Genomic DNA, 72,089 nt, shown 5'->3' with positions numbered 1-72,089 from the left:
AGGTTGGGATGGCATGGGCTGCTGAGTATGCAAGTAAATCCCAGAACTTGTTAGAAGAACTAGTGGGCTATCATCACAAACGAAAACCGTCTGGTGGTTATTTCCTTACAGTCATGATTCATCACGTGATTTATCACACTTGAACTACACAGGGGATATTGTGTCTTTCCGAGAGCAACAGGAAGCACATGGTGTTAATTTGTCCTATTGGTGATGCTAACTTTGATGATGTGGGTGAGGTAGTTTCCAGAAATTTCTTTGCCTTGGGATATCTTTAAAAAAAGTAAGCTGTGGGGAGATAATGTTGACAGTATACAAATATTCTGTTCCCTAACAAACTCACTTGGTGGTTTAGCATAAGTTCGTCTCAGTTTTGTTTGTGGTGATGGTGAAATTGCTCATCTAATGTGTTTGGGAGGAAGAGGAGGATGCAAGATGACAGTACATGTGTCTATTGTACATGTGGACACACACATGCATGGAGAAAGCAAAGGTGACAAGATATAAACTAGGTAACAATCTATTGAATTTATTTTAATATATTTGGTATTATCTGTGCAAATTTTCTGTAGGTTTGAATTTTGTCAAAATGAAAGCAGCAAAGGGGACATAATGGCAAGGTGAAGGAGAGGCATGGTAACCCTCGAGGCTCATGCTACATGTCTGCAGACACCTCACCCTGACATGGGGACCCTCTGGCCTTTTTTTAGTTCATATCAGCTGCGCTTTGCTTTCCTTTGTATTCGGGAGAGTGGCAGAAGGAAGGGAAGCTTACCCTCACACTTGGGAGTTGGGGCTCTGTGTAGCGGGACAAGTGAGTGGCTTCTCTCTGGATGGCTCCTCACTGCCCACAGAATGGACTCATTCTTTATGGTCTTACAGGTCCTTCCCAGGAGTTTGGATGACCCTGGAGATAGCCCAGTTGCTGCTGTTCTCAACATTTCTTTCCTTAATGTTGCTAGCGTTCAACTTACAACAACAACAAACCCAGGGGCCTCTTTCCATGGCAACAGTAGCCCCCCGTTTCATCCTCCTAACTAGTCTGTCATTTGTGAGAGGGCTATTCTCCCAACACCTCCCCACAACCCCAAAAAAAGGTAAACCTAAGAAACATGAAATCCCCTTACTTAAAAATCTTTTAAAGATTCCTGTACTTGGGAATGGGAGGCAGGGGGATTGCAAGTTCAAGGCCAGGCAGGGCAAAGTTATTGAGATTCTATCTCAAAAACAAAACACAAACAAAAGGGCTGGGATATGTCTCAAGCGGCAAAGCATTTGCCTAGCAAGTACAAGGCAAATGCAAGGCCGTGGGTTCAATTCCCACCTTAAAAATATCTCCTTTATTGGTTTTATAGCTTTGCAGGGAATTTGAGGAAGGAGGCAGAAGAGGAATTGGTAAGGAAGGAGAGAAATTTCTGCAAGCGTTTTCTAGCCCTAGAAATTTTTCAAAGTCTATGAAGGACAGAAGGGTAATTAATTAGCTACATTTTATTAAATGCTGATTCTGTTTAGTCATATTTTTCATTTGTGTTTATGCTGCTTTGAAGATTTTCATCCCATAAGGACCTTTAAAAAATATGTCTGCTTTATCATTTTGCTCAGATGACCTACTCAGGCAGCTCGATTTCTCTGTCCTTCATTTGTAAATGTGTCTTGTGGTCACTGACCTGCACACTGCTGCTGAATTTCTAAAGGCTGGAACCTGATTCTTTAGACATAGAGGGTAGAATTGGGGAGTTGAGCCCTGGTGTGATGCAAGTTGATACATTTTTGTTTTAGTAGTACTTGGGTTTGAACTCAGGGCCTGGTGCTTGCTAGGCAGGAGCTCTACCACATGAGCCATGTACCCAGCCCTTTTTTGCTTTAGTTATTTTTTGAATAGGGTTTCATTTAAAAAATTTTATTGTTGTGCTGGGTAGGGGTACATTGTGGTAGAGGTCTCATGTCTTTTATCTATGCCTCTCAAATAGCTAGGATTATAGGCATGAGACATGGAGCCTGGCTTCAAGTTGTTTTGAGAGTGAATGATAGCATTGGTGGCCCAGGGATTGTACTTCTCACAGTGTTGTTTTAGAACCTATGCCAGTCCCTTATTCCTACCAATACGCAACAGTAGTAGATACTAGGTGATCATAAATCTTTATAGCCATTTCTAAGAGTAATTTTATTTGTTAAAAATGAGGTTTTACAAGGACAGAGTGGTGGATCACACCTGTAATCCTAGTACTTGGGAGGCAAAGATGGGGAAGATCATGACTCAAGGCTGGCCCAGGCAAAATGTTCATAAGACCCCATTTCAACTGATGGCTGAGTGCAATGGTTCATGCCTGTCATCTCAGCTATACAAGGAAGCATAAAACCAAGCTAAAAAGTGACAAAGCACCTGCCTAGCAAGTACAAATCCCTGAGTTCAACCTCTAGTACCACAGGCAAAAAGGAGACCACATTTGTTTTTCCATTTTGTTTACCAAATTGTATTTTAGTAGAAAAACTAAAAATTTTCTTTTTAATGGTTTTTGATGAGCTAGGATTGGGAGGAACTTGTCTTTCCAGACTGCATAGGCAGTTGGAGTGACACTGTCTTTGGGAACCCAAAACTTGGCCCCTGTTAAATGCTTACAATCTCCTCCTTCTGTCTCTCAACTCCGCCTCTGTCTGGAAATGCCAGCTTCATTCTCCCCTCATACTTCTCATCACAGATTCTTAATTCCCACAGCAGAAAATGCTTCATGGGACCCCACCCTTCAATCACAGCCTCTTGCTAGTTGAATGACCTTGGGGAAGATCCCTGACATCTCTAGCTTGTTTCTTTTTCTCTAGAACACATACATAATTCTAGTATCCATTTCAGAGTATAAGGCTTAAATAGATAATGTGTACTCAATACCTAGCATACAATTTATGCTCAAAACATTAGCGGTTATTCCCATTCAAAGTCTAGATGACTTACAGTTTCCATGGCTGTTATCAATACTTATTTCTGGCAAGGCCATGTACAGTCTCACAGCTTGTATACTTCCCAAGTTTAAAGGTTACTGCTCATACAGGTGAATAGTCAAAGTAGATGTGATACACAGGACCCAGGTCCTCATTTTCTGCCAATCTATTTATAGTAACAACCTTCAAATAAAAGGAAAAATGTAATGGGATCAGAAATATCATTTGTGCTTTGTATACTCACTTTCTTTATCAAAATTTAAAAGATGAACTGATGACTATCAAGTAAATTATTTAAAGCCTTTTATAGTATTTCATGTAGTAGACATGTGTCATTATGATTACTTAACTAGGAAGAACATTTATCCGATTGACATGGCTTAATAGATTCTAGAATCTAATTTTAAGACATTGCAAGTGGAAGGCACTCATTGAAAGTTTTGGATGGTCAGCTGTTGGAAGAACAAGGAAATGCTTCCAAGAACTGTATTTCTCTCTCTTGGATTCCTAGGGTTGAAGAGGAATCCATTGAAGGGGAAAATTCCCAGTGATAAAGCTAGATAAGACAGGAGTAAGTGATAGCATGCTACAGAAAGTGAGCATCTACTTATTTATCAGGTCACAGGGAGCACTGTGTAATCTCCTGGGCATGACCATGAGCAGATCAGAGTGTGGTTGCAAATGAAATCATGTCAATAACAAAATGACAGTTTTATAAATCTCAGCCTGCATCACATTCGTTATGTGTCTTCTGGACATGCCCTAGATGTTTTTCAACCAAATTACTGTTTTAGTCCCACTTCAGGGGTGATGATTAGCATATTTATTGGGTAATGATGAGCTATCAAATTATCAACCACTGGTCAGAGCCGTGTTCCTTGCTGGGTCCACGGTGAATAGCCTACAGCCAAACAGATGGCTCTCAGCTCTGTCATGCCAAAGGCTTTTTGGAAGGCTCCATCTTTACCCCTGACCCAGAGCAGCTGGAAATGAGGATTCAGGGAGGAAAACAATGTTAGAATGGAAAAATCAATTTGCATAAACAAGATGGACTTCTTTTTTGGGAGGACTGGTGAAAAAGCAGAATGACTGAAATGTAGCATCAGGCCACTGAAATAGAAACACTCTTCAGTCTAAGGTGGAGAATTCATTTTCAGTATTTGGTGTGACAGCATATAGTAATTAAAGGCATAGCATCTGGTGTCAGTTAGCCTTCAGTCTCATAACCAGTCTTTTCCCAGTGTGGTGATGAAAGACAAGGAGACATTATCATGGCTACAAGTCACCAGGGTGGTTGCTCTGGTCTAGATGAAACTGGACAAGGTTCAGCTGATCTCTGCTGGTCCATTGGTGAATTGCTGGTGGTTCCTAGTCTTCCATCCAAGTACTAACCAGACCCAACCCCTTAGCTTCTGAGATCAGACAAGATCAGGTATGTTTAGGATGGTATGGCCAGTAGATGGTGGCTCCTAGTCCAGGATGATTTCACCTGGAGGCCCTTCCCCATGTGCTCTGATCAGGCAGTAATCTGGCCTGGGTTTGCTCATGTGACAAGTTCAGGGCACCAAGAGCCAGACTAGAAGTTTGTAAGGCCTCTTGAAGCTGAGATGGGGACTAGGGCACTGTCATTCTATATTAAATTGACCAAGGTAAGTCACAAGGCCAACAAGTTTCAAGCTATGCCTCTTTACTAGAACAGTTGCAATATTACATTGTGAAAGGTATGGCTTTAGGGAAAATTTTGGCCATTTGTGCAAATAACCTACTTTATACTTTCATCAGCTTGTGCGTGTTGGATAACTAATCTTTAGATCTTTTTTGTGTAAAGTAAACAATTATACCATTCTCAAAGGGTTCTAGTGCCCATTAAGTGATATAATAACTGTAAAGAACTTATTAGCTCATAGCCTGGAAACTCAGTTGTTATTAACACTGTATGATTACTTTTACTATTTCTGGAGTACCAACTTATTTAGGAAAGCAGACAGCTCCTTCTGGGGTTATTATTTGTCCTGAGCTTGCTGAAGTTAATACCACTTATTTTAGCAGCAGAATTATCTAGAATCATCTGAATGCCATCTTTCTGCTGCTAGTGCTGTTTCAGCCACATTGGTGTTCTTTCTGTTTCTCAGAACAAGTAAGTGCTCAGTAGACATTGACTGAAATGTCCTTGTTTGAAGGTATATGAATGTTTAATTGGTACTGGCTTATTTTCATGGTGGATGTTGCCTCTATACCTCACTACTAGAGTTGGAACACGTTAAGTGGTCTTGCAATGCAAAACCATATGAATTGGTAAGGGTAAGGGATGTTTACCCTGACTTAGCAAAGACTGAGGAGGTGAGATGTGAGCTCTCCTGCTGAGGTTGGGAGCCATAGAGGAGCTAGAGCAAGGGTTGCCCTGTTCTTCTCTAGGATCACTAGTTAAAATTTCTGGACTTTGAACCGCACTGAGGAATTCCCTCTTCTTTCTCTTGCTTTCACAGTGACATGAAGTACAGTCAGGTAAGGAGATGCTCAGAATGGAGATATTTAAGAAAAGACTGGAAAATAATACTTTGCTCTGAGTTAGAGTTGATGACTTCTGATATTTTAGGACCCCAAGAGACAAGAGGCAGTGCTATGTATCCTCTTGGGACTGTGAAATGCTTATTGTTGACAAACCTTTGGTATTTCCCCAGTTTATTTCATACCCTTGGTAATATTCACATCACTCATTCTGACAATTTCCAAGCAATGCCTTATAATTTATGTAAACCATTAGAATTAAAATCTGCGTGGCTTGTCCTCAGACTTAGTTTGCATATTCTCAGAACAGTTGCCATGAAGTACAGGCTATTAACTTGTAGTGCCAGATAAGAGCAACACTTAGGGCTTGTTAATATGCGATGTAATTATTTATTGCAATAATGTATTTTATTGGGTTCAAATATACCTTTAGACAGAGAACTTTGATTATATGAACCAATTTATCGAGAAGTGATTTTGATCAGGGTCTTAATACCATTGGCCTACAAGGTAAAATATAGGGTGCAGTTAACTAGACAAAGTGATAATCTTCCAAATGAATGCATTTACACCAAACTTATGGCTATATCTACAGATCATTGTGCAAAATATCATATTTTAATGCCAAAGGTCATCTTATTTTAAAGGTTTTAATAGCTGGAGTTTGTATTTGTTTGTTCATTCTCTCAGTGTAGAAGTCTTTGAGGAATCCTTGGTCCTTCTGTTATTTTTGATGAAAAGTATTGTTCTCATTCAGTCACTGGTTATAACTTCTAAACTGAGAACAGGTCACCTGTAATTTACAAGAAACAAACAAAAAGTTAATACAATATAGTGCCAGAAGAAAATGTCTCAGACCTGTAATTGCTGTCAATTGATGGGGCTGGTGGCTGTTTTCTGAAGTGGTACCCTGGACAGCGCCAGACCTGACAGAATCATTGCAGAACTCCAAGCTAGTACAAAGGTCAGAAGGGTGAGTGGGAGGGTAGGGGGCAAACAGAAGGGGCAGGTAGTGGGACTTGCATTTTGGGTCCATTTTTCCTTTTAATTAGAAATGTTAAAACATCATCATGCAGAGAGAGAGAGGGAATCAGTCTAAACCTGCATTTTCAACTTAGGACGTTTTCTAAAGTGCCTAAATTCCTGATTTCTACAATCAGGATATTACCTATAAACAATAATGAATTTGTCAGAATCATGAATTTACTCAGAAAGCTGAAGGTGAAACTCAGGTGACTTTTGGAACCCAGGTGTGATGATTCCAAAGCATGGGAGCTGTTTATTAACTTTTATCTTATCCTGTATTTGGGAAAGAATTATTATTATTTGTAGAGTAATTTTAACAGTACAGAAAAGTCAATAAAAAATAGAATGACTGTTTTGTTAACACTTAGAACTGACTGTTATGAATTTACTATATTGCCTCATCTTTTTCTAGAAGTGAAGAACTATTTCAGATATACCCAAAGTTCCTTTTAACTCCTTCAAAGTTATATTTAAGCTAAACAAACAAGAATATTCAAATTTTGTCATTAATTCCTTAATAATTCCTATTGGACAACTAGTCTTATCAAACTAGAAAAGAAAAAGGCCTGGTGGGAGAACACAGTGTGGGTTCTGATTCTAGAAGGTAACAGGGAGTGAACACTGCTATGCTACCACCGACCCCCTGTGGGTGACTCTGAGAGAGACCAGAGGATGCTATTTATTTTCCGTGGAAAATAGTGGAAGGAAGGCTGAACTTTTGCTCCTGGGATTAGATTGTAGTAGACATTTGTATGTTTGTATTTGTTTTGGGTTTGATTAATTTTCTTCAAATAACTGATTTGTTTCTTTATTTTCTGCCTACCTTCAATCTGCCACTTTTCTAGTTACAGACCAAGTTTTGTTATGGAAAACATCTTTTAGATCAATGCAATTTAATTAGGACTGGTCCCACTCTCAGTTGAGAGAGGACATGTGTCTAGCATTTCTTCTTCTTCTTCTTCTTCTTCTTCTTCTTCTTCTTCTTCTTCTTCTTCTTCTTCTTCTTCTTCTTCTTCTTCTTCTTCTCCTTCTTCATAGGGATTGTTCCACTTTGGGGTACCTCAAATCTGGGACATGTCTTTAACATTGTTAATGAGAGGAACTTTCTTTTCTGCTGTCTTAATTCCCACAATCTATACATCTGGGTCTGTTGATAGCCTAAAATCAAGGCCAACATGGAGAAGCAGAGATGACAGGGTCCAGGTCCCACAGAAATCATTTGATTTACTGGATCAAGTCTTACAGTGAGCCAGTTTTAATTCGTTACTTTTTTTTTTTGCACGCATAAAGAAATTCCCTTTTATCTGAAGCAAATTTGAGATGTGTTTTTGTTCTTAGCCATGGAAAAATTATAAAATGAGAAATGTGCTCCAACTTCATTCTCTAGAGAATCAAGAATCTAGGTGATTACAAGGTAAGATTACAGATTTATAGATGGTTAAGAATTAGCCTAGAGGTCTAATCGAAGTTTACATCAATACTGTAAGTTGCAAAACTGAGGACCAGGCTTATCCTTCTCTAGTACTATAATTCTAGAAGATTTCCATAGAAGGTTTGTCCCATAGTTGTCCTCTGTTTATATAGCTCTCCTCCATGAGGTAATTAGAGCCCTCCTCTCCTGTTGGGCTCAGTATATATGAAGGACAGACTCTGAACAGACCTGAATTCCGTTCCATAAGTTACTGAGAATTTAAACATATGATAAATACGAGTCTTATAATAAGACTCATCGCGATGGAATGGTCATAAAAATGTAAGCTATTTAGTGAAAGATATACTATCAGTAGAATGAGATTTGAAAAGCATTAAACCCTGGATCATTTTTACAAAAACATCCCGTCTCCTTCTCTGTCTCCTTGGAACATTAAGCACAAATGAGTCCAAGCGAAGTATTAAGTCTTTTTGATGATTGATCGTTAATAGTAAATTCAGAGAAAAACACACCAATTTGAGGCATTATTGTTATAAGGGACAAGCCAGTGCCTTTATCTTTTGCAATCAGCATGTTCACTCACATTCCCTCTTTTGCATATTCATAGTCTTGGTCATTTTAGAGGCAATATACATAGCTGGATTTTTTAAAAAATTTCTTTACAGTGCATCTTCTGCCTGGAAAGATTCCATAATTTAATATTTTCCCCAGCAGACCAGTTTTAAGACTTTATTTTACTTTCAAAGAGAAGATATGAGAGGATGGCCGTGCAAATGAGAAACAACCCCAGGATGCTGTTTCATCTAGGAACTCTGGCCCCACAGGACTTTTCTTTTACAATTTCCCCCTGTGCACTCACATTTGTAACTGCAGCTATTTTGTTGTGGGTTCCTTTTGTTCATTGCTTCTCTCATCAGATTGGAAACGTTTTCTTATCTTTTCCCTCCATGTCGCAGCAAAAATGCACTATTTGTACCAAGTCAACAAAACCTTATTTATTTATATACTATGATAGGACTGAAAATACCTGAAAGTGAAATAACCGTTGGTGGTATTCTTTGACAAATTGAACCATCCGAGGGAGACAGAAAACATATCAGATCCCCATTCTAGACAAAGAGCTAAAACCAGCCTGCAGTTCATTCAAACTTGCAGTCTGCTTTGTGCCATGTGGAAGAATGGGAAGAGGCAACTCCAAATGGTCTTCCCTTTGTTCAGAACAACCAAAGAAAAGCAGGTTTTAAAATTGTCTGTTGGACACTCCTAAGACAACCACTTTGAATAACACAAGTGAGAGATGATAGTGACAGAGAGGAGGCACAATTCACTTTCCAAAGGGTGACGGGTCTAGTTCAAATGCCTAATTCCCAATGAGCTTACTAGAACAGACAAATGGTTTATGCCAGAACACACCCTGTGTTTGGAATAGTTTGGGAAACAAAAAATCGTATAAAGTCTTAATATTAAAATCGGAGTGACAGAAAACTTCCTTTCTCTTCAGAGAAGTGATTCTCAGTTTGTGGCACAAAGAGTGTGTTGATTCAGTCAGATTCTCACACACAGCCGACCTTTTATTAAAAGCACTTCAGTGCATTCCTATGAATCCTCCAAAGCAGAGCTGCATAATTATTTGAAATATATCACATAAATATTTGTGAATGTGACTGAATAAAAAGTTGCTATGTCCACACAATAGTGTTTATTATGATGGTCAGGAGAGGAATCTAGAGTAAACAATAAGGTACTGTAAAAAAACACATTTTGGTGCACTCACAATGATGAAATGGTATGAAAGTCACAGAATTAATGTTCACACAGAACTTTTAAGGGCATTGGCAAATGGGCCTGGTAATTAACTAAGAAAGGCAGGACCAAAGCTTGAACAACTTTAAAGTATCATTGTACAAAATTTGTACAATTATCTTTTATAACATCACTTTCCTTTGCTTTTGCTTCAAATAATCATTTTAGAATAATTTTCTCAATGTCCACACTTCTCACACAGGAAGTTAATCCCACGAAGATGTACAGGGCTTAAAAACTTCATGAAACATTTTGCCTCCTCTGTCAGGGTGGTCCTTGAGCATTATCTGACTCCCAAAGTGGCAGATATATCACACGGGCAAACAATTTCTCTAAGACTTTTCTAGGCAATTAACTTCCATGTAAGATATCTCAGAATTCCAACTTGTAAAAAAGGGAATGCTGCTCATATGGATTGTTGAGTAAACAATCCACATGCTCTACTGCTAGGCAAATTTGACATACCTGTAGAATTTATAACCAGGACTAAGTGTAGGGGCAGCTTATAGAGTTATACATTAGGCTAGTGTTTCTCAAACCATATTCCAGAAAACATGAATTTGTAGAAATCTTTATTTGTTGATATAAGGAAGAAGGGTTTCTGCTCAACTGAACTTGGAAATTTCCATACCCTAAATCTCTCACCTTGAAATCCACATTATATTTGCATACTAAAGGTTCAGGAAACCTTCCAACCAATAAAAATTGATAAACATCATTCATAATTAAATAACCAAATTATTGGCACCAAATAATTTTGTTTTCTGGGTATATATAAAAATTAATTATACATACAACCACTCAAAAGCAAATTAATAATAGCACAAAAACTTTTTCTTTTTAAGGGATAAAGCCCTAAGACATTCCTGAATCTTCCAGATTCTTAAATATCATCATAACATATGATTTTGTTCATAAAATTTAATGCGATATAATTTTGCAAGCATGATGCACATGAATTGAGCAGAGAACAGCAAGGTGGTGTTGAGCTAGATCTGATTCACGCGGGCTGGGCTTCCTGGTTTTCCAAGGAGCTAGTCTTCTCTCTATTGTAGTGCCAGAGATAACACAATTCGTGTTAATGGAGGAGCAAAATGTGAAATTACTTTATAATATGGGTGACTCAAAGTCACTCACATTGAAGGGAAGGTTTCATTCTACAACTGTAGTAGCTAAACAAGAGATGGGTTGAGGTAATAGTCTTTCATTTTCTAAATTGCATGTATCACCTAAAACCATCTTGTGTAGGGTATCACACTTATGTTAGCACTGCATATTTTAATAAGTATTAGAAAGAAATTCAACAAGAACACTAAACTTGTGATTTTTTTTGCAGATGTGATGGCTTAGAATGAGGCTAAAGTAGCTCTAAAATTTTAGAAAATGAGTGGATTTCAGGAAAAATGTTTTAAGCATTAAGAACATAAGGGAAATGCAAAAATAATCTCCAGGGAGTTAATGTGAATGATTTAAGTTTGGGAAAATCTGAGTTTACTGTTTCATAAGACTAGTATAAATGACTAGTCTTCTGTACCAAATGAAGTGTTTGTTAGACTGGTGGTGCTGGAATCACTTGGGAAGCTTTTACAAATACAAATGTGATCTCCACCCTAGACCAATTAAATCCAAGTCTCTGGACATGGAGTCTGGGAATCAGTAATTCTTTAAAGTTCCTAATGTGCAGCCAGGGTTGGGACCCACCCTGTACCATCCCAGTGCAGCTGTTGCTTCTGATTCTATTTTTTCCAACTGCTCCTAGATCTTTCTCAAATCTGACTTTACATTTGCATTCCAAACCAATCCATTTAGCCCAGTCATTTCCTTGAAATATTAGTGTCAGAGAATTCTTGATCTTTCTATTAACCTGGATTGAGTTCTAGCCTTTATGCTAATTTTCTGCCTCAATCACAGATTTTATAATTGAATCTGTACTGTTCTTGCTGCTTGTGTCCTATGTGATCCCGTGCAAATCCCATGTAAAAGTTGCAAGTGAGACTTTCCTCTGTTGCAAATGAACTTTGCCACACAATTTTAGAAAATATTTGAGAATGCTTTTGACAACAGGTTTCCTCTCCAAGTATTCTAGATCTCCAGTAGTCAATTTGTTTAGATCTCTTTAGTTTGAGGCTATCAGAAAACTCGTCTGAACTGCGGGGATAATTATCCCAATATTTAAAATCTCAAATTTTGTTCCCTTTTCTTCAATCTGTGTGTGTTCTAGAATCACTTTGGACTCTGTCCAGACTTTACTGTCAAGCTTCTCTCAAATAGAGCATGTGAGGTTTAAGATGATTTACTAGCATGAGAATTCATTTTGTTTATATTTTTATTCTATTAAGAATTGGAACGTGCCTATTTAATGCACAGACATGTGCACTACACCTGAAACACGGATTTTGTCTGATACATCCAGCTTAAATGTCCAAATACTTCAGTTCATCATTTTGGGACTGTAATACAAACTATCAATCCTTCAAAATGTAGAAAGCCAAAGAGGTAGAAAGTTATTTCCCTGCCTCAACATTGGCCTACTTATTTGCTTACACCTGCAACTAATTTTATCTTTTCTAGATGCATGCAGATGTAAAAAGCGATTTGGGTCTCTTGCCTTTTGGTATGCACAAACTTTGAACGAGCATGTTAGTTACAGTTCATTCCCCATGAATCTTTCTCTATCTACCTTTCAGAGCAGTTTTTATTAACTCCTTCCTTTCATGGAAAGGATGAGAATTAGTGAACTTCTGAACTAAAGAGCATCTCTATAGCAGGCATTGGGAAACCTTTCCATGAAGGACAAGATATCAGATAATCTCAGTATTGTGGACCAATGTGCAGTGTTTGTCACAATACTGACCTTTGCCATTGTAGCATTACAGCAGCCATAGACAATCGGTAAGGGAGCAACCCTGGCTGTGTTCCAATAATGCTGTTATTTATAGGTAAGGAGCCAACTTTAATTTTCTAACCTCGCTCTACAGCATTTTCCCTGAAAAGATGAGTAAAGGAAAACTAAGAAATCTTAATGCCTTCCCACCCTATGACTCTATAAAACAAGACTAAAGTCACTTATAAAACTATTAAAGTTAATTCTGCCCTTAAAATGAACTCTGTGCCATTGCACATTATATCAGTATTATTTTAATATTGCCATGAACTTACCTGAATTTGAAATGTCTTATCCCTTCACCACAGTTACTGCACACAGAAAGAAAAGCAGAGAACAATAAAGCAGTGCTAAAATGCAGAAGCCTGATTATCGGCCAGGCAACAGCTCCAGTGATTCACTTCTACTTATCTGTCCTTTGAAAGCACATGCCATCGACCTTCAACATCCCTATGAAAAACAGGAACTAAAACTTTCAACTTTCTTTAGGCTGAGGTTCCTGTGTAGCAGGAATTTAGTACTAAATTGCTTTTATATATATGACCTTAAATCCTTGACTGTTCTCTGTAGGCTGGTTATGTCTACCAAGCCACATTAATACCCAAGACATTAATCCAATCCCTCTTTGTCCACACATGCAGAACACATAGCTGAGGGTCAAACCTACAGTCAATAAATTAACATACTTTGATTACACAACCACCTAGTTAAGATATTGCCCCAGTTCTGGCATTGCTCCTGATTCTAAATACGTTTGTATGTGAATGCATTCTTATTACATGCATGAGTCACATAAGCCAGTTCTAAGTGAACTAAGCCAGTAATGGGGTTTCTGTAGAGCCTCTGCTATACTTTGGATCTTAATTGTCCTCCAAAGGCCCATGTGCTAAAGGCTTGGTCAGACCCCAGTGTGGCACTATTGGGAGGTGGTGAAGCCCAGTGAGAGGGGGAGGTCTTTAAGGCGTTGAGGGCATGCTGTTGAAGGTGATAATGGGACCAAAGTCACTTCTTCCTCTTGTTTTTCTGACTATGGGGAGAGGGGTTTTGCTGCACCACTTACTCTCACCATTCCTTTCCACTGGGCCCAAAGCAACATGGACTGGAATCTCCAAAACTGTGAGCCAAAATAGATCTTTTCTCTTCATAAGCTGATTATCTCAGGTATTTTTTGTAATGATAGAGAGCCAACTAACAAGGTGTGTTTCTCATATATATGATATGGATAGTCATTGGAAATCTTGCCCTGAGGTTTTGTTTTAATTATCATTATTATTTAAAGTGCTCATACTTTGCAGCAGAGGAGAGAGGGATGCCCTCTATCCCTCACTCCCTCCTTGCATTCCTTTCTACCTCTCCTTAAATTAAGAACTAAAGATCTTATGAAGTTATCATGAATAATATGTTGTTTTAAAATATGCACACATTATGTAATGGTTAAATTGAGCCACTTAGCTCATACCTTACCTCACACACTCATTTGTTTTTGTGGTGAGAACACTTCAAACCTACTCTCTTAGCAATTTTCAAATATACAATACATCATTAAGTATGCTCACCATGCTGTGAATCAGTCTCTTGAATTTATTCATCCTAACTGAAATTTTGAATGCTTTGACCAACATCTCCCCAACATACCTCCTGCTTCAGCTTCTGACCACCACCCTTCTACTCTGTTTCTGTATTTTTAATTTGTTTAGATTCCATCCATAAGTGAGATCATGAGATGTTTATCTTTCTTTTCCTTCTTTCCTTCTTCCTTCCCTCCCTCCATCTTTCCTTCCTTCCTTTCTTCCTTCTTTCCTTCCTTCCTCCCTTTCCTCTCCCTCTCTGCCTCCCTCCCTCCTTCCCTTCTCTCTCTCTCTCTCTGGTTCTGGGATTGAACTCAGGTCCTTGTGCTTGCTTGGCAGGTGCTCTACTACTTGAGCCACTTTGCCAGCCTCCCCTCCCCCTCCTTTATTTTGCATTGGTTACTTTTGAGATACGGCTTGCTTTATTTCTGGGCCAGCCCTGTCTGAGATCCTCCTCTTCGTGCTTCCCTATGTAGCTGGGATGATAGCTGCACTACTATGTCAGTCATTGGTTGAGATGGGGTTTCATGAACTTTTTGCCCAGTCTTCCCTTGAACTGTGATCCTCCTGATCTTTGTCTCTCAAGTAGCTAGGATTGTAGGCTTGAGCTACCACGCCTGGCCTGGCTTATTTCTCTTAACATAATGTCCTCTAGTTTTATACATGTTGTCACAAATGACAGGGTTTCCTTAACTAAGGTTGAATCATATTTCATTATGTAGATTCATTTCTCATGTCTTTATTAGTTCATCTATCAGGGAACATTGACTTTATTCTCAAATAGTATCACTAGTCATTGGGCCACTAGGAAGCCCCAATTATTCACTTATTTAATTGTATATGCAGCATTTTTTACTGACTTATTGGTATTCACTATGTACTTTGCTCTATTGCAAGTGTTGAAACAAGGGGGGCAAAGTTTAGTTTCTGCCCTACAGGAGGTCTACATCATAATGGGAAAGGTGGACCCTCCAACAGGAAGTGGAAACTCCTTTATTCCCTAAGAAAAATTAAGAATCAAGGGAGAAGGAGCACCTACCCACCATAGCAGTCCAGCATGCTGTTTGGAGGGATTTATATCTATGCTGAGACCAAGGACAGGCAAGTAGGGGGTGGTTGGGTGATGGTCAAGGCTGAAAGTGAAAGGTAAGGTGTTCCTTGCCCTCCAAGAGTCCAAGATCCCAGCAGCTGTGGAGGAATATGGTCAGTAACTTCCTCTGCCCTAGGATGTGTGGATTTTGTGTGAAGTATCATGAATTTGGTGTAGCCTTGAGGGCAAGTGATCTGGATCATTGTGTTAATGGATTTAACGAGCACCAACAAACCCTGAGAAAACTGGAGCAAACAGATCAGGAGCCATATTCCCAATGAAGCAAATTGGGAGCCAACTGTGTGGGAAATTTGTGACATCTCTTTCCTATGATGCCCAGTTGAACATGATAGATTTGTAATGGACATTGGAACATTTGCAACTACATAATTCTCTCTCTGTCAATAATGAGTGAACTCACTGACCCACAGAAACACATAGAAACCCTCGAAAGTCTGTCTACCCTCCCCTTACACTTCACCTCCTTGTTCATATCACGCATTTTCTGATTAACCCAGTGTCTGAAACTTGAGAGGCAAAGATTGTGAGGATCACAGTTTGAGTCCCAGCCCAGACACCCCAATCTCAAGAACAAGTCAGGTGGGATGGGGAATGTCTAAACCCAGCTATGTGGGAGGCAGAAGTATGAGGACCTCAATCTAAGGCTAGCCCCTGGCAAAGAGCACAAGACCCTATCTGAAAAATAACTAAAGCATAAAGGACTGTGGGTGTGGTTCAAGTCCACCTGCTTTGCAAGGATAAGGTCCCAGCTTTTCTTTTCATTTTCAAAGCTATTGAGCTTTTGCTCAATAATTAGAAAAATGACTTTATCTTTTAGGGCTGTTCCTGGTGTGCAGTAAGAGTCCCATGTCTCTGTTTCTGTATTGCAGTGTTTATTGTGAAGATGTTAAGATATTTTTATTGTGGGCTGCATGCAAAAATAAAGCATGCAGGGTGAACTTGTTGGCAGTGGAGTGTGAAGAGTGGCTCACAGCTTCCACAAGTTATGAGGATTTAGTTGATAGAAAAGGTCATAATTTCACTTACAAGCCTGTTTTAACAAAATTTTAAACCCTAGGCTTTATTTAGATTTTACCATTTTAAAAATTGTGTCATTAATGTCCTTTCTGTGTTCCATGATCCAATCCAGACAGCACCTTTCCTTGTCATGTCCCTTCTCTTCTCTGGCAATTTCCCAGGCTTTGTTGTTCATGACCTTGAGAGTCTCAGCAGACTATGACCTCATATCCTGTAGAATGTCCCCAGATGGATCTGCTCGATGTGTTGCTGCTCTTGATTAGACTGGGGATATGGATGCTGGGGAAGAAAGCCACAGAGATGAAGTGCCCTTCTCACACATCAGATAAGGTGGCACATACCATCTCTGTGATGGACACTCAGCCTCTGCTAAAGGTCATGTCCACTGTACGTTATTCTTTCTACCTTTGGAAGCAAGTGACTCAGTGAGGTCCATCTAAACTGGGGTTAGAGAATTAATTTCTACTTCCTGGAAGTGGAAGTAGCAGTAGAAATTAAATAGAATAATGTTAAGTAAGTTCTGTCTCCATAAGCCTGCTTTTTAAAAAATCAAATTTTGGATGGGGCTATTTTTCCATCTATAAATCAACTCATAATGTAGGTTATGAGTTATATTCCCTCTGGTTTTTGTGATTTGAAGTATTTATATAACAAAGTACTATTGAAATGTATTCCTGATTTTCATCTATAAAACAGAAAGGCTGGTCTCACATATGAGTCTTTCTGTTTTCTTTTGAAAAAAGAAAAATGAAAAAAAATCCCTTTATTAGAATGTTGGAAGACACACAGTCCCACAGGGGTTTTGCAAAAAGAACAAAACATGAATTGCTGGCAAATCTAGAAAGCATTTCTGCCAACATTTAAGGAGCATTTTCATAATGCAAATCTCACTTATCCAGAGCACAGCCATTCCTCTGAGGCTGTGTGCAGGTAAACTTCAGCAGGCAGTGCTTCCTGCTGCTTTAGTTTAAGGGACTACAGGGTTTCCAGAGTCAAACTTACATTGCTTCATACTGTCATTTTTTTAGCTGGTTTAAATCATGCTAAGAACACTGGTCAATCAGAGAAAGGTGTATTGAATACTTACAGTGTTATAGGCCTGGAATACAGTGAAAAGTGTACCTACCATTGTGACTAGATGCTACAAGATCATGGTTCCAAAAATATTTCTTTGGAAATAGGTTAAAAGTACATGCAACTTTTCAGTATGGTTACCAGCTTTTCCCTCTTACTTAACAAGTGTCCAAAGGTTGGTGACTGATTGAATTTGGCACTTCAATGAGACAGGTCAAAGGAATAAACATTGTTCTGAGGGCATCTGTGATAACTGCAGCCTAAAGACAGTGTGCCTCCTCTGGTCAGGGCTACAGAACCATGGGTGTCTGTGGCCTCAATGGCTGATGCAACTTGAAGTCTTGTGCACTACCAGCAGGGTGTAATATGGTCCATTCACTTTGGGAAATGCTTTGGCAGTTTATTAAGAAGTTAAACTTATCCTTACAAAAATTCTTGCATAGTCTCATCTCTAGATATTTATGAAAAATGTATATTCACAACAAAACTTGTGTATGTGAATATTCATGGTAGCTAAATTCATAATAACCAAAAACTAAAACTAAATCTGATACCCATCAACAGGTGAATGGAAGACAGTGATGGCATATCCTTACAATTGATACTGCTCAGCAGTGCCAAGGCATGCACCACAGATCCATGCAACAGTGTGGCTGAATCCAAGGTAATCGTGCTGAATGAAAGAGACCCAGACAGACAAGGCTGCATCTTGTATGATTCCATATTCCATAAGATACACTAATTCATAAGGCACTAAGAGGGTTCTGGGAAGGTGATATAGAGGGAGGGACAGATGATATTGGGGTTTGATGAAATCTTGGGGAGTAATGAAAGTATTTACCTTGATTGTAGTGATGGCTTGACGGATGGATACATATGTCAAAATTGATCAGACTTTATTACATAAATGTAAATAATCTATTTACATCAAGTTGGTGTTTTGTTCAAATGATCTGATATTTGTGGTGTATTCCACTGAATGTTATTATCTTTTTCCAGAGAAGAAAAATGGCATCTTATATGGTATTAGAGATTCACAGTGAGAATAATATGGAGACCCGATAATATCAAAATACTTATTGTCTCCTAAATTAACCTAGATGATTGCACAGTCCTTCATTTGTCATAGTTCCCTTGACTTAGCTTATCATGACATTACTGTTGATTATTGGCCTTTTGTAGCTTTTGCATTCATAATGTCCACAGGTCTAAGACACCTCCAGGCCGTGGGATGGGGAACAGTTGGAATTTTGTGAATCCAGTAGCACTCATTGCACACACTCCAGAAGCAAGGCTTGTGTGCATGTCTCTGTCTCCCAACTGTGTGTGGAATAGCTCTAACAAAGTGATTATGTGTGCCTGGATACACGCATGTGTGTTTGTCTGTAACTGGTATCCCATTAAAAAAAAAGGAAAAGGCTTGTAGTGAGTGGTGGGAAGGTAGACATAAAAAATATGCTGTCTCCACAGAGGTGTGCCTTATTCATTCATTGATTCAAGAAATAGTCATTTAGCTCAGACCAAGTTTAGCATTGAAGTTATGCTAGACTGTTCCTCTTGGGCTGGGAGCCCTACCATAGGAGATAGACACTGATAAAAAGTCACTAAAGCCAGCAATTACAGACATAATGGCTTCAGGGAGGGCCATGAAGGAGCTGGGAGATGGTCTAAACTTGGGACTTGTCTAAGGTGGGAGGTCACAGTAGGCTTCCTGGAGAGAGTGAGTTCTGAGCTGAGATGAGAAAAATGAAACTGAGTCTGAAGGAAGGACAGGACAGGGACCAGTGTGCAACAGCTCATGCTAGGCTAAGTGTGCTTGGGAGAAGGGAAACAGCCAAGACAACCGTTCCAGAAGCTCCACTTATAGAGAGTTGAAGACTATTCATCAGTGTACACGCTATTGTTTCCTGTGAAAGAAACGAAAGGGTCATCTGTCCCCAGAGGCCCACATCACTTTTATCTTTTAACTATGGTAGAGTACTTTGCCAGGGATTTTGTGTCCTGGTGTTTGGGCATTTAGTTTTGGGGCACATACAAATTGAAACATGCACAACATACAGTTTTTCTTGATTTCTCATTGTGATTGGTTTTACAAAGTAGCTTTATTAGGTGGATTTAGATTCTTGGAAGGGAAAGTCAAATCATTTTGGACAAAGATAGTAAGCAATTAAATCGTGCTCAGATTTGATCACCAATTATGAGTGTAAAAGACACTATTGAAGTCTAGTTCTCCCAAAACACACAATAAAATGATCTAACACTGTTTGCTGAGGATACTGTCCCTGGGTAAAGAATCCTAGAGATCCTCTAACTTCCAACTCTTCATTATAAAGGTAATACCGAATTTTCTGGATTCCAATGAATCAGTAATTACACACTATACCTTTAAGTTAGAGTTGTTTGTTTCACAGGGGAAATAAAGGCCCTACCACCTCAAACAGCACATTGATTGTCACATGTAATTTAATTTGGGGAATGTTATGAATCTTAAATATGGAAGAAAAACAGTTTATAAAGGAAATGTCTCCCCAAGAATTAAAGCATTTAAAGAAGCTGACTGTGTACTCTACTTAGTTCTCAGGAGAACCCCAGGTATCCAAGTCCTGTTTCTATACTTGCTGAACAAATGAGCAAGTCCAGGTTTAGTGCAGTTGGACAGCTGAGTCAAGGAGTTTACATAAATTAAGTTGTCTTTACTGGGTCACACAGGAAATTAGCAGGAGGAGATCAGAATCAATGCCCAGTTTCCTTGTCTCAGTGCAGAATTGTGCAACCCAGGTGCCTCCCAGCAAGGAAGTTACTTTGATAGCAAGAAATTTCCCAGAGATGAACCTGAAAGAATGATGAAATCGTGAATTTGAGAGACATCTACTGTCTTTCAGCAAACCTCAGTTCAAACTGAAGCCTCCAGTGTTCTGTTTCCAGTCTGCCAAAGTAAAGGTGTCTGTGATGTGTTAGTCAGGACCATTAATCCCTTTCTATCCTGGGCTTGTTATGAAGCTTCTATATCACTTAATAAGAACACTCCAGTGGGGGGAATAAATGAAGGTGGCTGATTTCTGGAATTCCAGTGTTTTAAAGTGCTGGTAGCTTTATGCAATTGAGGTGGAAGGAAAAATAAAAGCAACTAGTTATTGGAATAAATTATGATAGGGTTTTGTGGAGGAAGGAGAGAAGGAGAAAGAATAAGATGAAGAAGAATGTTTTTGTTTTGTTTTGTTTGTTTATTTTGGTCTTAAATACCTCCTTTAGTAGAAGCCTTTGCCTGCGGCTGGAAAAAGAAATGACTGCACATTCATTTTGAATATGCAAAGGATAAAATTCAAGTAGTGATTGCATTTAAAAATATTCACATCATACAAAATGGGCATGATGAGTCTACTTTGCCTATGGTGAAGTTCAAGGAAAACAGGGTAGGAAAAATCATTTTTTCAACTGTAAAGAACCATTTAGAAGTAGGGGTTTATTATCACATAGTTATCAATTTCTATCCCAGCTGCTGGGACAAGTTTGACATGCATTTTGATGATATTCTGTGCTGTCTGAGTCTGTGTACTCTGGCAGCACAGAAAATAGCCAATGGCATGACTTAGTTTCCATCACTCAGCTCTCGTTTTCTCTAAGTCTTCTTGCTAAGAGCTATTCTTAGCTGTAGACACTGTTCCAAGTCTCCAGTTATCAGAGAAGCATCTAATAAACATGTGAATCAGAAGGAACATTATTAGGATATTTTATTGCCCTTTGCCTTTTTTTGATATATGTAGTTAACATAAGAGATGGTAGGATAATGTTCCAGTGCTTGGTCAAGGAACCGAACATCAGCCCTAACTTACCTATGAAGCCTGGAACACTAGACCCCCAGTGAAAGTTGGTCCACTGAATGATGAAATGTATATTTGGAGAAGCTTACACAATGCAAACCATTCATTATAACAACAGATAAAAGGAGTCAGCTTGGCTCTTGGTTAAGGAAACTTTTGAATGGATTTTAATTCTGACACAGAGCTAGGCTCAGAGTCCAGTGTTCTCACTTCCCCCCTTCTCCACTTCTCTCTCTCTCTGTTTCCCCTTCCTCCTTCTCCCACTCCCTGTCCCCTCTCCTTTCCTCCTCTGTCCATCCTCCCCACTACACACTTCCCCTCATATGTATTTCAGACCTTTGGTGCAGTCATTCCTCAGCTGATAGCCTCTTATCCTTGGTCCTTACGAGGACCCTCCTCTGTCACTCCTTTGTCAACTGTCTCTGTAGTTCCCTCCTCCACCCTCTCAACCCACAGGTACCATTCAAATGCATTTAATTTGAATCTGTTTACATGAGTTCTTGCAAAACCAGTACTTGCAAAATGCATGCATTTTATTGATCACATACATTGTATCATGTGTGTGTAATCGTATAAAAATCATTACACATGTCCCTGTGGACCTGTGTGGGAATTTTTTTGGGTTATACACCTGCAAGCCAAATTGTTGGTACATGAGTGTGCATCTCATTTGACTGTGCCTCAGAATATCCAACTCTATTTTTATGTATCAAAAGGAGATAGTAACACCTACTCTGGTTTGAATGTGTCCCCAGAATTTATGTGTGGAAACCTAGTGTACAGGCAAGAGTTTGGAGTTGGGACCTAGTGAGAGTTGTTTAGATTAGAATGGACTTAAAGTCACAATACTCCTCCTTTATCTTTTGGAGTTCTGGGATTACAGGCATTCATCACTATGCCTGGCTTATTTATTTTAATTTACAGCACCATATTTTATCTTGTGCAAATAACTTAAGGTATAAACTTGATCATTTCCACAATGTATGACCTATTTTGAACCTAATGTGTTTTTAAAATTTACCCTTAGAAATCAAACTTGCATTTCTTTCCTGTCATCAATTGCTATTTTATTCCTGGATACCCATGTTTCACATTAGTTACCTTATCTATCACAAAAATAAAGAAAAGATAAGTGAAAAGACAGGTACATCAGAAAGTTTTTAATCCCTGTACCTTAGTTTATTGATGAGTAAATGGAGAAAATGGTATTTATTTCTTAGTGTTGTGTTGAAAATAATTTAATCAGAGCATTCAAACAATTAACAAGAGTGCCTGGGAGATAAGCACCAATTGGTGGTAGGTATATTTGCCATTGCTTATTAATTAATACCATATGAAAGCCACATAGGAATGCCCCTGAGTGGGGGCAAGGTGATAGAGTGAGAAGGAGGCAGGTGGCTCAGAGTGGGAGCATGTGTGCATGGCTGACCAGGTCTAATCTGAATCTTTCATAAATAATGAAACAATAGTTGGACTAAGAGCTGTTTTGTGTTAGCGAAGGTGGAATTCACCTGTAAGAGAAACTCTCAAAGAGTTTCTTGAACAAGGTGACAGCTTATGTCATTGTCAAGTGCCTGTAGCCCAGAGTTGGAATCCAGGCTTCTTCTACTGCACTTCTGTCCCATGAGTGTCTCTATCTATGTCCTCTCAGAGCTATAGTGGCTCTGTTCCAGTTCTAACTCCAGATGTGGAAAGGAGAAGGTGAGGATAAAGTTCCCTATAAGAAGATCTCACCCAGAGATCCAAGATAGCAACTAGGGTATGGAAGCAGACAGCCTAAGCTCTGTGACTCCAAAACCTCCCTGAGACGTGGGAGCCACACTTGGGTAACTCTAACTGCTTCTAGCTGAAACAGTAACTGCCATCAAACTAAGTGCAGGAAAAAATTCAAAGATTGATCCACAGATCAGCCTTCAATTACACCTAACAGCTCAGCTGAGACCTACTGAACAGCCAGCAAGGCGGGTCCAGCCCTAGGTAAACCCTCCTTCCCCATGGTGAGCTTTTTTTCTTTTTCTTCTTCTCTTTTTTCTTTCCTTCTCTTCTCCCTCCATCAAATGGAAATAAAGCACCAACCAGAATCAAACTTTTGACATCCTGAACCCCTAGCCCATGGAAAGCCTTCCCACACCACATTACATGAGAAAATTTGGTGCCATTTCTCACCACTGCCACCACTACCACTGGCTCCAAGCCTGCCTGTGCATCAATTGGCAGGACAAAAAGTGAACACCACACATCACATGGGACTCCCCTTTCCACTCCAGGGAACATAAACCAGCACAGCCTCTGGGCAGACTGATTACCCCTCAACAAAACTGAATAACAAACAGCAAACTAATATAGCATGGATAACAGAAAGGGGAAATGAAACTCTGAAAGTGCAATGGAGAAAGGAGGAGCAAGGAGCTAATCTCAGAACTGAACTATCAGTAAACAAACACAGGAAAGGCAGTGAAGACTGAAAGCCAATGGGCAATAAGCCACTCCCCAAAGCAGGGCATGTAGTGAATCACAGAGCTGATCTCCTGAGCCAGAGAACAGCATCCAAAACTGAACTGCCCTGCAAAACTGAAAAACAAACAGCAAACTGTAGACAGTAGAGAGGTGGGTGGAATGCTGAACCTACCCTGGAGAAAGGGGGCAGGGCAAAGAACTAAACTCTCAGCACTGAACTTTCAGTGAACAAACACAGCAACAAGCTACCTCCAAGCCAGGGCAGAGAGTGGATCACAGAGCTTATCTCCTCAACCAGAGGTCAGCATTCAAAACTGAACTGCCCCACCTTGCTGGGGGGAAGAGCTGACCAAACAGCTGCAGCTGGAGGATAACATAGCTATCAGCTGGGGAAATCAATAGCACTGACCTCCCTGCATGATCTGGCAAACCTACCTCACCTCCCAATTTCAATTAAACTGGTAGACAGAAGAACAAAGCACTACTCACAAGCCAGTCACCTGGTGAGACCACATCAGAGCTTCTGCTTGTATGCCAATACCAGGACTGGATGCTGGAGGAGCAATTCCAGAACTTAAAACTAAGACTGAAATTCTATTGTTCCTGAACCTGGTGTTTTTGTTTTGTTTTAATTATTTTTTTCCTGTTTTTTTTTGTTTGTCTTATTATTGTGGGCTTTTTTTATTTCTATTTTCTTTCTATACTATCAACTTTACTATCATAATCTTCTCATTCCTATTCTCACCCCCTTCATTCTCCCTTTTTCGCCTGTGCTAAAATCCATCACTCTCCTTCCCAACTACTCTTTCTGCCCCTTCTCATCTACTCTCTCCCCCTTCTCACACCTTCCACTCCCATTCTCCCCTAAACTATCACCAGACTACTCCTCCCTCCTACACAATCAGCACCAGCTGACCAACCTACTATAACAACTTTACACAATCCCAACCCCCTGCAATCCTTGACATAAGACCTTACATTACAACAGAAATGCACCCAAACACACACAAGCACCAGCAGCCCCCACAAAGCTTCCCTCACTCACCCACCCCACTTCCTGCTTCCTCTTCTAGTGCCACCCTATCCAACTCCTCAAATTTCTATAGCTAGCCTAAAAAACGTTAACCCCCTAACTCTCACTGCTTATAGATATACCACCAAGGGGTCTTCGATATAATATATAAACTACTGGTCAGTTAGTGAACCTGTGAATTAGTTATTGCTAAATTATACCTCCAGACCAAGGACAGAAATAGTGCACCAACCTAGCTAACAAATAAGACAGTCACAATACAAAAATTAAAGCAAGGGAAAGAAAACAGGTGACTAACCACCAACTTTTCTATCAAGAACATAGTTTTTCATTACCAAGTGGAGTGATGGGAAGAAGAAGAAGAGATGGAAACCACTCTCCTCAAAAAAAATTTAATACAAGATTCAGAGGAAAATGAAGAAAATGGATAACTAGTTCCTGAACCCAACAAAACAAAGATAAATGACACCAAAGATGCCCACAAAAACATCTTCAAAGAAGAAATCTTGCAAGTAGTCACTGAGAATTTCATGGAGGACATACTAGATGTGGTTAACCAAAAATGTACAAGATGCACTTAAGAAATTTCAAGACATCAAAAATAAAGAATATGAGAAGACACAGAAACAAACAAATGAGCTCAGAGGAGCCCTAAATAAACACCAAAGTGAAACATAGAACAGTATAAATAGAGAGATAAGTGAATTAAAGATGAAGGTTAAAAAATATTAAAGAGAAAGTGATCCATGATATAGAAAACCTCAGAAGAAAATCAAACAGAAACATAAAACACAGTGGAAGGTCACTCCAGCAAACTATAAGAAGTGGAAGAAAGATGATCAGAAATCAAATACAAAATAGAAATTAAAGAAAAAACAGAAGAACTGTTAGTTAAACAATTCAAGACCTGTGAAAGGAATATGCAAGAACTCACCAACTCCATCAAAAGACCAACCCTGAGAATTATGAGCATTGAAGAAGGAGAAGGGCATTGAATAAAAACTAACAGAAAATTTCCCAAATCTCCAGAAAGTTTTTGCCTATTCAAGTACAGGAAGCCTCCAGGACACCAAACAGACTTGACCAAAATAGACACTCCCCAGGGTATATTATCATTAAAACAACAAGAACAGAGAATAGAGAAAGAATATTGAAGGCTGTAAGAGAGAAAAAAACCAAATAACATAAAAGGTAAACACATCAAAATGACAGCAAATTTCTCAACAGAAATCTTAAAAGCAAGAAATGAGGTATTCCGGGCACTGAATGAAAATAACTTCAACCCTAGAATATTCTACCCAGCAAAACTATCATTCAAAATAGATGGAGCAATAAAAGTCTTTCATGATAAGCAGAAACTAAAATAATATATGACCACCAAGCCACCACTACAAAAGATTCTCTAATGAATTCTGCACACAGAAGATGAAAGCAAACAAAACCACAAGAGGACAGGCAGTATCAAACCACAGGAGAAGAAAAGACAAGGAATCAGAGAGTAGCATTGATTCAGCTGCACACAATCTAGCCATTAAACAAACAAACAAACAAAAAAGAACAACTAAATGGCAGGAATCGCCAATCACCAAATACCTATCAATATTAACACTGAATGTCAAAGGACTCAACTTCACCATCAAAAGACACCATTTGGCAAATTGGATTAAAAAATGAAGATCCAAAAATCTGTTGTTTACAGGACACCCATCTCATCAGCAGAAATAAGCACTGGCTTAGGGTGAAAGGCTGGAAGAAGATTTACCAAGCCAGTGGCCCCTGAAAACAGGCAGGAGTAGCAATACTTATATCAGACAAAGAAGATTTCAAATATATATTGATAAAATAAGATACACTTCATACTAATAAAAAGGGAAATACACCAAAAGGAAATAACAATTATCAACCTATATGCACCCAACGTCAATGCACCTAATTTCATCAAACATACACTAAAGGACTAAAAAGCACATATAGACTCTAACAGAGTGGTAATGGGAGACTTTAATACCTCCCATCACCAATAGATAGGTCACCCAAACAAAAAATAAATAAATTCTAGAACTAAATTACATCATAGATCAAATGGACCTAGCAGAGGTCTAAAGAATATTTCATGCAACATCTGCACAATATACATTCTTCTCAGCAGCCCATGGAACTTTCTTCAAAATTGATCATATCTTACGGCACAAAGCAAGCCTCAGCAAATATAAGAAAACAGAAATAATCCCATGCATTCTATCTAATCACAATGCATTAAAACTAGAAATCAACAACAAAAACAACAGCAGAAAATATGCAAACAATTGGAAGCTGTGCAACACATTGTTCAATGATCAGTGAGTTATTGATGTAATAAAAGAGGAAATCAAAAGTTTCCTGGAAGTTAATGAAAAAAAAAACATGTCCTACCAGAACCTATGAGACACTGCAAAGGCAGTCCTAAGAGGAAAGTTTAAAGCCATGAATGCATGTATTAAAAGGATAGATCTCAAATAAATGACCTGAAGGTACATCTCAAATTCCTAGAAAAACAAGAACAATAAAAATAAGCACTGAAATTAATGGAATAGAGACCAAAAAAATCAGTGAAACAAAAAGCTGGTTCTTTGAAAAAATAAACAAGATTGACAATCCCCTGGCAAATCTGACCAAAATGAGGAGGGAAAAGACCCAAATCAGTAAAATCAGAAATGCAAAAGGGAAGATAACAGCAAAGACCAGGGAAATCCAGGGACTCATCAGAGACTGCTTTGAGAAACTATATTCCAATATATTTGAAATATTTAAAAAATGGACAAATTTCTAGATACTATGACCATCCAAAACTGAACCAAGAGGATATTAACCACCTAAACAGATGCATAACACAAAATGAAATTGAAGCAGCAATAAAGAATCTCCCCAAAAAGGAAAAGTCTGGGACGTGATGGATTCTTGGCTGAATTCTATCAGACCTTCAAGAACTGATACCAACTCTCCTTAAACTTTTCCATGAAATAGAAAGGGAAAGAACACTGCCAAACTCATTCTATTAAGCCAATATTACACTCATCCCCAAACCAGGCAAAGACACATTTAAAAAGGAGAATTATAGGCCAATCTCCTTATGTGAACATCAACTCAAAAATCCTCAGTAAGATGATGGCAAACCGAATCCAACAACATATCAGAAAGATCATTCAATATGACCAAGTTGGCTTCATCCCAGGGATGCAGGAGTGGTTCAACGTACACAAATCAATAAATGTAATACAGCACATTAATAGAAGCAAAGACAAAAACCACTTGATCATCTCAATAGATGCAGAAAAAGCCTTTGATAAGATCCAACACCATTTCATGATAAAATCTCTAAGAAAACTAGGAATAGAAAGAATGTACCTCAACATTGTAAAGGCTGTAGCTGACAAACCTATAGCCAACATCATACTTAATGGAGAAAAACTGAAACCATTTCCCCTAAAATCAGGAATGAGATAAGGGTGCCTACTATCCCCACTCCTATTCAACATAGTACTGGAATTACTAACCAGAGCAATTAGGCAAGAAGAAGGAATAAAAGGAATACAAATAGCTAAAGAAACTGTCAAAGTATCCCTATTTGCAGATAACATGACCCTATACCTCAAAGAACTAAAAAACTCTTCCAAAAACTCCTAGACACTATAAATAGCTTCAGCAATGTGGCAGGATACAAAATCAACTTAAATAATCAATAGCTTTTCTATACAACAATGAACAAATTAAGAAAGAATATATGAAAACAATTCCATTTACAATAGCCACCCCCCAAAAAAATCAAATACCTAGGAGTAAACTTAACAAAGGATGTAAATGACCTCTACAAGGAGAGCTACAAATCTGAAGAAAGAGATTGAGGAGCACTACAGAAGGTGGAGAGATCTCCCATGCTCATGGATTGGTAGAATCAACATAGTAAAAATTGCTCTACTAACAAAAGCAACCTACATGTTCAATGCAATTCCCATCAAAATCCCAATGACTTTCCTCACAGAGATTATAAAATCTACCCTAAAGTTGGTGAATAGCCAAGGCAACACTGAGCAAAAAGAGCAATGCTGGAAGTGTCACAATACTTGACTTCAAACTATATTACAAAGCAATAGAAATAAAAACAGCATGGTACTGGCACAAAAACAGACACAAAGACCAGTGAAACAGAATAGAGCTCCCGGATATGAATCCACCCAGCTACGCCCACGTTATTTTTGACAAAGTTGCCAAAAACATACAATGGAGAATAGACAGCCTCTTCAACAAATGTTGCTGGGAAAAGTGGTTATCTGCCTACAGAAAACTGAAACTAGATCCATGTCTGTCACCCTGCACTCGGATTAATTCAAAGTGGATTAAGGACCTTAATATCAGACCCAAAACTCTGAAGTTAGTACAGGAAAGAGCAGGGAATACTCTGGAAGCAATAGGTATAGGCAAGGACTTCTTCAATAGAATCCCAGCAGCCCAGCAACTAAGAGAAAGGATGGACAAATGGAACTACATGAAATTAAAAAGCTTCTGCACAACAAAAGAAATATTCTCTCAACTGAAGAGACCACCCACAGAATGGTAAAAAATATTTGCTGGCTATACATCAGACAAAGGACTGATAACCAGAATATACAGGGAGCTCAAAAAGCTAAACTACCCCCAAATCAATGAACCAATAAAGAAGTGGGCAACTGAACTAAACAGAACTTTTTATAAGGAAGAAATCCAAATGGCCAAAAAACACATGAAAAAATTGTCACCATCCCTGGTCATAAAAGAAATGCAAATCAAAACCACACTAAGATTCTACCTCACTCCTGTTAGAAAACAATATGGAGACTTCTTAAAAAACTAAACATAGATTTACCATATGACCCACCAATCCCACTCCTAGGGATATACCCAAAGGAATGCAACTCAGGTTATTACAAAGGCACCTGCATACCCGTGTTTATTGCAGCACCATTCACAATAGCCAAGTTATGGGAACAGCCAAGAGGCCCCACTACTGACGAATGGATTAAGAAAATGTGGTATTTATACACAATGGAATTTTACTTAGCCACAAAGAAGAATGAAATTTTGTCATTTGCAAGTGAATGGATGGAACTGGAGAGCATCATCTTAAGTGAAGTTAGCCAGGCTCAGAAGGCCAAAAATCGTATGTTCTCCCTCATATGAGCACGATAAACCTAAAACAAATGCAGTAATATTACTGGACATGGGTCACATGCTAAGGGGAGAAAGCATACAGGAGGAATAGGGAAAGGTAGGAAACCTAAAACTTGAAAGTGTTTGGTGTGCCCACTGAAAGGAGAGAATAAAGTAATCTTAAACTGACAGAGGACTCTATGGAAAGGGGATCAGGAAGTAGTGAAGAGGTCTGGAAGAGATGAACCAATTCCGGTTGTAATACACACATGCATGGAAGCAATGCCAGGAATCTCTCTGTAGAGCTATCTTTATCTGAAGTTAACAAACATGCTATGTCTTTCCTATTATCTCTTATGTTTTCTATTCAACAAAACTGGAGAAGAGGGCAGAACAGGTTCTGCCTGGAAGTGAGGGGGTTTGGGGAGAGAAGAAGGGTGTGGGGGGCAGCGGGGAGAGATGGCCCAAACAACATATCCACAAATGAATTAATGAAAAGTATAAAAATAAAATAAAAAAGAAGATCTCTCAGAGGAGTTGCCCAATGCCTTTGGTCATTACTCCTTGGCTAGAACTTAGACACATGGTTGCCTTGGTGAAAGAAGCATTGTATTCTTGGGAAGCTATAGGGGAAGAGAGCACGGTTGTCTGCACTCCAGGAAGATACTGCCCAACTAAAAATAGCTTCTATTCTATAGAAGGCGGAAGACCTGGTTTTGGAGGCTGCCTAGAAATTGTTGCTGTGACCCCTGTGTCTGTTTAAGCTGAGATCAAACAAATGAGCAAATCAAAAAGCCAATCAATAATAAATATTCATCTGCATTAGTTCCAACAGATGTTGTAACAAATTACCAAAAATATGTTGGCTTCAAATGACACAAATTATTTTCCTTACAGTTTTGGAGGTCAGAGTCTTATAAGGCTAAAATCAAAGTGGCAGCGGGGTTGTGTTCCTACTAGAGTCTCTGGGGCAGCATCTGTTTTCTAGTTTCTGGAGGGCACCAGCATTCCCTGACTCATGGCTCTACCTTCCATCTTCAAAGCCAGAAGCATTGCATCTTCACAGCTTCCTCTGTTTCTGACCCTCCTGCTTCCTTCTCATAAGAACCTTTTTGGTGACATTGGACCCATGTGGATAACAGAAGGTCATTTTCCCCTCTCAAGATCCTTCATTTGAATCACTTTGCAAAGCCTCTTTTGTCATGTAAGGGGACATATTCATAGGTTTCAGTGATTTGAATGTATAGCACTTGAGAGACCATTATTTTGCCCACCACTTCCTCCTTGCTTCAAAGAAGACCCCAAACTCCTCAAATGATGTTCCTCGCTCTTAAAATGTCATTATTAATTCTTTACAGGTCAATCATTGACATATGTTAGTAGATGAACCATAAGATTAAGGAGTCTTCAGAATTTAATTTTTTGGCAATCTAGCTATGTGTTTCATTAATTAGAGATTCTCCTTGTGAAAATTAGACTTTCTCTTTAGCAGTTGCAGGCAGAATTGCTGAGCCATAAACCCTTTGATACTTTTGTATTAGTATCTGTCAAGTTGCTCACTGGATTCTCACTGTAGTGTCCCTTCTTTCCTCACAGTGAGGAAACAGACCTTCCTTATTCTGCTGAGATTTCTTCTTTCAACATTTTCCATTGTTCTGCTGCTACATGACGAGGTGGGTTGCTCTTATACAGTTGTTTGGCTCAGAAACAAGTTGCGTTGCAGTCTGATTGTGGTTATGTGTAATGAGAAGTTTTCCCACAGTTGTGATTTCACCTACCATCTCTCTCTCTCTCTGTCTCTCTATCCATCCATCTATAATTCTATCATCTACCTATCTAATCTTTTGAATTGATTGTGCTAGTAACTACAAATAGGACTGGACATGAGTTTTGATATCATCCACAACTCTTATTGGTAGTTATAAATGTGACTTTTGGCTATTTCTATGGAGCATTGTTTTTGATGATTTTGTTTTATATAATTTGATCTGTTTTCAGGACTTTTTAGTAATATAGCAATATATCCCCTGGACCCCCATTTGTCCCCTCGCCCCCAACCCCCCTTGCTTCCAGGCAGAACTTGTTCTGCCCTTATCTCTAGTTTTGTTGAAGAGAAGGCATAAGCATAATAAAAAAGACAAAGCACTTTTGCTAGTTAAGGACAGCTATACAGAGAGATTCCTAGCATTGCTTTCATGTACAAATGTGTTACAACCCAAGTTGACTCATCTCTAACTGATCTTGATAGAGTTTATTTTTTGGTTATTCTTCATTCAACTTCTTATAATCCAGATTCTTTTTTTTACTTTGGAAATTCTATAACTGTGTCTCAGCAATGCTCTACTGAAGACCCTCCATCTCACTCAATAAATTTGTTGGCTCACAGAACAATGGCAGGTTTATTTTCTTCATCCTCCAGGTACCTTTGGTGTCCTGGGCAAAGTTAGAGCAATGGCTCCTTGGGACCTAGAATCCTATATTCTCAGTGTCACAGAACAGTGGTACCCAACCAACACTTGTGGAATAAATGTGTGCATGGGTAAATACATATGGGCTCATTGCTATGTTTGGATAGTTTTAAATTAGGTTAGTGTTCTTTTTTATTATTATTCATTTATTCACATGTGCATACATTGTTTGGGTTATTTCTCCCCCTGGACCCCCACCTAACCCCTCCCCCACAGCCCCCCTTGCTTCCAGGCAGAACTTGTTCTGCCCTTATCTCTAGTTTTGCTGAAGAGAAGGCATAAGCATAATAAAAAAGACAAAGCGCTTTTGCTAGTTGAGTTAAGGATAGCTATACAGAGAGATTCCTAGCATTGCTTTCATGTACAAATGTGTTACAACCAAGTTGATTCATCTCTAACTGATCTTTCCTTTTTTATATTTTGATAATTGAAGTGGTCATCTGTTGCCATCTAGTTTATAAATCTGGATACATTGTAAACAAATTATATGCCTCAGACTTTTTTTTTTCTATTTAAGAGTTTAGCTTAAAAAAGTTTAGGGAAACTCAGTTTGAAAGACAGTTAGCTTAAGTATGTGTGTTGGCCAACAGGGTAACAGTGACGAAGTTGTCCTATTTGTGTAGCCATTCTCGTTCTGATTCTCCAGACTGATTGATTCAGAAATCAATCCCCTGGTCCATTTTAGAACTCGGCTGGCCTATGTGACAAAAGAGAAAGTCAAATTTCTGGATTCTGTAAATCTCCACCCCTGGGAGGGAGTCAGAAAGAGAAGAGCATTTCATCTTCCTTATATACTTTACATTCTTATGTGATATTTACACTGCTGAATCCATTGTGACACCCACTCAAAGATGGAGCCAGAATTGAGGATGCAGAGAAGAGCTGCATCCTCAGGATGGAAGGAACTGAGGGCTGCTTAATTTCTAGAAGTTTTACTATGTGAGTTCATAAAAGCCATTATTATTTTTAAAAAGAGTTTAGTTAAGTTTAAGGGACAATACTTACAAATACTAATTCTAATGAATTCCCAGTTAAGTACCTGATAAGTAAGTGGCACAAAAATATTCATCTGAAAAAGATTCTAATTATCCACAATGGTTAAATATAAGACATCCTAGTGTTCTTGTTCTTATGTTATTATTAAGTTAGTTTTCCCATTATTCCAAGTAGTATTTTCCAGTTTTTATTTGATGATTTTTATTTTGGCATTAATTATAAAAACAATCAAAGGCCATTACAGAAAATGTTGGTTAAAAAAAAGAAAGAACAATATAAGTAAAATATCTATACCACCACCCAGATAATTCTTCTGTTAATTTTTGGTAAATTTCTGTAGATATATAACATAATTTTACATTCTTTCTTTCTGGATATAATGTTGAGGTTACATGGTGCTTTGAGCCCCACTTTAATTTTATTAAGCATTACATGAGAATTATTTCCCCATGCTATTGAATATTTTTGAAGCTATTTTGTCCTATGGTTGTGGATAGAGGAACATTATTTAAGCATTGAGGTTTGCTAAATGCACTTGTCCATGTCTTTGTTTTCTCTTCTCAGTTTAACAGGACTAGATCCCTACATGGATTGAGTGGTTAAGGACTGAGACTATCTAAAAGAATTTGATAAACCTTAACTCATTTTTCAGTTATCACTAACATTATCAGTATATGAGATATTACAGTATTATACTTTCACATTGCTAAATATTATTTTATTTAAAAAGATGGCTAATTGGATAGATTAATGTTTTACACTTCCATTGATTTTTGAGAGGGCCTTCTAAAATAATGCAGACTGTAAGACATGTTCAATTTCCAGAAGCCTGAAATTCATGGGTTTTATTGAGCAAATAGTAGATGTAGTCTGGGTGCCAGTGGCTCATGTTTGTAGTCCTAGCTACTTGGGAGGCAGACATCAGGAGGATCATGGTTCAAAGCCAGCCTGGGCAAATGGTTTGTGAGATCTATCTTGAAAATACCCAACACACAAAAGGGCTGGTGGAGTAGCTCAAGTGTTAGAGAACCTGCCTAGCAAGTGTGAGGCCCTGAGTTCAATCCCTAGTAATACATTAAAAAAAGACAGCAGGTATAAATGACGTGAGAACCTATATTGCATGATATCATTTTGACTTTTAAAAAAGAGTAATGATTCTTGTTTCTCTGTTTTTAATTCCTCAGGAGAAAACACAGCATAGAATCCCTTTCTGTTCATATGACCCTCCTACCACCTCCATCCCATCTCTAACCATCCACCTTCACTGGAAACATAAAAAACAGTGAAGATTTTTTTCCTTTTAGGATTTGCATATAAGATCTATGTCTGTTCAAAACATATAACTTTCAGCATCCAGTAAAATTGAGCATCAGTATATTAGAGTTATGTCTTCCTTATTTGTGAAGAAATAACAGGCTTGCTTTCCAGATTAGTCTATGTGTGACTCACCTACAGTAAGAACCCAGAGTGGTTTTTTTTCATTATTATATAGCTTTGCTCATAGATGGTGCTCAGAATGTACCTGATGTATATAGAGAAACCCAGTTTCTTTTGTTATAGATGACAGAATACATCAGAGGCTTAGATTCACATGAACATTCTTTGAATTTACAGAATCTATTACCCATGAGGGGGTAATGAATAAAGCAGGTAAGAGAGGTTCAAATTTCAGTTTTGTTTAAAGGAAATACTTTGTGAAAGAGAATCAATATGTCCTCTCTCTTCCTACTCCCCAACCTATTTCAGCTTCTTTCCAAGCATAATGCAACAAGAAAAATAAGTGAAATCCAGTTCCCCAGGGATGTCCATCCAACCACTTCGGTTGTAGGCTTGTGTTCTACTTTGACCCAATGGAGACATCACCTTCAGGCACAGGGTCCTGGGAATCTTGTTGACTGTCACAGACTCTGCTGCATAACTTCAACTTCTGTCAGTTATGGAAACTTGAACTCTACTTCTTTCTTGACCTGGAGAAAGTGGGGAGTCTGGTGAGATGGCTTCAGTGAGGGATCACTCATTGTAGTATACCCATTCTCCTTCAAATTCTCTTGAAGATTCATGGAAAAGATCCATTGTCAGCATTATCATTTTATCTTTCCATTCCTCTCTTTTTCTTATTTGTGTGTGCTCCTCAATGTCACTTTACACATAAGTTACTTGTTGGGTGGATATTCTCCAGTAATTTTATTTATTTAATTTCCTTAGTGTGTAAGTATTTTGAGCACTACTTATGAGCAAGACACTGGAACAAAGTACCTCACGTCTCTGTTGGGAATAAAATATTAATAAAATTCTCAAGAAGATCTATATACAATTGCTACCAATGTAAATGCCTTAATGGTGATGAATGTGGTGTCATGGAATTATTTAATAGGATTCTTTGGCTCAGTCAGAAAAGTAGGGAGAGGGAGGATTTCTGGCAAAAGGAAGAGCATATAGAGACCCTGAAACACTGGAGGAAGGAAGGAAAGACCTTTGTGAATGAAGCTCAGAGAAGGAAGGTGGGACCTCCTGAAACTGGAATAGGAAGCGAAGCCTGGATTTTTCAAAATTTTGGCCTTTTATCCTAAGAGCAATGAAATCTCACTGGATATATTAAACAGAAGTGACATACTTAATTTTGCTTTAGTTTTTTCTGCAAACAAAGCTTTCAAACACATAAAAAATATAATGAAGCCCCATGTACCTGTTAAGTATAGTCAATCATGGTCCATGTTGAGTTGGTATATACCAATTCAGATCCTTCCATCTTGCATCATATTTATCTGAAGTAAGCTTTAGGCTCTATCAGTAAACCACTATTTCTAAAGGTAAAGGACTGTATTTATAAAAGTAAGCATAATTAGCTAAAAAACAACGGCCAAATAATTTGTAATTCTTAATATCAAACATCTGGTCAATTCTCAGTTGTATCACATAGGGGTATGACACACATGCATGTGCATGTAGATTTCTTACATCAGTGTCTCAATAATGTTTATTCACTGTAGTTATTGATATTTCTCTTAGGTCTCACTTATCTATCAATTCTTCTACCATATCTATTTTTATGCCTTGAAATTTACTCTTACTTTATTTTATTTATTTATTCCAATGTTCTTTATGTTTTAATTAGCATAAGTCTTTGTGGCAAAGTATGACAGTTCAACACATGTATTTGGTGTGTAATGATCACTAGCATTTCTTTGTGTTGGAAATCTTCACACCAGTATTTTGAGGTATGTAGTAAGTTGTGTACACCGTATCACCTACAATGATGTAGGACATGAGGACTTATTTCTCCTATTTGTATTTGGTACTCATTATCCACCCTCATCAATCTGCACTCCAACTCACTGTTCCTAGCCTCTAGTGACTATTCCATTCTCTACTTTTTCCATGCTTATTAGGTATATTAATTGCACAAAGTAAGGAGTTTAATTTGACATTATTTACAAGCATATAACTTACTTTTATCATATTCATGTCCTGTATTACTCTTTCTTATACACCTTTCTGTTTTCTCTTTTCCCTTCCACATCCTAGTTGTCCCCCTTTTACTGTCACAGTTTTTGTTTTTTTCCTAGTTCAATTTTTCAGCTTCTCCATATTAACAAAAACGTGATATTTTTTCTTCTGTGCCTGATATATTTGCCCAGGCTCTTCCATGTTGCTGAAAATGACAAAATTTCATTCTTTCTTATGGACAAATACTACTCCATTATGTATATAAATATCACATTTTTATCCACTCATCCATTGAAGGCCACCACAGTTAATTTCATACCTCGGTCATTGTGAATTGGGTGTTGCAAATAAGCATGTATGTTCAGGTATCTCTTTATGGTACTAGTTTCATTTCCATCAGATATTTACCCAGTAGTGGAATCTCTGGATCATATGATAGCTCTATTTCAAGAAACTGAATATTACCTTCCATAATGGCTGACTAATTTACATTTCTACCAACAGTTCTCTTTTTCACGTACTTGCTATTGTTTATGGTCTTTTTTTTTTGTCTTTGATATTGGCCATTTTCAATGTAGTGAGATGATAAATCATGTATTTTTGACTTTCATTTTTTGATGATTAGTGTATATAATTTTTGGCCATTTATATGTTATCTGTGAGAAATGTGTACTTAAATCACTTACCCATTTTAGTTGGATTATTTGAGTTTGTGATGTTGAGTTTTTCATTGCTTATATATTCTGAATATTAATCCCACTTTGGATAGTTTGTAAGTATTTTCTTCCATTTTGCTGATGGCTGTCTCTTCACTGTTCGTTGGTTTCTTTTAGGTACAGAAACTTTCTAGTTTATATAATCTGATTTATTAATATTTGTTTCCACGGCCTGTGCTTATGGACTATTATCCAAAAACTCATTATCCATATTAATATCTTGACTTGTTTCCTCTATGTATTCCTCCAGGTGTTTCATAGTTTTAGGCCTTTGAATACATTTTAAGTTGAATTTTGTATTTGATGAGAGAAGTCATCAAGTTTTGTTCTTCTGCATAAGGACATCCAGCTTTCCCAGCATCATTTACTGAAGAAGTTCTTGTTTTCTTGCTGAAAATCAATTGGCTGTAAAATACATGTATTTGTTGCTGGGATCAGTGTTCTGTTCCTGTGGACACTGTTTGTGTTTTTATGCTAATTAATGCTATTTTGGCTACTATAGTTTTACAGTATGTTTTGAAGTCAGGTGTTGTGATGCTGCCAGCTTTTTCTTTTTGAACAGGATTGCTTTGGCTCTTTGGGGTTTTCCTAGATTCATATGAATTTTAGCATTGCTTTTTCATTTTGGTGAAGAAATTTCATTGGTTTTTTGATGAGATTGCATTGAATCTGTACTTTACTTTGGCTAACATGGAAATTTTAATGGTACTAATTCTTAAAATCCATGACCATGAATGTTTTTTCATTTTTTGTGTTCTTTTCAATTTATTGATTTTTTAAATAGTTTTTACATTTACTTTCTTGTTTATACATTATTTAGGCCACCTCCCCTCACACTCCCTTGCTTCTGGGCAGAACCTGTTCTGTCTCTTGTTTTCTGATTTTGTTGAAGAGAAAACATAGGAGATAATAAGAAATACACAGTGCTTTTGCTAATTTGAGATAAAGATAGCTATACAGAGAGATTCCTAGTGTTGTTTCCATGCACGTGTGTATTACAACCCACATTGGTTCATCTCTACCAGACCTCTTCACTACTTCTAGTCCCCTTTCCATAGTGGCCTCTGCCAGTTTAAGATTACTATATTTGCTCCTCTACAGTGGACACATCAACTTCATTCAACTTTTAGGGTTTTTCCCTTTCCCTATTCCTCCTGTGTGCATTCTCCCCTTGGTGTGTGACCAATGTGCAATAATATTACTGCATTTGCTTTAGGTCTATCGTCTGCATATGAGGGAGGACATGTGAATTTTGGTCTTCTGAGACTGGCTAACTTTGCTTAAGATGATGTTCTCCAGTTCCATCCATTTACTTGCAAATGACAAAATTTCATTCTTCTTTGTGTCTGAGTAAAATTCCATTGTGTATAAACACTACATTTTCTTAATCCATTCATTGGTAGTTGGGTATCTTGGCTGTTTCCATAGCTTGGTTATTGTGGATAGTGCTGCAATAAACATGGGTGTGCAGGTGCCTTTGTAATTACCTGAGTCTCATTCCTTCAGGTATATCCCTAGGAGTGGTATTGCTGGATTGTATGGCAGATCTGTTTAATTTTTTAAGAGGCCTCCATATTGTTTGCATAGTGGTTGTACTAGCTTACATTTCCACCAGCAGTATATTAGGGTTCCTTTTCCCCACATCCTTATTTGTTGTTGGTGGTATTATTGATGCTAGCCATTCTAACAGGAGTGAGGTGGTATCTTAGTGTGGTTTTATGTGCATTTCCTTTATGGCCAGGGATGGTGAGCATTTTTTCATGTGTTTTTTGGTCATTTGGATTTCTCCCTTTGAAAAAGTTCTGTTTAGTTCAGTTGCCCACTTCTTTATTGATTCATTGATTTTTGGGCAGTTTAGTTTTTTGAGCTTCCTGAATATTCTGGTTATCAGTCCTTTGTCTGATGAATAGCCAGCAAATACTTTCTCCCACTCTGTAGGTGGTCTCTTCAATTTAGAGACCATTTCTTTTGCTGTGCAGAATATTTTTAATTTCACATAGTACTATTTGTCCATCCTTTCTCTTAGTTTCTGGGCTGCTGGAGTTCTACTGAGGAAGTTCTTGCCTATACCTATTGCGTCCATAATATTCCCTGCTCTTTCCTGTACTAATTGCATGATTTCAGGTCTGATATTAAGATTCTTAATCCACTATAGTTTATACTAGTTGATAGACATGGATCTAGTTTCAGTTTTCTGCATGCAGATAACCACTTTTCCCAGCAACATCTGTTGAAGAGGCTGTCTATTCTCCATCGTATGTTTTTGGCACCTTTGTCAAAAATAAGGTGGGCATAGCTGTGTGGATTCATTTTCAGGTCCTCTATTCTGTTCCACAGGTCTTCATATCTGTGTCTGTGCCAGTACCATGCTGTTTTTATTGCTATGGCACTGTAATATAGTTTGAAGTTGGGTATTGCGGCACTTCCAGCATTGCTCTTTTTGCTCAGTATTGCATTGGGTATTTGCAGTCTTTTGTGTTTCCAAGTGAACTTTAGGATAGATTTTTCAATTTGTCCTAAATGTCATTGGGATTTTTGATGGGAATTGCATTGAACATGTAAATTGCTTTTGGTAGTATAGCCATTTTTGCTGTGTTGATTTTGCCAATCCATGAGCATGGGAGATCTTTCCATCTTCCATAGTCTTCTTCGATCTCTTTCTTCAGTGGTTTGTAGTTCTCCTTGTAGAGGTCTTTTATATCCTTTGTTAAGTTTATTCTTAGGTACTTGATTTTTTTTTTGAGGCTACTGTAAATGGAATTGTTTTCCTATATTCTTTCTCAAATTGTCCACTGTTGGTGTATAGAAAGGCTAATGATTTTTGTAAGTTAATTTTGTATCCTGCTACATTGCTGAAGCTGTTTATGGTATTTAGGAGTTTGTGGGTAGAACTTTTTGGGTCTTTATGGTGTAGGATCATGTCATCTGAAAATAGGGATACTTTTACTTTTTCTTTACCTATTTGTATTCCTTTTATTTCTTCTTCTTGCCTTTTTGCGCTGGCTAGGAATTCCAGGACTATGTTGAATAGGAGTGGGGAGAGTAGGCATCTTTGTCTCATTCCTGACTTTAGGGGAAATGTTTTCGGTTTTTCCACATCAAGTATGATGTTGGCTATATGTTTGTCATATATAGCACTTATAATGTTGAGGTACATTCCTTCTATTCATAGCTTTCTTAGAGCTTTGTTCATGAAGTGGTGTTGAATCTTATTAAAGGCTTTTCTGAATCTATTGAGATGATCAAGTGGTTTTTCTTTTTGTTTCTGTTAATATGCTATATCAATTACATTTATTGATTTGCATGTGTTGAACTATCCCTGCATCCCTGGGATTAAGTTGACTTGGTCATGGTCAATAATCTTTCTGATATGTTGTTGGATTTGATTTGCCATTATTCTATTGAGCAATAAATGTTCAATAAGAAGATTTGCATCAATGTTCATTAAAAAGATTGGCCTGGAGGATCCAAGATGGTGACTAGGGCACAGAAGCAGATAGTGTGAGCTCTGTCACTCCAAAACCTCGCTGAGATGCTGGAGCCACACTTGGTGGAAATAAAGCAGCAAGAAGAATCAAAACTTCAACATTCTGAACTCCTGGCCCGTGGAAAGCTTCTCCATGCCACATTACAATGAGAAAAGAGGAGGGCTGCTGTGTTGCAAGATGCTGGCTCCAAACCTGCTTGGGAGATATTCAGCAGACTAAACAGGTGAACACCAAGGGTCACGTGGTATTCCCCCAACCACCCCTAGGATAAACCAGCATAGCCCCTGGGCAGACTGATCTCCTCCCCTTCCAAGGAAAAAAAAGTGAACAAAAAACAAGGAATTGAAAAGTAACACACAGCAGATGGGTGGAGTTGCTGAAAATGCACAGGAGAAGGGGGGAGGGGCAAGGAGCTGATCTCCATAGGAACTTTCAGTAAACAAAAGCTGAAAAGGCAGAAGGGCTGACAGCGGGTGGGTGATAAGCTGCTGCCTGAAATAGGGCAGGTAGTGGTCCACAAAGATCATCTCAGCCAGTGAGCAACATCCAAAGTCAAATGACACTGCAAAACTGAAAAATAATCAGCAAACCATAACTACATGCTGACCGCAGAGGGCCAGCTGACAGATCACTGACCTTGCCCCAGAGAAAGAGCGTGAGGTAAAGAAACAGCTCCTAGTAATCAAGTACAGTGAAAACCCAAATCCAAAGCAGGACAACTGGTGGGCTACAGAGCTGATTGCAGAACCTGAGGACAACATACAAACTTAAACTCCCACACCCCGCTGAGGGAGGAGCTGACCAAGCAGCTGCCTCTGAAAGACAGAAGAAAAAGAAACAAACACTACCCAACCACCTGGCAAGACTACAACAGAGCTTCTGCTTAAACACCAACACCAGGACTGGATGCGGGAGGAGGAACACCAGAACTCAAACTAAGACTGAAATTCTGTTGTTCCCGAACCTGGAATTTGTTTGTTTGTTTGTTCTGTTTCTTGTTTGTTCATATCTCCACAGTGAGTTCTTTAGGATTTTTTTTTTTTTGGTCAGTTTTACTATTGTGAACTGGCAAATACTAAATTACACCCAGATCAGGGCAGAAAACACACACACACACTTAGCTACAAACCCAATACAGCCACAAAACAAAATTAAACCAAGGGAAAGAAAACAGGTGACTGAAACCACCAACTAGCCTATCAAGAACATAGTTGTACAGTACCAAGTGGAGTGATGGGAAGATGAAAAAGGGATGGAAAACATTCTCCCCCCAAAAATAATTTAATACAGGATTCAGAAGGAAATGAAGAAAATGAAAACCCAGTTCCAGACTCCAACAAAACAAAGATAAATGATTTCTTGAAAGAAGAAATCCTGCAAGTAATCACTGAGAATTTCATGGAGATGTTACTAGACATGGTTAAGTGTAACATACAAGAGGCACTCAAGAAATTTTAAGATGCCAAAAATAAAGAATACGAGAAGACACAGAAACAAATAAATGAACACATAGGATCCCTAAATAAACACTGAAGTAAAACAGAGAACAGTATAAATAGAGAGATTAATGAATTAAAGACAAAAATAGACAATATTAAAAAGGGAGTGACCCAGGATATGGAAAACCTCAGAAAAAAGAGTGAAATACAAAAAGAAAACATAATGGAAGGCTACTCCAGCAGACTAGAACAAGTGGAAGACAGAATCTCAGAATTGAAGATAAAATGGAAATTAAAAGAAAAATTGAAGAGCTATTAGTCAAACAACTCAAGACCTGTGAAAGGAATATGCAAAAACTCACCGACTCCATCAAAAGACCAAACCTGAGAATCATGGGCATTGAAGAAGGAGAAGAGGTGCAAGCAAAAGGGATTCATAATATATTCAACAAAATAGTAACAGAAAATTTCCCAAATCTAGAGAAAACTGTGCCCCTTCAGGTACAGGAAGTCTCCAGGACACCAAACAGACTTTATCAAAATAGAAAAACCCCACGACATATTATCATTAAAACAACAAGCACAGAGAATAGAGAAAGAAAATTGAAGACTGTACGAGAGAAAAAACAATGACATACAAAGGTAAACCCATCAAAATCAAAGCAGATTTCTCAATGGAAACCTTAAAAGCAAGAAGGGTATGGAGTGAGGTCTTCTGGGCACTGAATGAAAACAACTTCAACCCTAGGATACTCTACCCAGCAAAACTACCATTCAAAATAGATGGAGCAATAAAAGTCTTCCATGATAAGCAGAAACTAAAACAATATATGACCACAAAGCCACCACTACAGAAGATTCTTCAAGGAATTCTTCACACAGAAAATGAAAGCAAACAAAACCATGAGAGGACAGGCATTATCAAACCACAGAAGAAAAGACAAGGAATCAGAGAGTAACATTAATTCAGCTGTACACAATCAATCCTTAAACAACAAAAACAACTAAATGACAGGATTCACCACACACCTATCAATAGTAACACTGAATGTCAACAGACTTAACTTCCCCATCAAAAGACACCATCTGGCAAACTGGATTAAAAAGAAAGATCCAACAATCTGTTGTTTAAAGGAGACCCATCTCATCCACAGAAACAGACACTGGTAGAGTTGAGTACAGAATCCATCAGGTCCTGAACTTATCTTTTTTAAGGGACTCTGTTGCTCCTTTAATTTCATTATCTATCATAGATCTGTTTAGGTGGTTAATATCCTCTTGATTCAGTTTTGGATGGTCTTGAAATTTGTCCATTTCTTCAACATTTTCTAATTTATTGGAATTTTGGTTCTTAAAGTAGTCTGTGATGATTCCCTGGATTTCCTTGGTGTTTGTTATCTCCCTTTGTTCATTTCTGATTTCATTAAGTTGGGTCTTTTCTCTCCTCATTTTAGTCAGTTTTGCCTGGGGCTTGTCAATCTTGTTTATTCTTTCAAAGAACCAGTTTTTTGTTTCATTGATTCTTTGGTTTTGTTGTTGTTGCTGTCTAATTAATTTTGGCCCTTATTTTTATATTTCTCTCCTTCTGCTTCATTTGGATTTTGCTTGTTCTTGTTTTTCTTGGAGTTTGAGATGTAACATTAGGTCATTTATTTGAGATATTTCTGTCCTTTTAATGTATGCACTCATGGCTATAAACTTTCCTCTTAGGACTGCTTTTGCTGTTTCACATAGGTTCTGACAGGTTGTTTTAATTTTCATTAACTTCCAGGAACCTTTTTGATTTCCTGTCTTATTTCTTTTATGATCCACTGATCATTGAGCAATGTGTTATTCAGCTTCCAATTATTTGTGTATTTTCTGCCATGTCTAGTACCTTCTCCACAAACTTCTCAGAGATTTCTTCCAAGATTTTCTTGTTGACCTGTTTTTTTTGTGGGCATCACAGGGCTCCTTAGTTACATTTATCATTGTTTTGTTGGGGTAAGTAACTTGTCTTAATTTCCCACTGAATCCTGTATTGAATTATTTTTTTGAGGAGCATGGTTCCCATCCCTTCTTCTTTCCTTTGCTCCATTTGGTGTGGAACTCTATGTTCTTGATAGGTTGGTGGTTTTGATTGCCTGTTCTTTCTCTTGATTTAATTTTTGTGTTGTGACTGACTTGGTTATTAGCTAGGCTGGTGTGCTTTCTGTCTGTGGTTGTAGGTGTAATTTAGCAATAACAAATTTACAGGTTCAATGCCAGGCCAGTTGTTTACATATTATATAGAAAACCCCTTGGTGGTAATATCTATAAGCAGTGGAAGTAGGGGGATTAATGGTTATTAGGCTAGATATAGAAATTTGGGTAATTGGTAAAGGTGGCATTAAAAAGGGAGGGGGTAAAAAAAGGAGTGGGTGGGTGGGGGAAGAGGTATGGGTGCTTCTGGGTTTTGTGGCCCTTGTGTGTGTTTGGGTGTATTTCTGTTATTGTAGTGGAGGGTCCCTATGTCAGGGATTGCAGGGTCTGGCGTTTTGTATGGTTGGTACAGCAAGCTAGTCAGTGGGTGGAGAGTGTGTAAGAAGGAGGGGTAGTGTAGTGACAAGTTGGGGGAGGAAAGAAGAGGGTGGTGAAGACAGGAGGAGAGAGTGGATGAGAAGGGGCAGAAAGAGTAGTTGGGAGGGAGAACAATGGTTAGCATCGTTTTATAATTTTCATTTTAGAGATATTTCACTTTCTTCTTTAAATTTGTTCCTGGATACTTTATATTTTTGTAGTAATTACAAATGAAATTACTTTTTTATTTCTTTTTGACAAGTTTGTTAAGGATGTATGGAAATGCTACTGATTTTGTATCCTGAACTGTACTGAATTAATTTCACAGTTCTAACCAGTGTGTATGTGTTTGTAGCCTTTAGGCTTTTTAATATATAACATCACTTTGTCTACGAAGAAGTATAATTTGAATTTTGTTTTAAATTTGTATGCACTTTATTTCTTTGTCTTGCATAATTGTTCTGGCTAGAACTTCCAGTATTATATTGAATAAGAATGATGAAAGTAGACATCCTTGTCTTACCAGACTTTAGAGAAAACTCTTTTAATTTTCTCCATTCCATATGATGTTGTCTGTGGGATGGTCATATGTAGCTTTTCTTGTGCTGAAGTATATCTTTTTCTATCTAATTTCTTGAGGGTTTTTAAAAATCAAGAATGGATGTAGAATTTGACCAAATGCTTTTCTGTCTCTGTTGAGATGATCATATAGTTTTGTCCTTCATTCATGTATTATTCTTGTTGATGTGTATATGTTTAGTCATCTTTGCATACCCCGTATTAATTCCACTTGATCTTGAGTTATAGTCTTTTTTGATAAGCTGCTGGATTCAGTTTGTTAGCATTTTGTTGAGAAATTTTGCATCTCTATGCATCAGGGTCATTGACATACAGTTTTCTTTTTGGAGGTGTTTATTTCCTTGTCTGTTTTTTCTGTCAGGGTGATATTGGCTTCAAATAATGAGTTGAGTAGAATTTTTTGTCTTCAAAGTTTTAGAATGGTTTGAGGAGACTTGGTGTCGGTTCCTCTTTCCTTTTCTTCTTTTTTTTTAAAAAGAAATATTTATTTTTTTGAGACAGGGTCTTGCTGTGCAGCCTTGGCTGGCCTGAATGTGCGTTCCTATCCTTCTGCCTCTGCCTGTCAAGTGTTCAGTTCCTCTTTAAGCTTGGTTATATTTCCTTTGTTGAGAAACTTTTTATTATTGGTTCAATTTCATTACTCAGTGTTGGTCTGTTTTCTGTTTCTTTATAAGAGCACTTGATTGATTAGGTCAGGGCCACTCAGGATAGTCTCCTTTGATTAATTAAAATCACCTGCTTAGAGTTTTAAATCATAGCTACAGAATCTTTTTCACATAATGTAACCAAATCAATGGATTCTTGTCTGTGTGAAGATGGTCCTTGGATGACCGTGACTGATCCAGCTCTCTGATAAACGTGTGGTTCTCAGAATAACTATAGAATATGCAACACCATGGGAAAATTAGGAATTGCCTGGAGCACCCTAGGCTGTCCTCATTCCTTCTAGAATAGGGTATTTTGCAATGTGCTCATTGAGTCAACAGTTACCCAGGGCATATAAACTCTGAGCAGAGCTGGGGTCCCTTAGCAGTATGACATGGGGCATAAATAGATGAGACTGTCTGCCCTGGCAGCTCTCGTGAGACTTGAGGGACATCTTAAGTGATCCTTGAAGATCCTACACTTCTGTTCATCCTCACTGCCCACCTGTTAGCAAATAAATCTGCTTTGCCTGACTGATTGTGTGAAAGTTCTGTCTCACTGAACTAGATCTAAGAAACTTTGCATTATCCTGTCATGTTCACCAGAAAGGGGATTAAACACAGCCATTACCACTGAGGGCTCCCTTAGAATTATGTCTGCCTCTGACATATGTCACTTAGCCCTGGAATCACCATATTTCTGGGTTTAATGTATATTCCATTTTTAGGCCTCGTTTTGCTTGTTTGTACAATGGCAATACTAAACTGAATTATTCCTAAGGCCCTCCCAGTACTAACATTCTATGAGTTTACTAATCTGTGGTACTCACAGAATTAAAAAAAATTATCTTTTAGACACTTTAGGTTTATAGCAAAATTGAGTAGATAATCCAAAGTTTTCATCCGCCCTCTGCCCCTACAAATACATTACCTCCCTATCAACACCCACACCACAGTGGTGCATTTGTTACAACTGACAAATCTATATGGACACCTCATTGTTACCCAAAGCCTATAGTAAACATTAGGGTTAACTCTTGTGCCTTTTTTATATTTTGTTTATTTTTTTATTATTTCTAGCTTTGTAGCATTCTAATTAACATATAAAGAATTATACCTATTGAAGTCTGCACATTCTCACAACTTAATGAATGGTGGTTCCATTGTTTAGCATTGTGACTTTCCCACACAATAGCAAAGGAAAAAAAACAAGTCCCCAAACCAGCTGCCATGAAGAAGCAGACTTGTAAATAATTAAGCGAACTCTACCACTTTGATGGGTGGTGTTTACACAGAACACCAGTCAGTCATTGAGTTTAAAAGGCTTGATGTACTGAAATGCAGATTTACAGAGGCCATAAATTGCCTTTCCAAGATAAATGCTCATTCTAACAGGACACGTTCATGTATTTTCTTTGCTGCACAGTTTGTTCTAAAAATAAAAACTTGAACAAACCTTTTCATTGTTTTACAGAAATTGGAACAAATGCTAGAGTGAGTAATTTTTAATAAGGGAACAGCATAATTAGTAGGAACCCCAGTTGATAAAATATCTGTTTAATTTAAGCAATTGGTATGCCGCTTTTAAAAATAATCAGATTAAAGTTAAGTACAGTTCTTGGAATTACTTTTATGTGCAACTTAGGACTATATAATACAATAATATAATATTTAAGCATTTGTTCCGAAGTCCTGGGGAGATTGCTCAAATCTTGTAGCTACACACCAGGATGTCACCTCAACTCCTTCCTGATCCCTCCCTTTCCGCTTTTATCCATTCGAAGCAACGATAATGTAAAACAGATCAAGGGTAGAGTATGAATTGTAAAATGCTATGCAACTTGACCTATGAGAATTATCAATATTCAAAAAAGGTATTTGTTACTAGTCTTCAGTAGTTAGAGGTAGAAATAAGCTAGAATTTCTTAACACAACTTTGTTACAGGGTGATATATTGAAAGGAACACAATTTTGGTCTGAATATGCACACACACAAGCCACCCTATAATTTGTCCTGTAAACTCAGCGAAGTCTTCCTTTTTTTTCTTCTAGACTAAGGTTTCTCACCCTTTTCACTACCTACCTACACTGGATCCCTCTTTGTTATGGGGCTGTTCTGTGCTCTTTAGGATGTTTAGCACCTTCCCTGGTCTCTACCCACTAAATGCCAATCCCTAACCCAGCTTATAAATTGTAACAGTCAAAATGTCCTCAGACATTGCCAAATATCCCCTAGAGGGAAACTGTCCCATTGAAAACTACCATTGTAGCCACAGTTATCAGCCTTCCAGCATTGAAGGGCTCTGTGTGTTCTGAGGGAAGAACTGGCACATAAGAGTATTGGTTCATTGAGTTGGCCCATGGTGTAGTCCAGAATTATGTGTGACTCAGATATTTTGTGACTTTACCATAAACTTGACAGGTTACTGGGTTCAAGACATATGCTATCTTTTGACTTCTGTGTACATGTCTTTCCATGACATAAACCTTAATACATTTTATTTTAAATTCATAAGTCTTTTGTTCTCCTTCTTAGACCATCAGCCTTCTATGAGTAGAGTAGACTCTGTCTTAGTCCCTGATATATTTTTAGTATTAGACCCCATCCCCACTAACATCAGCTACATTAATAATAGGTATACAGTGTTTGCTATGTGCCATCCATAATTCTAGCTGCTTTATGAATATTAACTCATTTAATTCTCATGGTACTCCATGAGTTAAAAATTTCTAGGAGACACATTTTATAGATGAGGAGACAACATACAGAAAGGTCAAGAGATAACCAAAGTCACAATGCTAGTAATTGATATATGTTCACATCTAAACAGTTTGATGTCAGAGTCTGTCCTTTGAATTAATAAGTGAACACTGTAGATGAGACGTCAATGAATACTTGTAGAATGAATACATGATTGTGAAGAGAATGAAAGGAATGACTGGAGTTGTAAAATTAGAGACTCAAAATGGCTGACTTAGAAACTCAGTTATAAAGAAGATGGAGTAGCAATTAGCCCAGACAGCAGAGTTTTCAGTGTTACAGAAGTGAAAGGCAACAGTGTGAGGGCTTGCATAGGTGCCCATTAGGGGCTCTGTTATTGGCATTCAGGGAGCATGTATGCTAAGCTAATCCAAAGGCTGTTTATATCTTACCCTGTCATAGTCTGGTAATTTCCATCCACAGGAAATAAAAGTTTCCGAATTTCAAAAAGCCCAGGTCTTAATCTCACTCCTTAAGAAACATGCTGCCTAAAATCCTTCCTTATGGTACCTATAGAGTTTGTTGTTGTTTTGTTTTGCTTTTGCAGTTTTAGAAGTTCTTTTGCAGGTGAGCACGGGAATTTGCAACATGTGTGTGCAATATGCACAGCACTGGAAGACACCTTAGTCAAGATGAAGTCTGAGATCATGAAGAGTCAATTGGTCCATAGTATCCCAAAAGTCTTCCCTGGGGGAAACTGAGGTTTGACACAGGTTCTGATCAATTATCAGTAATAAAATACTAATAGACACTTTGCAAAAGAAGCCAGGCAATGACAGGTTGGCTCCATCCCCTGTTTTCTGTCGACATTTTAAAAAATTAAGAAGTAATACAAACGAGTCATAAAAATTAATTAAAAAAAATACAAACAAGTCCTAGCACTGTTCCTGTTTTCATTCCTGTGCTAAAAGAATTGCTACTACTTGTCTTGCTAAAATTCAAGGAATTAAGAGATTAAGTAGACTAATCTACTGAGTCAATGAATTAAGATGAGCTAGCAGGTATTTATTCCAAATGTGAATCTCAAGTGATTCCCAATGCATTTCAATTCGATTAAGCAATAGTTAAGTTACATCATGATGCTACTTAACCCTTTTACAGAAGTCACTTGACCTTGGGGAGAGCAGACTACAGCTCAGGAGAAAGCAGTTCGAGGGGCAACAGACACTACTAGTGGAACGTCTGGATCCACTTTAGACCCTCTTGTTTTCTCTGGCGAATACCTAGGGATTTGATTCTATTCCCCCAAAATCCCATGCATTTATAGGAGTTAAGACGTTTATCCCTCTCTCTCACCAAAACATCACCAAATGTCATTTGGGGGAAGGTCTCACGTGTTGGCATAACTTTCTAAACTGCCCATCTGGTATTCATAACCCTTGTACCGACCACAGAGACATGAGCTGAGACCAACAACAGTCCTGAAAAAACAGTCCTTCCTCTCAAGGTGCTTAAGTCTGATACTGGTGCTTCCAGCTAGTGGTGATTGAATACTTAGTCCTTGGGATGGAAGTTTTGATATACATTGTCCTGTTTGTTTAATCTTTGTAATAATTCTGTGAGGTTATTTATGAGGATAATAGTTATTATTTTTCCTTGAGTGAAACTGCCTCAAACTTAGAGAGCTTAGGCAACTTGCCCAAAGTCACAAAGCCTGAAAGACCAGGATTTGGAGCTAGATATCCTTGCTGCAGAGAGCTCTTTTATAGGTTCAGCAACTCATTCTCCACGCCCAGCGGAGATGAGATAATTCCAATTAGATATAAGAAAAGCAAAACTAAAGTTTGTATGGACTCTAAATTTCATTTTAAATATCAAAGTATAATGTCCTTGTGCTGTTTGACATATGTTTTAGGAATGCTGTTTGACGCTCTTTGACAAGTGCACGCACCTGTGTAATTTCTGCCATATCAAGATACAAACCACTATCATCACCCCAGAGAATTTTCTCTCTTGATGAATTCTTCCTACTCACCTCTACTTCCCCAATGAGATAGCTGTAATTCTGATTTCTATCACCATAGATGAGTTTTAACTGCTTACAGTCTTCCTATAAACAAACTCACCCAGTACGTGTTCTGATGTGTCAAGCTTCTTTTATACAACATAAATTTCTGGGTTCTGCCAATGATGTTTTGGGTATCATCCATTTAATCCTTTTCATTGCTGAGCTCATACTCCTCCTCTTCTGTTTCTTCACAAATAAGGAAGATCTTTGATCTATCTCCATGTGGAATTAAGGGTACTAAATTGGGACTGGACAGAAAAATGCCCACAGCTTTTCAATGTGCACCATGCTACAGGTATCTTTTCACTGGTCTGATCTGTTCCATTCCACACACATTCTTTTTTTTTTTTCACTTGATTTAAGTTTACTTCATTTACGTTTAAAGGTACATAACCATGTAAGGCCAGATCCATTCCACCTTCTTTGATTCACATGTGAGGAAACCGACACAGTGACTTTCTCAACAAAATTATTCTCCCTAAAATATGAACTAATGTGGCAAAATTCCATATTCATGAAACTCTGTTTATATAACCAAGGCCATATGTGCATGATAGACAGAATTTAAATATCTGACTAGCAAGGAAGATCTTTTGAAGAATGGAAGATTTTGATAAACTTTTACATTGGTTTTCTTTTTTTGTGTATGTGTGTACTTGGTTTTTCTTTTTTTTTATTTCCTTTTTTTTTATTTTTTTCCTTTTTCTTTTATTATTCATATGTGCATACAAGGCTTGGTTCATTTCTCCCCCCTGCCCCCACCCCCTCCCTTACCACCCACTCCACCCCCTCCCACTCCCCCCCCTCAATACCCAGCAGAAACTATTTTGCCCTTATCTCTAATTTTGTTGTAGAGAGAGTATAAGCAATAACAGGAAGGAACAAAGGTTTTTGCTGGTTGAGATAAGGATAGCTATACAGGGAGTTGACTCACATTGATTTCCTGTGCGTGGGTGTTACCTTCTAGGTTAATTCTTTTTGATCTCACCTTTTCTCTAGTTCCTGGTCCCCTTCTCCTATTGGCCTCAGTTGCTTTAAAGTATCTGCATTAGTTTCTCTGCGTTGAGGGCAACAAATGCTGTCTAGTTTTTTGGGTGTCTTACCTATCCTCACCCCTCCCTTGTGTGCTCTCGCTTTATCATGGGATCAAAGTCCAATCCCATTGTTGTGTTTGCCCTTGATCTAATGTCCACATATGAGGGAGAACATACGATTTTTGGTCTTTTGGGCCAGGCTAACCTCACTCAGAATGATGTTCTCCAATTCCATCCATTTACCAGCGAATGATAACATTTCGTTCTTCTTCATGGCTGCATAGAATTCCATTGTGTATAGATACCACATTTTCTTAATCCATTCGTCAGTGGTGGGGCATCTTGGCTGTTTCCATAACTTGGCTATTGTGAATAGTGCCACAATAAACATGGGTGTGCAGGTGCCTCTGGAGTAACCTGTGTCACAGTCTTTTGGGTATATCCCCAAGAGTGGTATTACTGGATCAAATGGTAGATCGATGTCTAGCTTTTTAAGTAGCCTCCAAATTTTTTTCCAGAGTGGTTGTACTAGTTTACATTCCCACCAACAGTGTAAGAGGGTTCCTTTTTCCCCACATCCTCGCCAACACCTGTTGTTGGTGGTGCTGCTAATGATGGCTATTCTAACAGGGGTGAGGTGGAATCTTAGCATGGTTTTAATTTGCATTTCTTTTATTGCTAGAGATGGTGAGCATTTTTTCATGTGTTTTTTGGCCATTTGAATTTCTTCTTTTGAGAAAGTTCTGTTTAGTTCACTTGCCCATTTCTTTATTGGTTCATTAGTTTTGGGAGAATTTAGTTTTTTTAAGTTCCCTATATATTCTGGTTATCAGTCCTTTGTCTGATGTATAGTTGGCAAATATTTTCTCCCACTCTGTGGGTATTCTCTTCAGTTTAGAGACCATTTCTTTTGATGAACAGAAGATTTTTAGTTTTATGAGGTCCCATTTATCTATGCTATCTCTTAGTTGCTGTGCTGCTGGGGTTTCATTGAGAAAGTTCTTACCTATACCTACTAACTCCAGAGTATTTCCTACTCTTTCTTGTATCAACTTAAGAGTTTGGGGTCTGATATTAAGATCCTTGATCCATTTTGAGTTAATCTTGGTATAGGGTGATATACATGGATCTAGTTTCAGTTTTTTGCAGACTGCTAACCAGTTTTCCCAACAGTTTTTGTTGAAGAGGCTGCTATTTCTCCATCGTATATTTTTAGCTCCTTTGTCAAAGACAAGTTGGTTATAGTTGTGTGGCTTCATATCTGGGTCCTCTATTCTGTTCCACTGGTCTTCATGTCTGTTTTTGTGCCAGTACCATGCTGTTTTTATCGTTATTGCTTTGTAATATAGTTTGAAGTCAGGTATCGTGTTACCTCCTGCATTGTTCTTTTGACTGAGTATTGCCTTGGCTATTCTTGGCCTCTTGTGTTTCCATATAAATTTAACAGTAGATTTTTCAATCTCTTTAATGAGTGTCATTGGAATTTTGACGGGAATTGCATTAAACATATAGATTACTTTTGGGAGTATCGACATTTTTACTATGTTGATTCTACCAATCCATGAGCATGGGAGATCTCTCCACTTTCTATAGTCTTCCTCAATCTCTTTCTTCAGAAGTGTATAGTTTTCCTTGTAGAGGTCTTTCACATCTTTTGTTAGGTTTACACCTAGGTATTTGATTTTTTTTGAGGCTATTGTAAATGGAATTGTTTTCATACATTCTTTTTCCGTTTGCTCATTGTTAGTGTATAGAAATGCTAATGATTTTTCTATGCTGATTTTATATCCTGCTACCTTGCTATAGCTATTGATGATGTCTAGAAGCTTCTGAGTAGAGTTTTTTGGGTCTTTAAGGTATAGGATCATGTCATCTGCAAATAGGGATATTTTGACAGTTTCTTTACCTATTTGTATTCCTTTTATTCCTTCTTCTTGCCTAATTGCTCTGGCTAGGAATTCCAGTACTATGTTGAATAGGAGTGGAGATAGTGGGCATCCTTGTCTGGTTCCTGATTTTAGAGGGAATGGTTTCAGTTTTTCTCCATTAAGTATAATGCTGGCTGTAGGTTTGTCATATATAGCTTTTATAATGTTGAGGAACTTTCCTTCTATTCCTAGTTTTCTTAGAACTTTTATCATGAAATGGTGTTGGATCTTATCAAAGGCTTTTTCTGCATCTATTGAGATGATCAAGTGGTTTTTGTCTTTGCTTCTGTTAATGTGGTTTATTACGTTTATTGATTTTCATATGTTGAACCACCCCTGCATCCCTGGTCCACACACATTCTTGATGAGCTCTGCCCTCAGAGCCCAATCAATGTCTACAGGAACTGATTGGACAAAAGACATGATTTGTGATAGTCTGGGTCAAGGAGATGTTAACCACCTCTAGGTTCTTTAACATTAATGTGTGTCCAGTAAGTAAATTCCTTTTTTTATGCTGGACAACCGAATCCATTAACTCTTCACTTTGGGAAAATGTACACGTAAAGCAAATACAATGACCAAAAAAGGCAAAAAACAGGAAGTGTGCTTAGTTCCAGTGATGCTGGGCTCTCTGTTTCTCTAGGACCCAGAATTACTGTGTCTTGCGCTTGACTGCTGTTCTTCTCCCAAGACATAAAAGGAGCAATGGTAAGTAAGATTCTACAAGAGTGCAAAGGTGCTGGAAGCCAGGGAAATGTGGACATTAGCAGTGACTCAGAGATGGGAAACTGCTTGATTTTGGGGATCACAGTAGTTAAGCTACCTTAATTAAGCTGAGGACATGTAGTAGAGTAGTGGGCAATCATGCTGTGCAGATAAATTGGGATCAAATTAGAAACTTCTTGAAAGCCACAGTGAGGAGTTTTTATTTAATTTCATAGGCACTGGGGAGCCATTTTGAGCAGTGCTATGAGCTGAATAGCCCTTAAGGACAAATAATTTGACAGGAATGATCATAAGGAAGGAAGAAAGCGAACACCATTGTTAAAACCCAAGCGGCAGCAGTACACAGACCTGAGAGGAAATGTGTGATTTCACTTCTTTTTGGAAGAATTTCACTGGTTCTTTTCCCTGTTGGGTGGGGTGTGTGTGTGTGTGTGTGTGTGTGTGTGTGTGTGTGTGTAATGGACCTAAAACTAGCTGCCTTGCAGGTTTTAAGCATAATTAACCTCACTGTGTTCAGACCTTTAAGTTTATTATATTCTAGACCTTAAGCCAAGGCACAAGTAAACCCAATTAGGCTAGTAATAGCTTTGGATTAAATTATATTAACTATTAAAAGAAAGTAATTTATGCATAGTCAGCATGTTTAATTCTTGTTGTAGGGAATTCCTTGAGATGCTAACTTGGTATTAAAACCTAAGAGAAAACAAATCTGCATAGTATAATCAAATTGCGTTTACATTGAGACTAGGGTACATTGCAGGTAGTAGAATTATTAGAAAAACAAACTCCTAGAGTCATTTCAAATTGGCAGATGGGAGTCAGGGGAAAAGACTTATGTTTGAGGCAACAGGTGTGTTTGGTGTTGAGCTGTAAATAAAACAAGAAATTAACATGATGTTCCTTGACAATGAATCCATCTTAAGTCAAAATTGCCTCTAATATGCCCAACCTACCAAATAGCCTAGATTAACAGCACAGCACACTGGAGAGGACCAGGGGCCTCCCCTCGTGATCACGTGGCTGACTGGGACCAGTGGCTCAGTATCACTGTCCAGCATCTTGAAAGAGAATCCTAGATTCCACATTTTCTATCTCGGGAAAAGATCAAAGTGCAAAATTTGAATTATGGCTTCTATTGAATGTGTATTGCTTCTGCACCATTGTAAAGTCAAAACCATTATAGGTCATGTTCACCAAAGTCTCTTCAAAAGATAGAGGAATTACATAAGAGAAACTAAAACTAGATAAAACAGTTCTTTGGTACCCATGGGTATTGGTTCCAAGATGCCATGGATACCAAAATCCATGCTCAAGTCCCTTATACAAAATGGCATAATATCTGCATAGAACCTGAGCACATCATTTTGTATACTTTAAATTATCTCCAGATAATTTAAATTGTTATGTATAGTATGTAATAAAACATAAATAGCATGTAAGTAGTTGTTGTACTGCATTGTTTAGGAAATAATGACAAGAAAAAGTATCTGTATGTGGTCTGTAGAAAGGAAATATTTTTTAATCTTTCATAGGTTGAATCCACCCATGTGGAGTGCACAGTTAGGAAGGGTTGGCTGTATTTCCTCTTGGGGAGACTCATGTTAGAAGAAGAGTGAGTAATATTTGAAGGAAAAAAATAATTTAGGATATTTTCCATGCATATTTATTTTTTTCTTAACAGTTGGCTTTGAACTCTTCTTTATAACAATGGAAATTTGAAATAAAATGTCAGATGTTATTATAGTTGTAATTATCACTATTATTACATGTATTTCAGCCTTTCATGTTCTTCAATTAAGGGTTACAATAAAATATAAAGCACATCATCTAAATATAAACAAAACTGTATTGATTGAAAAAATCCATGGTAATGTAGGATAACAAAAGCAATTAAATACCTTCTGTAGAAACATGTACGTCTCAAGAAAAATGGGTGAGATTTTTCTCAGCAGGGCAAAATAAAAATGAAGAGCAAAGACTAGTTATCCTTATATCAAACTAGCAAAAAAGCCACGTTTCTCTCATTATCTTTTATGTTTTTTCTTCAACAAAATCAGACAACAAGAGGGCAGAGCAGGTTCTGCTTGGAGGGGCTGGGGTTGGGGGAGGTGGCCCAAATAATGTATACACATGTAAGTACATGTAAAAATGATAAAGATGGTAACAAAACCTCAGCAGATGGTAAAAAATGTCCATCTTTGAGATAAGACGGTTATTCGAGATCTTTAGGAAATTTAATTAGTGCCTTTTATACTATTTTTCCTTTTTGTCAAGAGACACAGTGAAAAGTACTGCTTTCACAGTAGGTTGATGAGGGAGCACTCAGCAAGTTGCTTAACCTCTCTGAACCTTGGATCCTAACCTATAAACTGGGAATAATAATCACATCATGCAGATTCTACTTCCTGGGATTTTTGTGTTGTATAAATGGAATAGTAAAAAATAAACAGAATGTCTAGAATACAGTAAACATTCATTAAGTATTTATCATCATCTTCATCCAAGAATGTGTCAGGTGTTGGACTTTGTTGGATGTTAGCAAAGGATTGCAGAGAGACTTCATCCACATAAGAGGGTGCCCAGTTAGACTCAGTTAAATGCAGCCTCACAATACTTGCACAACATTTTGTACCTTGGGTTAGCTCCTTAGCTCTGAAGTTTTAAAAATACATAGGTTCTTTTCAACTAATCAACTAATGAGGAACTGGCATAAAGAATTGGTATTTAAAAGAAACATAAGCATATAAGAAAATAAATTATTCTCTTATAACTATACATGTAAGTTCTGGATGAAATCCAGGTTCATGTTGGTTGAGTTTACTTATGGGCAAATGAGGATTATGATAGTGTCTTTCTTTTAGGTCTGTTTGCAGTAACTCAAGGTTAATACTATGCTCTTAGAAGAGGGAGAACTGAATAAGAGACAGTGAGTACCATTAACTAGGGCTGATATGTGCACCATGTGTATAGCCCAACAGAGCATTTAAACAGTATGTAAAGGAGAGTGTCTTTTCAATTTGGAATTTGGTAAAAGAAAAAGTAAATATTTATTCTTTATCCTGATAGTTTATGCACCTCTGAAACTTTTGCACACTCATAAACAACCACCAGCCATCAACTATATATTATACTCTACCTATTCCTATATTTATTCAATAGCTACTGTTCTACACCTTCTTATTTAATACATGACAACTCATTCTAATAGCATATTATTTTATGGAGCAAACATGCCTTGATTCTTCTGTTGTATCATAAAAATTTCAAACCCCTCACTCCAAATGATTCAAACATGCAAAGTTGAAGGAACTAACGGTGACTACCTTAATCCTTACCACCAAGATTCTAACATTAAGGTTTTATTATGCTTGTTTATTCTTCTATATCCTTCCCTACATTTAAGTTCTGCAGCCTGTGTATTATAACCGAGGTTAATGTTTATTTATAGTTTTCTTCTTTTGAGGTGAAGTTTACATACTGAAATGCACAAATTTTAATTATATATTTAAAAATGCATTCGCCTAGATCAGTAGGCTGAATAATGGCTCCCAAAGATATTAGGTCATAATTCCGGAAATGTGTGAATGTTCTCCTCCCATGGGCCAGATCTTGCAGATACTATTGATTGAGTTAAAAATCCTGAGATGGGAAGACTATCCTGGGCTATCTGGGCATGCCCTAATGGGTGAGACTTCCTTTTAAGAGAGAGAGAGAGATGAATATGCTATGTTTCATCCTTGAAGATGGAGAAAGAGGTCATGGGCCTAGAAATACAAGCAACCACTCAAACATGAAAGCAAAGATCGGATCCCCTACAGCCTCTGGAGGAAGCATTGTTCTAGGACACCTTGGTTCCCTTTCATCCCAGTGAAACTGATTTTTAGACTTTTGTCCTTGAAAAGTGTTAGAAAATAAATTTCTCTTATTTTAAGTTGATGGTAATTTTTTTTTTTACAGGAGCCACAGGAAACCAATGCACCTATAAAAACCAGATTCCCATCCAGATCAATTTCCATTAGTGTAGAACATTCTCTCATACTCCTTCCCAATAGACACCTCTACCCGGAGGTAACCACTCTTATGATTTTTCTTTAAATCATAAATTGGCTTTATTTATTTCAGAGTTTCATATACTCTGTGGAAGATTTCCATTGATCAGAACAGTGTTTTAAGATGTAGTCATAATGTGATGTGAGTCAATAATTTCCTCCATTGTATGAATATATTATTCTTCTGTTAGTACATGCCTGTGCTTCTATAAAGCCACTATGAACGATTGTATTTGTCCAAGTCTCTGTGTGGGCCTGTGTTTTCACTTCTCTTGGGTAAATAACTAGAAGTAGAATTTCTGGGTAATAGGGCAATTTCATGTTCCATTCTCTTAGAAACTGCCAGAAAATTTCTGGAAAGGGTTGGGTTATTTTATATTCCCACAAACACTATGTAAGACCTTGAATTGCTCCACATTCTTGCCAATATTTGATGTTTTCAGTCTTTTATTCTAGCCATCTTTGTGGGCACATACTAGTAGCTTATTGTCAGTTTAATTTGCATCTACTCAATAGCTGTGATGTCAAGCGTTGTTAGCTTGCTTACTGGCAATCAGTATATCTTCTTTGGTTAAATGACTACTCAAGCTTTTTCCCATCTGAAAACTTGAGTTGCTTGGGTTTTAATATTGAGTTGCAGAAACTCTTCATATGTTTTAGATATGCAGTAGATACAAATTTTGGTCAGATATATGTTTCGTGAATATTTTCTGATACTCTGTTATTTACCTAGTCATTTTCTTAATGATGTCTTTATGAAAAGCCAGAGGATTTAGCTTTAAAGAAGCTTAATTTATCAATTTTTTATTTTTATGGGATTGCTTTCTGTGGCCTGTCTAAGAAAACCTTGCCTACCCCAAGTCACAAAGACATTTTCCTTTGAAGTCTACAGTTTTAGTTTTGAAGTTTGAGGCTATGAAGTTTAGATGTATGGGTTGAGGTTCATGCATTCTCCGTACACACGTCTAAGAATTCTATCACCATTTGTTGAAAAGATTTTTCTCATCATTGGATGTTGTAAAATAATCAAATGCTATAAATATCATATACTTATGAGTCTATGCCTGAGCCCTGGGCTCTATTCTTTTAATATATGCATAAACTAGTACCACATCATCTTTATTATTTATTGTAGCTTTATAGTAAGACTCAAAATCAGATAATTTCAATTTCAAGGATTTTTTTGGATATTCTTGATGCTTTTAATTTACTTGTACACCTTCCAAAATATTTGAAAAATTCTAAATAAATCAGGTTTTGTTTCTCAAATAATCCTGTTGGGATTTTTGTAAGGACAATTTCCAGGTCAATTTAAGGAAAATTGACACCTGTGCAACATTGAATCTGCCGCACTGTAACATGGGTACACACTTCTGCTTATTCAGATCACCTCTAATCCCTCTTGGTAGTGCTCAGCCATGCAGAGGTCTAGCCATCTTTTCATTGTCCAGGCTTGTGCATTGTTTGTGAGGTAGAAGTTTTATAGATTTTTGATGAAAGGATATCAGCTATGGGTGTTCGTAGATGCACTCATCAGACTGAAGGAGTTTTCTATTTTTCCTTTGTTGAGAGTTTTAGCTATAAAAGATGTTGGATTATACCAATTACTTTTCATGAAACTGTGGATTTGAATAAATAACAGAGTTTTAGATAAATTCAGAGTTTTAGCCCATGAAGAGCTGATGTTGACCTTACTCTTATTAAATTCTATAAAAAGGCTAACTAACACTGTATGATTCCAAATTTTGACAATAAAAACACCAAACAGTGCAGTGGGATTAAGCATCATCTAAGTATTTCAAATTTGAGATGTCATTTAATCTTGACAGAAATTTGTCAAATGTAATTATTTCCACTTCCGTATTTTTCTAATAAAAGTGTTAGATTTAGAAGATTATCAAATGTCCATAATCGCACAGCTAATATGTGTATTTTGCTTAACCACAGGTCTATTATTTCATTTCATTTAGGAAACAGATCATTTTTAAGATACTTTTCTAGATCCATCTGGATTAGCATCTATTAACTAATACATTTTTTTGGGTCAAACCTGGAGTTTATTCTTACAGATGGCTAAGCCTACCAATTATGTAGAATTCCACTTTTCATCCTTGGGGAAACTTATTACCTCTGTCTTGGGGTATGGGTATGATCCTTACGTCATCTTGATCTCTTGACTACAGGTTAAATGGGGAACACTGGACACCAATTTAGCTGCAATTTTTAAAACGCTTTTAGTTAAAAAGATCTCTTCTCTTAAACCCATAATCCCTGAAGGAAATGTTGGTTTTATTCAGACTAAAAAATATTTCTGGGCAGAAGTGCATCAGTGACTTGTAGAAGTTTATGGAGAAGAGAAGGTTAAGCCAGTGAAATATATGTAAAAGTGCATAGAATTTTAAAGGAAGCAAGGTAGAGTACCAGCAAAACACTTCATCTACAGGAAGGATGCTTTTTTAAAGGTGCTTAGTACCATCCCAAATATTACATTTCAAACAGAGTCACTGGTCCTATTTGCACCACTTGCTGTTTTCCTGAAATCAGCTGAGGGTTAAAAAGCCTTTTCTGCTGTAGAACTTTTCCCATGATTTCTGGATCAGAATCTTCCAATGCGATTGATGAAAGCTAAGGTTCCTGGACCTCATCCTAGATCTGGAAGTCAGGGTCTGGGCAAACTGATTACCATGCTGACATTTAAAATCCACTCCTCTAGAGTGGTTAGCTCCTCCCAGACAAGAAGCCCATGGCAACACTTAGGTACCACTTCTCTGCAGTAAGTTAATTAATTAAACTTCCTTTTTTCCCACTCCTCAGTGAACTTTATAAAAATCTATCATGTACAGACAAAGATCCAAGAGTCCAGGAGTGGAACTGTTTGTACCATTTGACCAACAGAATGCATAAGTTTGTCCTGTTTTCTGACACCAATGAAAACACCCATACCTTTCTTTTGCTACCACAGTGACAGCTTCTGCAGTAAAGCCCAACTTGCTGAGTTGCCCAGAGTGAAAGGACTTTGTTCACACGGTGTTAATGAAAACTCTGAGGTGAATAATTGGGAAGAACATAGGTAATTTCTGGTCTTAAAACAAACTTTGTAACCTGAAAGAGTTTGAGAATTGGGAGTAAGTTATTTAGCAATGACCAAGGGTAGGGATGTGATTCTTTTTTAGCAACCTGTCTGCTGTGACATACTTCCACAATGGTCACATCATATATTTTAATCACTCATTCACTTTGCTGGAAGAGGCTGTAAACTGCTTTAATTTAGTCATTTAATGACTAAATTATCATCACTTACATCTCTTCGTTTCTGTCCATATTTATGACCACCATCTTATTTAAACTACCAACACGTTTTACCTGGCTAGCTGGTTACTAACTAACTCTGTGTTCCCTGTCCTCCATCCCCTCTGGAACCATTTTTCAACTCTGGTCAGAATGACCTTTACAAAGACAGCCTTTTGAAGCCCCTCCATGACTTCCTGTAGGACAAACAGTCTTAATCTGACCAATAAATCATGGTTTGTTCTGGCAACTCCTAGTACTCTAGCTTTATTTTTCAATTTGCATGTACCCTCCTCTATCCTTACTCCCTTTCTTTATTCCTCCATCTACTTGTAGTCATTCTTAGGTCTTTTCCTTAAAAATCACTTTCTCCAGGAAGCCTGAGATGAGGTCAAACTTTCCTTTGTTGTGTGCTATCAAAGTGAGGAATTGTTCCTTTTCAATTCCTTGTAATACTTTGTAATAAATCTTTATTTTTGTCATATTTTATTAATTTCTGTCTTTTGTGCTACAACATAAATTGGCATTATTTCTTTTAAAACATAATATATTCCAGAAAACAACCAGTCGCTTTTCCAAACATGTTAGCTAAGTAAATAAATGAATTTTCTACCCAAGCAAATATTTTATTTGTCTTCCACAGATCACTTTCTTAAAAATATAGTTTGTGCCAAGTTGAATTCTGTTTTATCTGGAATCTTTAGATTAATTTCCACTGTAAAGATTATTTTTACATTATGCATCCTTCAAGAATCATTTCATCCCAAAGTGCTGATCTTGTCACTTATTTCCCTCCTTTCGTGATTACAAAAGTCACCGCGTGTCTAATTTCCAGAGCTCCATGCCATCCAGTTCTTTGTGATTTAAACATTTAGAAGACTTAATTGACTCCTAATGCCTTTAGGTTCACATTTGTTTTCCTCTGTCTTTTGAGCCACAGCTCTTGTGGGCCCATCACTTAACAGGAGTCTTCGTGGCAAGCTAATATTGAATTAATACTTATGGAAGCTCTCGTAATCACAGGCACGTTTCTGATGTGCAGTTAGGTTCCGCACGTGGCCAGAATATAAATCTAGAGAGGGGCTGCCTGGCAAAGAGATCTATGGCTATCAGTGACAAACCAAGCTGCTCTATCCTCCATTTATCTTGGGTCATACAGAACACAGAGGCAAAGGAAAGTTGTTGTATGGCCCGTGGTACATCTGTTAGCAAAGGCCACAAATAGTCTGGCCCAGGGGAGCTCTGCGGAGTAAAACACACTTGAAAACTGAGAAACCACTCTGCTGAGCAGGTATTTCTGCTCAGAGCCTGTATGTGGAAGCAGGATCAAACAAGAAGAAGGGTGTTGAGGGCCCAGGTCTCCTGCACATCTGCACATCCCCAGTTTGCAGAATAAAATTCACTGAAATACACTGTTTTCATCTGTTTAATGGCATTGGGATTTTGTGGATGGGGATTTCTTTTTCCTTTTAGGTTTTTTTCTTCTTTTCCTTGTCAAAGAAAAATTACACTGGATCACATTACACAGGCAAGGATAACTTTGTTTAAAATATTTCCATAGAGGTCAAAAGTGTTGCAATGGGAGAAAGACTGAAGGCAGGAGGGAGCAGGGGTAGAAAGACTGAAGGCAGGAGGAGCAGGGGTAGGCAGTGTGATTAGGGCATGTGTGTTTGCTAGTTGTGCTTAACTAAATTCTTCAGGGATGGAATGGGAGGGTCTCTGTCTTCCTTGATGATTAACAGTTCAAAGTGATGCTCCCAGATTCTCAAGAAAGACATTTCTGTGTTGTAATACTGGTAGGAAGCTGTGAGAAATCAAAGGGGCAAAGAAATAATTTACAATCCCAAGTGTTCTAAAGTAAATGCTTTAAGAAAAGAAAGCTGTGGGCCTATAGTCAGCAAGAACCTGACTGAAGTTTAGTCAAACTGGGTAGAACGTTGAAAGACCACCTGGGCTTCCTACTCCCTGGCCCCTCCTTCCTTTTTTCTTTTCTTTTTAATCTTACTAGTGTTTGTAATATCAGAATTGGACTTTGTTATAGCATAATTTTTAGTGGTAAAATCATTATTCTCATGCAGATATGAAAAGAATACATGATAAAATTTTGTTGATCTTATTTAAAAGAAGGAGCCAAGTGGATGTTGTAACTGGTCCAAAGGAAAGTAGACATTTATAGGTCAGGAACACTGGAATGAAGGCACAAGAGAAGGCAACACTAGTAGCCTTTTCCACACTGGGGAGGAAGGTCCATGGGCCTGTTGGGGACAGACATTACATGTCTATAGGATTCATTTTGCATTTCCACCAGTTATCATGAGTGCACAATGGAATTAGGGTATGGCATTTTCTACTGAAGCACATACTTTTCCCTCTGTGACTCTGCTACCATCACTTAATATTTCTTAGTTTCTTCTTAGCCTTCCTTTCAAATTCCTGTATTGAGTACCATTAAGGCCAGATGTACTGAGGAGGTAATAGACTTACAGGACATAGGTCTTCTGCTTTTGGGGTGCTCAGCCTAGTGCAGAATTTCTTACCAATAGCTCAGTTCCAACAGAAAGCATGATGCCTGGCATTGGTGAGACTTAACAAACAGTTCTGGGATTGTTACAGGAGATTTTAAGTCCCAGGTCCAAACTCCTGGGTTTCATATGTTAGGTCTGGCTCTTCACCCCACATACCAAATACAAAATATTAGTAATGGTGAAGAGCAGAGAAAGGAAATTTATTACATGGCATAGGAAACTCTGGGAGGAGGAAAGGTAGTATTTTAGCTGTCTTCCACCATCTTCTCCAAACAGACATTTGCTGTAGGCTTAAATAGGATATTTTTAGAGGTAGGGGAAGAAGTATGCATAATTATTAAATGGCCCCCATCACAGGTGTGTTCCCATGGTTACAGGTGGCTGGCAGCAGCCATATTGTAATATATGCATAAGGCCTTGTTTCATTAAGAGTCATTGCCACCTGGCACATTGTGTCTTGTAGAGGCTTTGCTTTTCCTTTCCTTGGAGTGAAAGCTTCCTCCATCTTTTATTGTAAAGATGTGATTAATTAGTCCTGCCTTCATGGATTCCAAGGTGGCTATGGGAGAGAATGGCTCAGAGCAAAGCAGATACAAAATGGAGGCTGGGATGCCAAGGTTTTCTTCTGCTTACAGTTAATTCCTGGCCTAAGTAAGAAGTCGGTGCACATTGGCAAAGGTTTTTAAGCTCCTATTACGTTCACACACATATAAATACATACAAGAAAGTTCTAGTTTGTTCTTACCCTTGGGATTATTAAGGCAGTCTTAGCAAAGGAAGTAGCACCTTGTCAAAAGCTGACGCTTTTACCTCTAGTAAGAAAGAATGGTACTTCCCAAACTTTGGCAGCTTCTCAGAGAGAGATCAAAATCCATAGGGAAGAGAAAATCTGAGCTGGGAGGAGTGGGGTGTGGATTAGGATTGAGAATTTCCAGGAAATAGCAAGATGAACATTTCCAGATGGAAGATTCAAAGTCTCTTACAAAGTAATTGTGGGAAGACAACAGTTGATGCATCATTCCAGAAATTCCTGTAAGGAATAACCATTTGTCTCAGAAGAGGACCCAATTTCTGTTTTTAGGTTTTAGGCAGAGTGTGAAGGTAGATGATTTTAGTTATCAATCTTGACCACACCTTGAATAACGACTATGCTCTCTCTGGCTGGCAAAGAATTTCATTCTCTGTGGAGGGCCCAGAAAGGAGGACATATGGACATATTAAGAAAGTGGGAAATAGGTCTCCTGTTAGTACTTAGGATGTCCAGTGAATTTTAACTCCAGCTATGTATGGAGTAGGGACTTGGGTTTTTGTGTCGAATAGTCCATTGTGCCTCTCTTTAAAACAGGGTTGCCAAATAATATTGCATGGCACATATTTAAACTGAAAATTTATTTGTTCATCTGAAATTCATGCTTAGCTCAGCATTCTGTGTTTTTTATGTTCTAAATTGCATAACCCTACTTTAGCCTTACAGGCTGTCTGCCAATGGGTTACTCAGGCTGGGGACCCCCTCTGCCTTGGTCACCTGGCCTCCAGATCCTACTCATGGAATATAATTTACTCTGAATAGTTTCCACTCAGACTCAGATTATGAAGGGACCCTCAACTCTCTATTCTTTCAGTTCTTCTTCTCTTTCCCTCTCATCTTCTCTCTCTCCATACCTGACTCAACTCTCTACTTCATTGCCCCTTGTTCCTCTCATACCCTCCCTACACTTTGTTCCCTTTATTACAAGCCTTCTTGATCAAATGATGAATGTGGGTGCACCTGGTAGAACTCAGTCTGTGCCACTCCAATAGCCATGCCTCTATGTGTGATGTTTGGCGACTTCCTGCTGATCCAGTGTCTGTGCTTCTCAGGTGTGCTGCTATATCTGTGCCATTTGCCACCATTCTTCATGCGATATTCTGGTTTGGAGACTATGGTAGACAGGCCAATTCGCTCCCTCCCCACCTTTGAATATGTCCCAGTCCTAATCCCTAGACAGTTACTACCTCAGATAAGACAAAGATGTGGTAAGGGGACTTGATATGGGAGATTATCCTGGGTTATCCAGGTGGGCCTGATAAAGGTCCTTACCAAATGAAGGCAAGAGGGGTTAGAATCAGAGAGAAGGTGCTGTGACAAAGAATGAAAAGGCTGGAGTCATACTTTCAAGATGGAGGAAGGGACCACAAACCAAGTACCATAAGCACCCATTAGAAACTGGCAAATGTAAGGAAGGGGATTTTCCTTCAGGGTCTCCAGAAGTAAACAGTCTGCTGACACATTGACCTTAGCCTAATGATAACGATTGTGGACTTCTGTCCACCAGAAATGTAAGAGGATGAATGTGTGACATTTTAAGTCAGCAAGTTTCTGATGATTTGTTGTATTAGCTACAGGAAACTAATACAGAGACCAAGGCATCCAGAATGGGAAAACTGCAGACTTGCTATAGGGAGAAAGGCATGAAAATTGTGATTTGACTTGTTCTTCCAAGAATTTCTTTTACCTCATGGTTTTGGTCTGTGATCCATTGGCTCTACTGGTTTGGGCTTGAGGTGAGACTGAATATCATGGTTGATATGTGGAGGAGGCTGCTCACCTAAGGGAACCTGTGCACACAGGAGGGTCTTGCACTTGGTTTAATGTGTCCAGGAGGTAAAGGGTGATTCCCTCATCACCCATCTTAAGGGTCAGAGCCATTAACTCTATAATATAAGATACATTAACAAGAGAAAGGCAGGGAAAACCTATTTAATCAAAGTTCGATATGTATGGGAGTTTCCAGAAGGGAAGACCCAAAGACAAAGGTTGAGCTGTGCTTGTTTATGCTTGGAGCCCATGAAGCATGGACAGTGGGTAAAAACATGATGGAATAGTTCTAATAGACAGGAGGAAATACATCAATGCTTGTCTGCTCACATTCTTTTGGCCTCTCTGAGCAGCACTCCTTTCTTCATTCAATGTATGGGGCAGGACCTCTTCTGCAATGGGAGTGCATTAGTCAGGCTTTTTGTCACTGTGACAAAAGACCAGACAAAACAATCTAAAAGGAGGAAGTATTTATTTTGGAAGTTTCGGTATGGTCTGCTGGCAACATTACTTTGGGCCAGAGCTGAACGTGAGCTCCAAGGAGTGGGAACATGTGGAAGAAGAGCCCATTCACCTGACGGTGGACAGGGAGCAGAGAAAGAGGAAGAGACCAAGGACCAGTTATAACCTGCAAAGTCCCCTGCCTCAGTTACCTGCTTCTTCTAGTTGGGTCCTAGCTCCTAAAGTCTTCACCTCTGAATAACACCACCAGCTGGGAATGAAGTGCTCAACGCGTCAGGTTGTGTGGTACATTTCATATTCAAATCACAACAGGGGATCTTATGGTCTACCATTAGACAAAGTAAGTCAGAGAAGATCCTATGTCCAGCTTTAAGACAGAAAGATGGAGGAAGATTACAGAATATTTTTAGAATTCTTGGTTTGGTTTAGGGAAAATGAGTCCTAATTTCTATGATCTATCTAAGGAAGAGAAATTCTAGTTTCTGTGATTTGTCTTGTCTTGCTGAAACAAAGGAGAGCAGGAGACGGCAGCTAGGAGAAGGTCAGAGAGAAACCCTGCTTCTGATACCTCACTTTAGGGTATCATTTTCTGAGTTCCCAGGATGCTCTGCTACTATCATCTTCAAAGTCTTAATAACTGAATGAGAAGCCCTAAAATTTTGCATGATGTCCTGCAAATATTGTAGTTGACCCAGTGATCAGGTGTAGCCTTACTGATATTGTGAAAGTGTTTTAAGATTACAGAGGCAAGGAGAGATGTGGTCCATTAGACAGGGATGGTCAGGTGACCCTGAGCCCAGGTTTGTAGAGTTAAAGTTCAGAAGGCAGAGAAAGGAATTCCATTATGCAGAGCACAGTGTGAATAAAGACTAGGGAACCCAAAAACAAACTGTTATGCTTGAAAAATTATAGGTCCTTTGCAAAACTTCTGTGTACCACAAGGAGTACTATAGAGTAAATACACCAAAGTTAAGTAGTTTGGAACCTGCTCCTCGAACAATGGGGGAACCAGTGACACCATTTGAGAAAAACAATTGACAGGCTTGAATTTTGGGGAGCTACTCAAATTTGGTTGAATTGGGATTTTGAAGGGTAGTATTTTAGCTCAAGCCTGGCAGATGAATGCATATGCAAATTCTACACAGGCCTGCCATTTTTATGCAAAATGAACACAAATGATCTTCAGCAATGCTCCCTGGAGAAAATGCTAATGTAGACAAGCAAGGGAAGAATCCTAAGATTTGTCGAGAGCTATGTTCAGAGTTTAAAGTATAGGAATTAGCCTCAAGAATGAGACAGGAAAATCCAGAAGCAGTGGATTTCAAGTCTCAAGTTCAGTGCCATATCTTGCAGATAGCACAGTCATCCTTAGTCTGTACATGGGTCTAGAAAGGGAACAGAATAAGCAGGTGTGAGGAGGTATTTTATTGAGCTATTAACTTGTATAGCTCCTCCTTTATTTTCCTCTCTCTGCTGATTTGTTTCAAGCAGGTAACCAGGTGTTAAAGGGTATTTTTCAAAAAAGGTAAAATCATGTTTTCCATGCAGATATAAAATGAACACCTGCCAAAGGTGTTTCTTAACTCATTAATGAGGGAATCAGTAGGGTTTTACAACTGGTTTTTGAAGGAGAATTCAAGGTACAATACTTTTATAGATTAGGGATGCTGACATAAATTTACAAATAGATGCATGCTGGATTTTTTTATAGTGAGGAAGAAAATCAATTTTCACTGCTGTGGACAGGCTTTTCATGTATAAAGACAGGTAATATTTGCATTACCATCAGTTTTCTACATGTTAACTTCTATCTCTACAGAGTTGTAAAATAGCCCAGTCAAAATAAAGGTGCATACCTTTACAGCATAAAATGATTCCATTCTATTGAAAGGGTTCTAGTCATCTCTCTCCCACATTTCAAAGTCTTAAGTTTTTTCTTTACAGAGACCCCTTTGTGCCTCTTTGCTGCACAGGCTCAAAGCCAATAGCCATCTGTCATGTTCTTTTTTTTCTATGGATGAAAAAAATTAATCCTTGGAAGAGGTTGTATTTATAGTACAAAAGTAGAGGAGGACAAGGAGGAATTCCATGAGGCAGTCAAGAAATCAGCACCCTTTACAACTTGGTGGCTGAGCCACTTGCAGGCTTTAAGACCGATGAGTGAATGGCTATCCCTAGGAATGAGTCTTCATACCTGGAAGTCTCAGAATGACAGTTAAGTGAGCCTCTTAGCTACAACCTGTAGGGACTGATGACCAGGATGGTCATGAAATTTGCTTGCTGGACCAGGACATTTTTTAAGATGCAAAGAGGTACAATGCCAGGTCATTAGCACGAACTGAGACACCTGGGCTAACTAGGACATAGGGCTCTAGCACTGTGAATGGTTCCAGGACAGTTGCATGACTCTGAGGTAGGAAGATCAATCCTAAGTTAATTTGGGGGCACAACGCCAGACAATCTTCAATCTCTGAAAAATCATTTTATTATGTTTCCCATAGGTGCTGGTTTTAGAAGGCCATTAGCAGACTTGATAGCTATAAAACAATGATTTCAAAGGAATATTTTTGGTTGTTAATGACAGTGTTTGAATATTTAAGAGAAATGCAATAAATTGATTCTGAGTGTTTGTTTTAGCACTGCAATGGTAACAGAAGACTTAGCTGTTTGAAGTGGGCATGGAGAATTTTAAATGGGTGAAGCACTTGAGTTGCATTGGTTGAGAGAGTATGCATTTGAAGGGGGTTCCCTGTTACACCCTCAGGAGCTGCTCTCTGTGAGGAGGGTTTGGGTGATGCGAAAAGCCATGATAAAGAACCTACCACAGGATGGGGTCAGTTCTTGTACCACAAAGAACCCCTTTGTTGGGACACTACTCTCCCTCTCATTCTCATGGGACGATAACCACTGTCTGTGAATTGACTTGTCCGTGGTAGTAGGCAGAGGTGGGAGGGTGCGATATCTTGTCAAATCCTTGGTGGCCTGTGTGTAAACTCTGGCCTGTTGGGTTTATTTTGAGCTTTGGTGGACTTGTTCTCATTGAGCCCATCTGTAATCTTTCAGCCCTTTAATCTTTCTCTACCTTGGCCCCTTTTTTCTCAGTCTTCTCCTGAGCATTCAAAGTCTTCATTCACTTTCCTTTCATTGCATGGAGTCTTGGAATATGTAATCGAAACATCTCTGCTGATTGAACTGGAGACTGGAGGCTGGTGAAGCTGGGATGCCCAGGAGAGCACTAAACAAAAGCAGCAAAAATCAGCTAGAGGTGGCAGCAGAAATACCCTAGTTCTGTGGGAAGTATTCTTTTTTTTTATTTTTCATTTTTCTTTTATTATTCATATGTGCATACAAGGCTTGGTTCATTTCTCCCCCCTGCCCCCACCCCCTCCCTTACCATCCACTCTGCCCCCTCCTTCTCCCCCCCTCAATACCCAGCAGAAACTATTTTGCCCTTATTTCTAATTTTGTTGTAGAGAGAGTATAAGCAATAATAGGAAGGAACAAGGGTTTTTGCTGGTTGAGATAAGGATAGCTATACAGGGCATTGACTCACATTGATTTCCTATGCGTGGGTGTTACCTTCTAGGTTAATTCTTTTTGATCTAACCTGTTCTCTAGTTCCTGGTGCCCTTTTCCTATTGGCCGCAGTTGCTTTTAAGGTATCTGCTTTAGTTTCTCTGCGTTGAGGGCAACAAATGATAGCTAGTTTTTTAGGTGTCTCACCTATCCTCACCCCTTACTTGTGTGCTCTCGCTTTTATCATGTGCTCATAGTCCAGTCCCCTTGTTGTGTTTGCCCTTGATCTAATGTCCACATATGAGGGACTATTCTTTTTCAGAGACCTGCAGCTAGATCTTTGGGGAAGTGGACCTGGGGCTCTTTGGCATGTGTTGAGGCCCAGGAATGCAGAAATGTTCTAAGCAACCTGAACTTCCAGAGCACTTCCACAAAAATCTAGTCTGTGTGCTGCAGTCCATGAATTGAATGATTTTTGTTTGATTTTTAGTTTGTCTGGGACACTTGGTATATTCCTGTTTCCCTGGCTTAATTATTAATAAAAACCCCTTTCACTTAAATACTCATGTTTGAATGATAAAAGTTTTATGTGGTCATCATAGTGGATGTTGAAGTTGTCATCCAGATACCCTCTTCCACAAAGGTGGTGCTCCTTTCCCCATGGTGGATGATGGTTCTTGGTTAATGTCTTGTTTGGAAGTTGCCTTTGGGTAACATGAACTGCTTTGCGTATGTTCGTGTGCCTCTCATTCCTAGGAGTAGCTGGTCCATGTGGACTTGGAGGAAGGTAGGCATAAAGGTCTGGTATCTTTAACTTAAGACAGGCCAGTTCTTGTAGGACATTCTCGCTCAGAGCAGATCATAGGTTCCACTGAAGCCTTTGCTGCAACCACATGGCCTTTCTCTCTTCTGGGCCTTTCTCCCTGCACTTTTCCTCTACAGTGTCCTCACTAACTGAAACTGACTCATTCGTTTGTTTATTTACTTTCTTATTGACTTTCTCCTCTAGAATGTAAGTTCTTTCTGGGGTGAAGTCTAACTGATAAACACTAACTGATATTGGTT

This window comes from Castor canadensis, chromosome 5 (assembly GCF_047511655.1).
Source record: "Castor canadensis chromosome 5, mCasCan1.hap1v2, whole genome shotgun sequence".
NCBI lineage: Eukaryota > Metazoa > Chordata > Mammalia > Rodentia > Castoridae > Castor > Castor canadensis.
This window is presented reverse-complemented; position numbering follows the sequence as displayed.